The sequence below is a fragment of the Colius striatus genome, chromosome 2 (assembly GCF_028858725.1).
Source record: "Colius striatus isolate bColStr4 chromosome 2, bColStr4.1.hap1, whole genome shotgun sequence".
In the NCBI taxonomy this organism is placed as follows: Eukaryota; Metazoa; Chordata; class Aves; order Coliiformes; family Coliidae; genus Colius; species Colius striatus.
This window is the reverse complement of record NC_084760.1, coordinates 37,909,832-37,981,920: the sequence shown is the minus strand read 5'-3', so window position 1 is coordinate 37,981,920 and position 72,089 is coordinate 37,909,832. Positions and strand designations below refer to the sequence as shown.

Here is a 72,089-nt window from a genome sequence, read left to right as displayed (position 1 = left end):
TGTACCAGTTCCAATCATTGTGGAAAAACAAGTCTGGTTTAATATACTTTTGCATTATAAAAGCATGATTTTTTTTTGTTTGATTTTTTTTCATCCAATTTCTTTAGTCAAGGCAAGAATCTCTGCATGCATTTTTGCACATGCTGATAGCCCTGTGTATATCATTAATTGCAAAGAGATGGAATCTTATGCAAAGGTATAATATACCTTAGGCACCAAATTGCCATTGATAAACTGTTCTTGCTGCCTTTGAAAATCTTGCTTTTTCTTTTCTGTTTATGAATTCCCTGTCATAATACTGCATCTGATATGAAAACATACTGGGCCTGAGTATTTTAATGTCATAACAGTTTAATAATCTGTGGTTTTCTGCATAGTTGGCACACATTGACACTAGACACAGTTCTTATTATAGAAATAGCATTCTTGAAATCTTCGGTGTAGGTTTTCAGTGAGATTTTTCTTGTTTTGGTTGTTAAAAACCCATTAGTGTTTGAGGAAAAATACAATCTTATGTTGCAACGAGGGGCTTCACCTTTCAGGGTAATGTTTAACCTTAGGTGTGAATGTACTCAAACAGAAAAGTTTTCCTGTAAGAACTCTGTAGATTTAGTCTATCAGTCTTGTCAAAGGAGTAACCACTGTGTATTTTCATTCTCTTAATTAATTTCTGCTTAGCAAAATTCTGCACAATTTCTAAAGCATAAATCTAGAAAGACTATTGAAATCCTCAGAACCAGAGTGCTTCCTGCTATCATAAGCAACTGTCATAAATGTATTAAAGTAGGCTCTAAAATTGCTCTGCATTCCTCTGCAAAGGCTGTAGACTGATGCATCATTTCCAGTCTTCAGCCTTGATGTGCCTTTGACTGCTTTATTTTGGGCCTGCAGCAACATCTTCCTGAAGCTTGTATGGCTCCTCTCTTCCTGTGGATTTACAGGGATCACTCATACCCCTCTGAGACTTTCCTAGGCTAGAATTATCAGGCTGGTTTGCCTTGTCTTAAAAAAAAAAAAAAAACAAAAAACCACTTTTTGGTTTTTTATTGATTTAAATAGTCCTTCCATTCCCATCTAGTTTGAGTTTATGTTTGCCGGTTGGAACAGGCTGCCCAGAGAGGTTGTGGAGTCTCCGTTGTTGGAGGTCTTCAAGACCTGCCTGGACATGTTCCTATATGACCTGATCTAAGTGAACCTGCTTCTGCAGGGGGGTTGGACTAAATGATCTCTAAAGGTCCCTTCCAACCCCTACCATTCTGTGATTCTATGATTATGAGTAACAAGAAGTGCTTAGAATGTTCAACATAAATTTCCAGCAGTAGTAGGGAAAATAATCAGTAATTACTGTTATATTCTAATGAATAATAGGTAGTATGTCCCTATCACCAGTGCAAATACTTTTACTGGTAGAGCCTAAGATTGCAGCTGCTTTCCACTTATGTCACAGCTCACTACCCACAGTTATCCTGCTCATAAATTATATCTATAAACACTTCCTCTCTTTTTTTACCCAATATACAAGATTCTAGCTTAAAGCAGTTCCTCCCATCTGTTCTTAAATCAATGACCTTTCCCTTTGTACTACTGAAATTTATGCTGTTCCTAATGCACTAGGTCTTAGATCATTTAGTTTCTTCCTGGATGACCTTCTAATTTTTTCCATGTTGACTGTAGGCTAGATGCACAAAAAGATTTAGCAGGATTCGGCCAAATTTTTAGTTTTGCTGTTATTGCCATGTAGCTCACTGTCTCTGCTGGCATTGCCATTGCTAAGTACCTCTCTCTATCACTAGAAAGTACCATAGCAGTTCTGTTCTTGTACATGCCTCAAGCTTTGATAGTGAGAATTGAGGATGATGTCAATTTAATTTTTAGAGCAAGCTTAACAGTGTCTTCTTCCTACTATCCTTCCTTTGCTCTTTTTTTTTTTTTTCACAGCAGTCATGATTTCGCTCTGGAGTTTTGGCAGTTCTCCCTTAACCCTTCCAAGATCTAACTTTTTTGCTGATCTGCTCCTTATTCATTGTTAATGTTGTGCTTATTTTAATAGTATTTTCTGACATAGTAATTTATTCAGTTAGGCTTAGAGTTCTTCAAATGTTTTCCTCTTGTTTAATGTGAAAATTCTGAAGTGGTACTACAGTAAAGAAGTTACATTCTTCTTCCACATACTTAAGATTGTGTTCTTTTTTTTGATTCTTTTTTTCCCTGAGAACAATTCTCTTTTCATAGATGCTTGTCAGTGGCAGAGTGTTTCTCAGTTTCCTAGAAGTAGTAATCAATAATCTGGCTATTTTCCTTTCCTTGTTAAATATTTATCCTTGTCCCTTGGAAGAAAAAAAAAATCTCTGAAAGTCGACTAGAAGAATCAATAGAAATAACACCTGTGTATGGATTATTTTCCCTAAACTGACATACTCTAGATCTGTTACAGTATGAAATCAGCAGAATCATTGTTTTCCAGAATACCTGAAAATGAACAGAGAGTTTTTCGGGCTTCCTCATCTTCATATCTCAAATCCTTACTTGTGGCAAACCTTGCATACTTTAGTGCACTGGATACACTTTGATGACAAAATTTAACAGCTTTGACGTCTTATTAAATATTTATGGTAAGATGCTTCTCAGGTGTTTAGACTAGACCTGCAGTTGAGAGGAATCCCAACATTTTTCATCTGTGCTTTTCTTTGGTTCTCAGATCATGGCATTCTGTTTAAACTTGCAGTTCTTTGTATATCATCTTCATGTCTACACCAACATTAGTAAACTAAACAGAACTATGGTAATTGCACCTTACTTTTTCTCACAGCTAAATACAGTCCACAGCATGTTTTTAGCCCAGCCCAACAAACACTTTCCCAAAAAATGCCCAGGCACCACTTCAGATTTATCACTAAGTCCAGAGCCATTCCCAATACACATATCTCATGAGCACCTTGTGTGGTTACATGAGAAAATTTATCTTGATGCACTATACCACAACCCTTGACCTCAGAGCCAGAAAAGTGATCCTTGGCCCATTTCATTTTTTAGTACAAACAAACTTTATTGTCCTCATCACCCTTTTCCCCTGGAACTGGTTTCATTTGTGTTCTTTCCCAAGGCATTTTCTGTTTACATCTCTTTCTTCAGCTCTTACTCTTCTACAGCAAGTCTGTTTATCAAATTAGTCTTTCTGTAGTCAGGGGTTTCTTCATGAAAGTTACTCTGCATTTCTTTGTCTCTTTAGATGTGTGAATATTTGAAGGGCCCATTCACTCTCCTAACTTCTCTGTTACATCCCTATTGGAACACCACCTTTCCACTTCTCAAACATTTTTAAAAATACGTAGCTTCATTCAGTTCCTCATCCAAAGATAATATACATTCTAACTTTGTGGACCTACTCTCTCTGAGCAATCATCTTCTGTCTTGGGACCCTAACTTTAAAGAAATGGGGAAAAATTCCCATCCAAAGTAGCCTATTCGTGGCCTATTCAACTGCTGAACATTTGGTGTTTCAATCTAATCCTACTTCTGAGATGTGCCTGTATTAGATGTCCATCAGCAGTGATTAAAAGCAGAAAGTTTCCAGCACAGATTCAACTAAGAGCTGACAAATGTTAAGCCTATGTGTAATTTCGTTGCAGAATAATTTTTTAACACAATGTAAAGTCATGGGAAAATTTCAAACACTTTCCCAACATAAATCTCAACTGAAATTAAACATTAGGTTTGATATTAATCCAATAAAATCGTAAAAATGCTAACATCTGAATTTTGAAGCACAACTGCCATTTGAAGGGATTACAGAAGGGTTACATTCTTGGCTTTACCTGTTTCAGACTCTACCATCCATCACCAAGGAACTTGATTCAAGACTACATTGTTCCTTAACATTCTAAACTTATTTAGGTGCATTAGTGTTTATTTCACTTAAGATCCAGGAAAACAATTGTCTATCAGTCTAAGTCAGTTAAGAGCAGATACTGTATGAGAACACAATTGAATCTGAAATTTATTTTCTAGCCCCGCTAGAATCATGCCTCATGAATTAACATTCAGACTAAAAGATGAATGTTTATGAAATATAGACATACAAGAACTGCTACACTCTTTCCCCAGCAATATCAGGTGTTTCACAGAGAAATACTAGAAGCTATCAGAAGAAATTATAGAGTTATCTCCCTCTGAAAGAAAATTCTTAGCTCGCATGCTTAAGCACAGAAATTTTCATAATTTTAAAAACTATGTTGTCTGTGATGTAGGTGACTGCAGGGAACCTAAATGTCTATGTTTCCATCTACATTTTTAATCAGATGCCTAATCATGAATGTCTAGTACGGTTTGTGTTTTCTTGTAGAATTGGTAGAATTTTGAAGAAGCAGCTGAAAATCGGACAAAGCACTCTAATATATGAAATGGCTTAAGATGTCCAAGTTTTGGCAAGTGCATAAATTACATCCTTTCTGTATCCTTTTGTTATTCTGTCTGCCTATTTCTGTCTCTTTTGTTAGTATTTGTATCGTCATCTCAGCCAAAGAAATAAGTATTTGTTTTTGTTTTTGTAAAACACTACTGTGACAATGTCCCAGTCCAGCTGGAATAGGATGTCCAGGAAATAATAATCAAGAGGTATCACAGAATGGTTGGGGTTGGAAGGAAACTTTAGAGATCATATTGTCCAACCTCCCTGTTAAAGCAGGTCCACCCAGATCAGGTCACACAGGATCATGTCCAGGCGGGTTTGGAAACCTCCAGAAAAGGAGACTCCACACCCTCCCTGGGCAGCCTGTGCCAGGACTCCCTCACCCCTACAGTAAAAAAGTTTTTCCTTATGTTTAACTTTTTGGTTCCACCTTTGGCCCATTGCCCCTTGTCCTATCACTGGACACTGCAGAAAATGTACATAAATTAACAGACTTAAACCAGACGTCTCCAAAGCTACCTCTAGATCATGTTTAATACTCGTTTGTATTTAGTCAGTTTAGCATTTATCTTCGGATTTCTTGCCAAATTTCATTCACTGAAAGCAAGAATAAATTGACTCATGTATCTAGTACCATTTTTTACTTCTGGATTATCTTCTCTAACCTTCAGTTGTTAACCGAGAAGAGTGCAAATCTGTAAGATATGTGTCTTACTACAACCATCATAAAGTTGTCCTTGATACCCAAAAAGCTGAAAAGTAGATGGCTATGTTTCGGTGACTGATTCCCCATACAAGCATCCCCTAACCATCTTCTAGTACCACAAGAAAAGGACTCTCAGTGCATTTCATCTTGCTCTACATTTGTAATTGCTTTCTGTGCCTTTTTCTTATCACCTCTTCAGAGCAAACAATTACAGTTTCTTCAGTCTCTCTCAGACAGGAGTATTTTCCATGGCTCTGAGCTGCCTATCTGATCCTTTTCAGTTTCCACTATATGTTCTTTGGACTGAAAAAACAGGAATTGAATAATAGCTCTCTTTGCTTCTAATATTTTTATGGTTACTGTTGAGAACATATTGTTATTTGCATTACTATAACACTGTTATGTTACTGCTTTGCTTTTTTGCCCACCTCTGTACATTGACTGCACTTCTAAATTGCACATAATAGTGTGCACATACTCTGCCCACCAAATCCTTACCATAACAGAGGAATACATTTTATATAAACTTCCCGTCTGAACATCCATTGTAGGCCTGAAGTCTACATTAGACTAGAGAATGTTAGTTTATTCTCTCAGAGGAATTCTGGATAGAACAGTGGATTGCAAAAATTTAGTGAACAGGACAGTTAAAGAGATTTCAGTTGTCTAACACCAAAGCAAATTACTAACTATGATGAAGGAGAAGAATAGTATAAGATATAGGTGATGTGCCGAAAGAGAGAAAATAGGGAAAAAAAAAGAAAAAATTAACACTCGAAAATAAAATTCTAAAATTAACTAAAATTAAGTGTGACTGTGGCAATAAAAAAATCAAACACAGATACCAGGTACAAGGAGAAAGATGGTGAAAGGTCAAGAAATATGAAACCAAATGGTGGGGCAACTCACAGAGAAGCAACTGCTGAGAGCATCCGATAAGAACAGAAGCAGCTTCGAAGTTGAGCCAAATCTTCTTATCAGATAAAGTAATATAACTCCGTCATTGCCAACCAATTCATTCCTGCAGATGAAGTGACTCAGTGTTATATTACTCTATGACATCTGCCATTTTTTATTAAACTATAATTGGCATGTTAATATGTTGGAGTTTTATGTCAAAACTGATAATTCATGAAGGATAGGCAAGGTGCCTGAGGACTGGAGAAAGGCCAGTGTTACTCCAGTCTTCAAAAAGGGTAGGAAAGACAACCCAGGAAACTACAGGCTGGTCAGCCTCACCTCCATCCCTGGAAAGGTGATGGAACAACTCATTCTGAATGTTATCACTGAACATATGAAGGAAAAGATGGTTATCAAAGGGAGTCAACATGGCTTCACCAAGGGGAAATCCTGTTTGACCAACCTGATAGCCTTCTATGAGTGCATAACTGGCTGGCTAGATGAGAGAAGAGCAGTGGATGTCATCTGCCTTGACTTCAGCAAGGCTTTTGACACTGTCTCCCATAACATCCTCATCAGAAAGCTCAAGCAGTGTAGCTTGGATGAGTGGACAGTGAAGTGGATCGAGAGCTGGCTGAATGACAGAGCCCAGAGGGTGGTGATCAATGGCACAGAGTCGAGTTGGTGGCTTGTGGCCAGTGGAGTTCCACAGGGATCGATTCTGGGGCCAGTCTTGTTCAACATCTTCATCAATGACCTGGATGAACAGAGTGTACCCTCAGCAAGTTCCCTGATGACAGCAAACTGGCAGGACTGTCTGATTCCCCAGAAGGCTGTGCTGACATTCAGCAGGATCTTGACCGGCTTGAGAGTTAGGCAGAGAGGAACCTCATGAGGTTCAACAAGGACAAGAGCAGAGTCCTGCATCTGGGAAGGAACAACCCCCTGCACCAGTACATGCTGGGGATTGACCTGCTGGAGAGCAGCTCTGCAGAGAGAGACCTGGAAGTCCTGATTGATAAAAAACTAAACATGAGCCAGCAATGTGCTCTTGTGGCCAAGAAGGCCAGTGGCATCCTAGGTGAACCTGCTTCTGCAGGGGAGTTGGACTAGATGATCTCTAAAGGTCCCTTCCAACCCCTACCATTCTATGATTCTATGATTCTATGATTCTATGATTCTATGAATTCAGAAATTGTAACTTTTGACAACTAAATAAATATGTGGGTGTTTGTTTAATTGACTAAGCATGTTTTCAAAGAATTTTTTTAAAAAATAACTTCTGGATGTTTTCCTTCTGTTACTAAATAACATCAACTAAACTAAACTGTTTAACTGGACTAAATGGTAGGTGTCAGTAGATTGAGACATCCCTTTTTTCTGTTGTAGCTCGCAACAGGACAAGGGGTAATGGGATGAAGCTCGAACACAAAAAGTTCCATTTAAATATAAGAAAAAACTATTTCACTGTGAGGGTGACAGAGCAGTGGCACAGGCTGCCCAGAGGAGTTTTGGAGTCTCCGTCTCTGGAGGTCTTCAAGACCCACCTGGACATGTTCCTATGCAACCTGATCTAGGTTGACCTGCTTCTGCAGAGGAGTTGAATTAGATGATCTCTAAAGGTCTCTTCCAAGCCCTACCATTCTATGATTCTATGATCTAAACTAAATAATATCTGATCAACAGGATGAAATCTTTTTTTTTTCCTAGGTCCCAGCTACTACTGAAAAATGAACTTTAACCTATTTTTGCAGTGTATACCATATCTTACTGTTAGATGAGGTATGGTTTCATTTGAGTGTTCAGCATCATGAATCACTGTGCTGTTGAAACAGATAGTTGGACAGCCAGACAGATGCAAAAAAAAAAATTCTCGTAACCCAGCCTTCAGATTTGGAAATACCCAAGCAATGTGCCCTCATGGCCAAGAAGGCCAATGGCATCCTGGAGTTCATGGCGAAGAGTGTGGCCAGCAGGTTGAGGGAAGTTCTCCTTCTCTCCTACTCTGCCCTGGTGAGGCCTCATCTGGAGTCCTCTGTCCAGTTCTGGGCTCCTCAGCTCAAGGGGGACTTCTAGAGTGAGTCCAGAGAAGGGCTGCAAAGATGCTGAGGGGACTGGAGTATCTCTCTTACAAGGAAAAGCTGTGGGACCTGGCACTGTTTATGCCTGGAGAACTCTGAGGAGAGACCCCATTAACATTTTTAAGTACCTAAAGGGCAAGTGTTGTGAGGACAGGTCAGTCTTTTCTGCACTGCCCATTGACGGAACAAGAGGTACCAGGCACAAACTGGAACACAGGAAGTTGCACTAGAACATAAGGAGAAACTTCTTTTCTCTGAAAATGAGGGAGCCCTGGCACAGGCTGCCCAGGGAGGGTGTGGAGTCACCTTCTCCAGAGGTTTCCAAACATGCCTGGACATATTCCCATGTGACCTGATTGAGGGGAACCCGCTTTATGGACTAGATGATCTCTGGAGGTCTCTTCCAATCTCCACCAATCTGTCATTTTAGCAGAAATCCATGTTAATCAATGCATGGAAGTTTGTATCTATAGACAAGTGAGGAAATAACCATTCCCTGTGCAAGCTGTTCAGAGTAGAACTTCTGTTTACTGTGTGAAATAATAGAGACAAATTAGTATTCTGAATAAATACATTTCTCTTGTGCTAATTTATATTCCATCGAGATCATATTCCATCAAAACTTAATTTCAATTGCAAACATAGGACTCTTAATAACGTGAATCTTAGGAGACATATTTCCTTCTTCAACAATACAATGACAAAAAAAAAAGTCTCATCCTAGTCAGAGGACTGCTACTTTTTTCTTTTTTAATCCAAATTTATGATTTCCATATAGCCAGTACAAGCTGCTGAACTCATTCTTCTGAAAACAATGAATTCGTTTTTTATCTTGGCCACATGCAGAGGTGGATTTAATTATGCGTAATTCACTGATACACCACAGACCCAAAACAGAAAGTATAGATGAGAAAAAATAACCTTCTGCCTTTCCTCCCTCCTTCCTCCTCTCCTTCTCCTCCTTCCTTGATTCTTCCTGTCTTCCTCCTTACCTACCTCATTTTTTTCTTCCTTTCCTTTTGCTTATTAATACCATATTTTTACCATTATCTATTAGTGGCTTATCAAGTACAGAGATACCTAGTATTGAAAAGTTGCATTCTTAACTGAATGAAAGGAGTGAAAGGGCACTCAGAAAGAAATAAGAGCCCATATTTAAGCTTGAATTATGCTATAGAAATATAAAGTCCTTAAAAAGATAATGCATTAGAACTGACAATAAAGTGACTTCAAACAGGGGTTTCTGGAATAAAAGCAGTATATACGGAGGATAATATTTGTCACTGTGATTTTACTGCACAGAAAAGAAGTAATAAGAAATTAACAAAGAACGGGAAAGAAGTTACTTACCAGTAAACTTAACAATTCATGAAGTACAGGCAAATGCTTTAATTTAAAAAATACATATTAAAAATGGTTAAGATTTGATGGCACATTTCAGATGAGTTGTACCTGCGAAAAGGAAGTATGTAATGTTTTTCTGCACCACAACATTGCCTCAAATAAGTAAGGATATAAATATTTAATTTGATCATTTAAAAAAAACTGATTATCTGTCTTTAAAATATGAATTTGATTCCTGTCAGTGGTATATTAATCTAGGTTGCTAAATTGAGTTTAAAAAGGAACCCAGAGAGAGGGAAAAACAACCTTCCTTCCCATAGGACTTGTCTAAAATTCAAGACTTTGGAATGATTGGTGGAATTGTGCTATTTAATCAGCAAAATATTCAGGTGTGTAGGTAAGATGAAGACACTTCAATGATATAATGCAAAGCCTCTTTCGGGATAAAAGACCAAGTATTTTTCTCAAATCTTTTTTTTCTCAAATCTTGAATTGAAAATCACAACCACTACAATAACATTTCTAATTTTGAAAATGTTTTTACCCAGGGAAGGAAACTGAGCTCACTGCTCCTTAAGGCTGTATTTACAGACGTGATCAGAAAGTGAAAAACCTTTTATATCAGTACCAATAAGACAAATGACATGTCCCCTTCCTTTCTAGCTTTTCAGAACCTTAAGCCTAACAGGTGCAGTTCATCATCCAGTAATTAAATTTATAACCTGGTCCTTGTATATATTAAAGTTCAGTCCCCACCTGACAGCCCTATCTACTATCACTCTTGTGGCTTCATTGTTTCGTTATCGTTTCTGGTGATACTGTGCAAACAATGCTGACTCATTTTTTTCCCCTTCCTTGTATAGCATCAATGCCTTAGTAAAATGGAAAAAAAAATGGCCTTCTCAGATGAGACATTGAGTAAACACACTTTCTTAACTATCATGAGCAAGCTTAGTCCACAGAGTCTTCCTTGTGGCCTTCAAGCAGCCAGTATGTTGCAGGGGGCATCTTCTACAGTATTACTTATAATACAGTAGGAGAAAGCTAGTAGTGAGGGCTTCCTATGCTCTGCAAGGTAAGTCACTCTGTTTGTGGTTCTATTTCCCTTTTGCTAATGGGAATTTTTTCCCCATCTAAGAGTAACAGTGCCTTGAAATGATCAGGAATGATGTAGTAAAATTTTATATCATAGAATCATAGAATGGCAGGATTGGAAGGGACCTTCACACATCATCTAGTCCAACCCCCCTGCAGAAGCAGGTCAACCTAGATCACGTTGCATAGGAACATGTCCAGGCGGGTCTTGAAGACCTCCAAGGAAGGAGACTCCACAACCCCTCTGGGCAGCCTGTGCCAGGGCTCCCTCACCCTCACAGTGAAATAGTTTTTCCTTATATTTAAGTGGAACTTTTTGTGTTCGAGCTTCATCCCATTATCCCTTGTCCTGTTGTTATCTACTATAGAATAAAGGGATGTCCCAACCTCCTGACACCCACCCTTTAGATATTTATAAATATTAGTAAGATCTCCTCTCAGTCTCCTCCAGACTAAACAGCCCCAGTTCCCGTGGCCTTTCCTCATATGGAAGATGATGCAGTCCCCTGATCATCTTGGTGTCCCCTGCGCTGGACTTTTTCTAGAAGTTCTCTGTCCCTCTTGAGCTGAGGAGCCCAGAACTGGACACAGGACTCCAAATGAGGCCTCACCAGGGCAGAGTAGAGAGGGAGAAGAACCTCCTTTGACCTGCTGGCCACACTCTTCTTGATGCATCCCAGGATGCCATTGGCCTTCTTGGCCACGAGGGCACATTGCTGGTTCATGTTTAGTTTATTACCAATCAGGACTCCCAGGTCTCTCTCTGTAGAGCTGCTCTGCAGTAGGTCAATCCCTAGCCTGTACTGGTGCAGGGGGTTGCTCCTTTCCAGATGCAGGACTCTGCACTTGTCCTTGTTGAACCTCAGGAGATTCCTCTCTGCCCAACTCTCAAGCCGGTCGAGATCCCGCTGAATGGCAGCACAGCCTTCTGGGGAATCAGACAGTCCTCCCAGTTTGCTGTCATCAGGGAACCGGCCGAGGGTACACTCTTGTCCCCTCATTCAGGTTGTTGATGAAGATGTTGAACAAGACTGGCCCCAGAACCGATCCCTGTGGAACTCCACTGGCCACAGGCCTCCAACTCGATTCTGTGCCATTGATCACCACCCTCTGGGCTCTGTCTTTCAGTCGGCTCTCGATCCACCTCACTGTCCACTCATCCAAGCTACACTGCCTGAGCTTTCTGATGAGGATGTTATGGGAGACAGTGTCAAAAGCCTTGCTGAAGTCAAGGCAGATGACATCCGCTGCTCTCCCCTCATGTAGCCAGCCGGTTATGCACTCATAGAAGGCTATCAGGTTGGTCAAACAGGATTTCCCCTTGGTGAAGCCATGTTGACTCCCTTTGATAACCATCTTTTCCTTCATATGTTCAGTGATAACATTCAGAATGAGTTGTTCCATCACCTTTCCAGGGATGGAGGTGAGGCTGACCAGCCTGTAGATTCCTGGGTCATCCTTCCTGCCCTTTTTGAAGACTGGAGTAACACTGGCCTTTCTCCAGTCCTCAGGAATATAATACTGTCTAGAAATTTGTATTGCACAATACCATCAGTTAAAACTATTGGATTGATGGATCAGCTCAGACACTGAGTGAAAGTCACCTGTCAGATCTTTGAGTTTGAGTGATTATCGAAGAGTTCTCAAAAGTAGAAAGAATTATGAACTGCTCAGAGTGATGGAAAAATGAGCTCCCAAAATAATTGGAAAAGATTTGAAAATTACTCCTCTGTGTATTTGTGAGCAGCAGAAGCCAGCAGCAGTAAAACCAACAAGACAATAGGTCTATAAATAACAATTTTTATATTCCACAGATCCATTTAATTGAAATGCAGAAGACTAAGCTTTTAACTGTAGTATGTCTATTTGAAGAACATGATATTCTGTAGAAAATTAACATATGACAGAGAAGTATTTGAAAAGAAAAAATTAAAAAATGAAATAAACTCTTTCTATGTTGATGAACTCAACTTATAAGTCTGGAAAACAAATTGAGTCTCTGAGAAGTGGTCAGATGCAGAGATGAGGAAAAGCATCATAGAAAGCACAGTAGCAATGTTTAATTAATTTGAGGAAAGCAGTTGTAATTTTGCAGGCAGAGATGACACCCTGTGTACATAAAAGCCTTTGGAGACAGTGTACAGAAAAGCCTGTGGAGACAGCATGAGCTCTGGCAGTATGAAGATGATGGAGAGTTGAAACCATGGGAGAGAAGTAAAAAGTTGCACAGATTTTCAAGTTGTGGTTCACTGAACCTCTTATGTCATGACACTGCTGGAATGTGATATTTTGTCATGACTGGCAATACTGGCATTAGAACCAAAACAAAAAGTGTGACAAAACTGCCGCTGGTTCAATGGAATTTACTAGAAGAGCAGCATGTAATTTTGCTACAGGAAATCCCTGGATAGCCATTGTTAAAGTAAATGGGTCTTACCTTTTCCACAGATGCACTGAACATCTGTACCAAACCCAGTGTTATTAGTATTAAGAGACACCAGAGGATTAGTCTTCCAGCGGTCAGCTTAGAAGGAAGCATTTGGTTGAAAAGTATGGATTAACAAGAAATTGGAAGAAATTTTTAAAAGTGGAAAAATTGCTCATCTAGAAATACATGAAACACTTCACCATGTCACCTTGACGGTGAGAGAGAATAAGGTAGAGGTTCACAACATCTTTGTAGGAACGTCTCACCAGAATTGAAAACTGAATTTAGAGATCCCAAACTACCACAGTTCAAAAGTACATTCCTTTGCCTAAGGACCAAACAAAGGGAAAGAACTGGGGAGGTTTAATGCTCTGAAAGGAGAATGTGAATATAAGGTTCAAAAGAATCAGTACATTTTCTTGTTAATGCAAAAAAAAGATAAACCATTTACACGTGAATACACTTAAAAGAACTCAATAAATATATAAAAAGGAAACATTTTCCACTACCTACAAGGAGAGAAATTGTGGAGTGGATGGATTATGCTAAATATTTTTCTACTCCTGATGCCTCAGCAGGCTTCTGGCAGGCGTTCTTAGTCAAACAGAGTGCATGTTTATGCACCTCCACCACCTCCTTTGGGACACACGGTTTCCTCAAATTGCCATTGGGTTATAGTTAGCACCAGAGGTGTTTCGCCAGAAAATACAACCATTTTTCTCTGATGAGGGACATGCTAAGACCTGAAGAGATGACACTGGCCTGGGAAACACAGCAGAATGTTTAGACCAATGTTTCCAAGGAGCTCCCAAAGAACCAGAAGTGCTGAGCCTTGACCTGGATGAGTAATGACAAAAAAAAAAAAAAAAGTTAATACCATGCAGAGAGTATATTTCTTAAGAAAATAAGAAAGAAGGAAGAAAAAGAAAGAAGAAAGAAAAAGAGAAAGGAGAGAAGACTAGAAGGGAAACATCCTAAACTTAAGACTTTACAAAAACGTAAACTGTAAACACATAATATGGGTACGAAATAAATTTAAAGCCAAATCCCTGTCAGTTTAAGAAGCTCGGTTAAAGTTTGAAAGTTAGATGAGTTTTCTGTTTAACAGTATTCATATGACAATCCTTAAATACTGCAGAAGAAACATTACAAAGATGCACACATTTATATTGAAAAGAAAGGGAAGATACCTTGACAGCAATGTGAAGACCACCAAAACATGCCATATATAACACAAATACAGGACACCATTTCACACTTTTTCTGGAATAAGCACTATTAAAAATGCTTTTCCATGCTGACTTCCAGCCGTATACTAGCATTAATTTACTGTGATCAGTTTTCTTAGCTTTTCTAGACTCTACAGGTGACAGTAACCATCAAATCCATTTTCATTATAAGTATTTGACAGCAAACTGGGAGGACTGTCTGATTCCCCAGAAGGCTGTGCTGCCATTCAGCGGGATCTCGACCGGCTTGAGAGTTGGGCAGAGAGGAATCTCCTGAGGTTCAACAAGGACAAGTGCAGAGTCCTGCATCTGGAAAGGAGCAACCCCCTGCACCAGTACAGGCTGGGGATTGACCTACTGCAGAGCAGCTCTACAGAGAGAGACCTGGGAGTCCTGATTGGTAATAAACTAAACATGAACCAGCAATGTGCCCTCGTGGCCAAGAAGGCCAATGGCATCCTGGGATGCATCAAGAAGAGTGTGGCCAGCAGGTCAAAGGAGGTTCTTCTCCCTCTCTACTCTGCCCTGGTGAGGCCTCATTTGGAGTCCTGTGTCCAGTTCTGGGCTCCTCAGCTCAAGAGGGACAGAGAACTTCTAGAAAAAGTCCAGCGCAGGGGACACCAAGATGATCAGGGGACTGCATCATCTTCCATATGAGGAAAGGCCACGGGAACTGGGGCTGTTTAGTCTGGAGGAGACTGAGAGGAGATCTTACTAATATTTATAAATATCTAAAGGGTGGGTGTCAGGAGGTTGGGACATCCCTTTATTCTATAGTAGCTAGCAACAGGACAAGGGATAATGGGATGAAGCTGGAACACAAAAAGTTCCACTTAAAGATTAGACAGAAATATTTTACTGTGAGGGTGACAGAGCAGTGGAACAGGCTGCCCAGGGAAGGTGTGAAATCTCCTTCCTTGGAGGTCTTCAAGACCCGCCTGGGTGCATTCCTGTGTAACCTGATCTAGGTGGACCTGCTTCTGCAGGGGAGTTGCACTAGATGATCTCTAAAAGTCCCTTCCAACCCCTACAATTCTGAGATTCTATGGTTTGTCATTTGATTAAACTCCACTGTATAAGGCCCAGAGCATCCTGATCTAGTAAAATCTGTTTTGAGTGTGGGTTAGGCCTAGATGACTTTGAGTTTCCTTCCAGACCAAGTTTATTCTATGAGTTTGGTTGCTAAGGCTTCCACATCATGTCAGAGATATTCCATATGCACATTACTCGTGCACAAATTATCTTCGTATCTTTGTGAACAACCTCTCTGTGCATGTACATAAGATACCTTTAGTTTATCAGTTATTCTTTACGTATATGAACCACATTTATCCTGTGTTCTACAAAGAATCTCTGTGTGTTCTATGTTCTACGTTTTTAAGCACTTCCAACATGTGAACATGCAGAACATCCTTAATGTAATGGTGAGATTTTTAGGAAAGAAATAAGATAGAATTGTCAAAATTCATGAAATTTAAAGACATCTCCAGCTGGTTTATCTCATCAACATTAGTAAATACCCTACATTTTCCTCAATAAGCCGTGAAACTTTTTTTCATTACTGGTTAGTTACCAGACAATGATGATATTTTCATCTCTTTTAGAGAATTTTTCCCTTACCATCTTCTCCTAAGGGAAAAAAAGAAAGTGAGATATCCAGAAATATTCCCTGAAATTCCTAGAATTTCATCATTTTTTTAAATACTTTTTAATATTAGTGTTTAAATTTTTGGAAGAGAATGGTAAACGAACTTAATGCTCTCTGGTAGTACCTACTGCTTCAAAAATGCCACCTTACCATGGTGAGCACCAAGGCCCAAACTGTCCCTGTTTCTGAGAAAGGAACAAAAAAAATATTAAAGGAAAAAAAGAACATGGGACACAGCACTCACCTCAGATGGCTTGATCAAAATACATTTGGAGAACTTCCAATTAGATGTTTGTTTTTAGATCAGGACCAAATCTGTGAAGATTTGAAATATATGGCATATACCAAAGACAGGAACTACTTCCGGAGTAGAATGTCAGGGAGTAAAGTCTGGTGTTTTTGTTGTCCTTTCTCTTTTCAAATCTGCACCAATACCCTCTTGCCTGTCTTTGTCATATAGAATGCAAAAGATGCAGATGTAAGACCTACGATACAATCACTGGGCTTCAGAAACGTTCCATCTCCAAAGCTTCCAAGAGATTTCACTTCCAAGAGATGTGCTCAAAAGGAAAGTGGGATTTGGATAAAAGTAATTGAGAAATGCAAAGAATGTCATGAGATAATACAAATTAAAACAGATAGGTCTGGAAGAGAAACTGTTCTGAGGTCAAAGCTCACAATTTCACATAAATAACTGAAATAAGAATTTTATGTTTTCTAGCTCCATGCAAATATTGACTTTTTCAAGTGAGCTGAAAGCATGGGGATCCGTTGATTCTTAAATAGATAAAAATAGTGTGTCTTATTTTGTGATGGGAAAAAAGTGCTGTACCCTTGACTAGATAATACAGCACTACAAACCTGTCACAGGTTGTACCTATGTTACCTGCATGCTTATGGGCTGAGTCATGACTTCTGTAATGTTTGTGTAATACCATATTAATACAATCAGTCAGCCTCAGCTTGAGCCCAAATAACCTGAAAAGCAGCCTGAAAGCACCTGAAAGCAGCCAGGTGATAGGCAAATCTCTCCTCCTGCATTCTATGATTCTAAAATAGGGAAATAGTTTAAAAATCTCTGAATGCTGAGCACTCAAGATGTCTATTTATCTGCAGTGCTAAAGTGAAACAATAAATAGATTTTAAGTAACAGTCAAAGCCTCTTGATATTCAAATGCAGAAAGGGATCTTTCCCTTTGTGATGGTCAAAAATATATTTTTGTAGTCTCTTTAGTAGAATCATACTACCAAGTAAAATCATTTTTATATATCACAGCACATATTGAGGCAGATGTGAACAGAAAAGTAAACAAAAATCTATGTTGGTTTTTGTAAGTAAAAAACAATAACCTTCTATTGGTTGTTTTATTTTATCTATGATCAGCCAAGGACAGAAACCAAAATGGAAAAGTCCAAGAAATGTATCTTTCATGTTGCCTCCAGTACTGGTGAATCCACAAAAGAAAACTCTACAAGACATCTCTCTAAAATGTCATGCTTTTGTTACTGTCATCAGACAAGATCTTGATTACAAGGAAGATGTCTCCCTTATTGGAAAATGAATGCTTACCTTATGGTTGTATTGACGTTAGGAGTTACATGATCATAGTGCATTCTTGGAAGTGTAACCCAACTATGAAGTCCAAGAGAAAAAAGAGTATGAAGAAATAAGAGACTTTAAAGATTACCACCATGTTGAGTGGTACCAAGGTAACATTTCAAGGGGAAGGAAGTTACCATTTAGCTAAGCCAAAATTTGATTTTCAATACAAGAAGGGAAGAGGAACTATTTTGATTTAGGAATATCAAAACATTCCCATTTCAAACACATACACTAAAATTGAATTTACTGGAAAAAAAACCAAACATATTCTTTTTTACTGAAGTTAACCTTGATAGGTATGAGTAGAGAAAAAATTCAAACTACTAGAATTTCCCATGATATAAACCCAGTCTTTTTCACCAATATTCATATTCATGAAAATATTTTGTTTATTTGTTTGTATTTTAGTAAGGTTTATTTTCTTCATTCAGATAACTTTTATAATCTTATATCCCCATTTTTTATACTATTAGCAAAAAAAAGGGAAATTTCATCTAAAAACAAGGGAGCAAAAGAATTCTACAAAGGTTGCTTTTAACATGAATGTGACCTAATTTACATGAATATTGAGAGTAAATGTAAAATTATTTTTAGAAAGATATATGACAAGTGGAGTTCCACAGGAATCAATACTGGGACCAGTCTTGTTCAACAGCTTCATCGGCGACATAGATGAGGGGACTGAGGGTATCCTCAGCAAGTTCCCTGATGACAGGAAACTGGGAGGACTGACTGATTCCTCAGAAGGCTGTGCTGCCATTCAATGGGATCTCGACTGGCTTGAAAGCTGGGCAGAGAGGAACCTCCTGAGGTTCAACAAAGACAAGTGCAGAGTCCTGCATCTGGGATGGAACAGCCCCCTGTACCAGTACAGGCTGGGGGTCGAACTGCTGAAGAGCAGCTCTGCAGAGAGACCTGGGAGTCCTGATTGATAATAAGCTAAACACGAGCCAGCAATGTGCCCTCGTGGCCAAGAAGGCCAATGGTATCCTGGGATGCATCAAGAAGAGTGTGGCCAGCAGGTCAAAGGAGGTTCTGCTCCCCCTCTACTCTGCCCTGGTGAGGCCTCATCTGGAGTCCTGTGTCCAGTTCTGGGCTCCTCAGCTCAAGAGGGACAGGGAAGTGCTGGAGAGAGTCCAGCGCAGGGCCACCAAGATGATCAGGAGACTGGAGCATCTTCCTCATGAGGAAAGACTGCAGGAACTGGGGCTGTTTAGTCTGGAGAAGAGGAGATTGAGGAGGGATCTTAGTAATATTTACAAATATCTAAATGGTGGGTGTCAGGAGGTTGGGACATCTCTTTTTTCTATAGTAGCTAGCAACAGGACAAGGGATAATGGGATGAAGCTGGAACACAAAAAGTTCCACTTAAACATAGGACAAAATTATTTCCTGTGAGAGTGACGGAGCAGTGGCACAGGCTGCCCAGGGAGGCTGTGGAGTCTCCTTCCTTGGAGGTCTTCAAGACCCACCTGGACATGTTCCTATGCAACCTGATCTAGGTGAACCTGCTTCTGCAGGGGGTTGGACTAGATGATCTCTAAAGGTCCCTTCCAACCCCTACCATTCTATGATTGTATGAAGAAAGGAAAAAAATCTTAAACTTTCATTCTCCAGCCTGTAAAGGCAAGATGTCTGAAATGTACAATAATTTAATTTTCTCAAGCACTTATACCTTTAAGCCAACATCAGTACAGAAAATGTGTTGCAGTGGTCCTCTTTTCTCAGCTATAATTTATGCACTGCAATTGTTCCTGTGTTGATTTGGAATTTTATTTGAATACATTCTTAGAGTCTAGAGCTGAGTGATTTTACTTTTACAACTCCATTAAAGAAAGAAAACAATGAACTGGAAGAGTCATTTATCTCCAGTCTATGCTCAGTCTCTGCCTTCTGGGACTCCCAGCAGCCAAAGCAGAGTATTGACTGAAGTGCGGTGAAGAACTGGGACTCTCACCTTTGGACCTTTGGCAGTTTGCTCTGAGCTTTCTAAACCGTTTGCCTCAGCTGCTTACCACAGACTATATAAATGGTGGTGCAAGTCAGAAGGCTCACTCTCCCTCTGAGGTGGTAGGGAAGAGGAGAATAGAGAGGGAAGAAAAAAGCAGCAAGAGGGTTCAGGGCTCACCATGGGCCCTGTGCAGCTCTTGCTGCTCTTCTTGCTACTCAGCAGTGGTGTTCTCACACGTAAGTACTGCCTTTTATGTTAGTGCTTTTTGCTGCTTTATTTGTGAACCATTAAAACAACAATAATGCAAAAATCAACATGACAATGACTTATGTAATTATAGAGTGTGGCAAAGAGATCATCTCTTCCCAAGTAGGACTGGGGAATCATAGGAGGATCCCAAAGTAGAAACAGTCACAAATGTCACCTGGTATCTTTCAATCAGATTTAATGTATTTTGCAGCTTTTAAAGAATTCACGTTATTTGAGGTGGGGGGGAAGAAGTGTAATTGGTTTTCTGTAATGCTGTCCTTTTAAACCCTCATGGACTTACTGTAGCATGGAGATACGATACAAACTTATCCCAGCTGTTGCTAACCTATATTGTGGCAAATAATAAGAGAAAGTGCAATAAAGCAAAATGTGTTTGTCAGGCAATAGTCACATTTGTTAATACAATTTTGTGTTAAAAGGACACAGGCATCAGTAGTAGTAAAGGAAGTAATCTAGTAGCATTTTTTTCCTAAAATCAGAAGGGCTTTCTTAAGATCAATATGGTGCTGTGGATTGTGAGCTCTCCTTCTTTCTCAAGATGTGGCATTTTAGAATATAATACAGTAGAATATGACATAAAAGGCTTCAGGTACCTTAAGGAAGAAAATGAGCCTGAGGTTGATTATGCAGGTCTGGATTTATAAGCAGATCAAATTAATCATAAATACATCTATGTTGAGCTAATATTCTGTTGTTGACTGATGTTATACAATTTTAAAGGATGCACTTGTTTCTAGTGGTTATTAAGAAAGTTATAGTGATAGTAGTATTATATTGCTTTTGCTATTATTCTAATTAATGTTACACCCTATTTCTATAGATTAGTCAGTCTCAGAATTCCCAGATTGAAAACTTGGACAGTTCGCAGAGAGTATGTGATGAAATGTATGTGTGATAACCCAAAAAATGACATAGCATCCAAGGAATGCACCAACCTTTATTACTATATATATTATTTTATATTAGTTTTATTTTAAGTAGATTCATATGGGACACACCTAAGACAGACTGGAGCAAATTATTCTTCTGTTCTCAATGATATCCAGTGATAGGACAAGGGGCAACATGTACAAACTGGAACATAAGAGGTTCCAAAGAAATACAAGGAAGAATTTCTTCACTGTGAAGGTGGTGGAGCACTGCCCAGATGGGTTGTTGAGTCTCCTTCTCTGAAGACATTCAGAGCCCACCTGGACGAGTTCCTGTGTGATCTACTCTAGGTGGTCCTGCTCTGACAGGGAGATTGGACTAGGTGATCTTTCGAGGTCCCTTCCAACCCTTGAGATTCTGTGATTAACTTGAATAGGCTTCCAATCTGTGTCCTTTCCCTCCAAAGAAGGAACTCTCAATAGTCAGAAAAGTTTTAATATCAGGGAATTGTAGTATTAATCATCAAAGTTGTCTTTGTACAAAAAGCAAAAGCTATTAATCTAGTATGCAGTATTTTTGTGTGCTCAAATAGACTAAAAATTTTAAGGAAACTGTGTTATATGGTACATTTCATCTGTCTACCTCAGCATTTTCTGCTCATTATTTATAAATCTGTTTCACATAACATAGGGCTTTTTAAAATACTTGTTAACCAAGAAGCTGATCCTTCTCAGTTTAAATCAAAATAATTTAATTTGCTGACTTAAAGAACCTATTCTTAGTTCACAATTTCAAGGCAACTACTGTAACTCCCTGTAGATTTGACTCTGTATTGTCAATGTTAATAGTGGCTTTGTTGTTTGCATCAGTGTGCCAAACTACATAAAAAGTTGGCATAAATTAAAAAGATCTTACAATGAAAACAATATTTTCATTTATATTTATATAGCCCTTGTTTTATAGTTATAAACATCAGCTTTTAATTCTTGGATTTTTTTCTTTACAGAAGAAGAAACACCTGAAAATGGAAATCCAGGATGTTCAAGTAATTGATTTCTTACATCTGCTTTTGTTACTTATGTCACTGTATTTACTGAACACATCTTTCAAAGCTTGATTTTTCATATTCCAGAAGTCTCTTCCTCTGAAGTAACTGAACCAAAAGTGATGGCAATATTCTGAAGTCTTTATTGCCATTTATTTTAGGTGTTTAATAATCTTTAAAATTTGTCTCAAAGAATTTCAACTCTAAGACTGGAGAAGCTAAGACCAAGCTTCTAAATTTTTTAAAAAGTTCCCATTAAGAAACTGCTTGGCATTATTTTGTTGGTTTCGTAATTGTCAGGTGCAAGCTCCTTAATCTAGAAATCCTTGTTTATCAGATGTGAAGCTTTAGCAATGAGGTTATGTATGTTACACGTAACAGTGAGCTGAATCTCATTTCTCATTTAGCCTTGATGGTGTCTGCTAAACCCACAGAATTACACTTGGATACCTGTAGAATAAATCATCAACTCCGTCAGCAAGGATAGCAATTTCTTTAAACAAGTCAAGGCTCAGGAAATGCTGACTTTATGCCCTTTCTTTATAATGAACTCTGACTGGCCCTGACTACTTGGTTAGATAGATACATAATGTTCTACCATAGGGTCAAAGTACCAGATGAGTTGTTTTGTTCTATGTCTTCCGAGTTTTTTTTCCTTTGTTGGATGCTTTAGCACCATCTCCAGGCAACTCAGTTTATTTCAGCTGCCTGAACCAACTCAGACTTCTGCACTTCATTGACAATTTCATGTGTGGTTTTGAAATAAAAAAATATTATTTGGGTTTTTCACTTCTAATCTTACCATTTCCCTATTCTTTTGCCATTTACTTCTATTTAAAAGTTGGAAATTAAGCAACAGTTAGTCTTTTGGCTTTAGCATAGTAGAGACTGGTGTTGCAAAAATTTCTGAGAATATGCAGTTAAGCCATGTAATAGCATGGAACAGTCAAAAATGATAGGGATAGTATTGAAATTGTTTTATAGCAGTTAATTTTAAGGTTAATTAAATAAATCATTTCCGCTATCAAATGTTTATGAGAAGGTTACTGGAAGATAGCTAGCATTAATTATATTAATTCTGTTTAGCAATTACATGAAAGTAATATCAGACAAACTGCTGTTAAAGTATGTAAATCTTGTAAAAGTGATAGTCCAAAGGAGGACATATGAGATTTACAGTACTATTCTGTTTTCCTCTCTAAGTACACAATTCTGTGACATAAAGGGAAAGGTTAACGTTGCCCATTGGCCTCTGACGTGACAAATATCTTGTAAAAGAGAAAGAGTATGATACATTCATTGCAGGTATAGGCAGGCAGAATCACACAGATTTGATGATGAGCATGTGGATTTACACAGAGATGACTTTACATTTTTATTTTTCTGTAAAAGTACATCAGGGTTATAATATGTTCAGGAAGTCACAAAGAACTGCAAAGGAGCAATTTAAGACATTTATTTTCACTCAGCATCACTACACCATCACAATCCTAGTGAGTTGCTCATTCTAAACAGAGGGAACAGTAACTTCTGATTCAGATAGATCTAAACTGCTCTAGCAGAGTCATTTGAAATGCATGATCATTGTATGTCTAGTTAAAAATGATGCCTGGACTAGTAATGGGAATGATTTGTAATTGAGACCATTGGCCTACATTATGCATTCCAGACACCAAAAGAAGATCTCATATCCCTGTATTTGGCACCGGGACAAATATTTTTTCTTTATGTCTCTGTTAACACATTAATTCCTGCTTGTAGGGTTTAAAATTACAGATGAATTGCCTCTGAAAGCATTGGAGACAAATTAAACACAAGTGAAATTCATCCATTTGAGGAAGCCCATTAGCCTTTGGAGCTTTCTTTGATAAACACTTCTGCAAGTACTTCCTCCTGCCTTGTTCTTACACGTAACTTGGTGCTTTAGCCTTTTTCTGGATGCTCTTTATAGAACTAAAGTTTATCTCCATTAAAAATGGTCTACTCCAGTAAAATTTGCTGATCTAATAAGTGAATTAGAGCAGATCGTGTTACAGGAGAGTCTGAGGCAGAAAGATACTCTGGAGACTGGGGTGAAATGGTATTGAGGAATGGTAGTTTGGGTGTTCTTCATCTTCTATGTTTATTGGCTTTCAGTCTCAATCATGTGAGTACATGAAGCAGCTCATTGTATTTTAATTACGCTGGAAATATCTGGGCTGAAATTAATCATTTTATTACCAATTTGAAATCTACCACTTTTTTTTTTTTAAATTTAGAAGCAATAGAGACATTTTAAAAACACTTTCACATCTTCCATTTCTGTCGTTTGATTTTAAGGCCAGATGGAGTCATATTGTCAGATCTCATCAAAGACAGCAGTGGATCCCAAAACTTATGCTTCCCCAGGTTTTCTCATATGTTTCAGAAAGTGTCCAACTGACATAAAGGCATTACTTTGTCTGAAAGCTATTCTGCATAGGGAATGAAATAGGGAGAGGGTCCTCATTTTTCCTTTATATATGGCATTTAGTTTAATTGCACAACTGTGTATAGTAAGGCTCTATATACCCATATCATAGTGAGGTCATAAAAGCTCTCTTGTTTTCCCACTTGCAGAAGATGCAACCAGATTTAAACCCCTCAGAAAATATGTTTACTCGTATGAAGCAGAAACATCAAATGGCATCACAGGAACAGCAGATTCTCGAAGCGGCTCAAAGATCACTTGCAAGGTAGGGAAAGGAGAGTGAATACAACTGATTCAGACTGTATACTGAATAATATGTGGGCTGAGACCAGGGAAGCATCCTTCAGTGTTATTCCTAACAAGATCATTATTTTGCAAGGTATAGGTTGAGAGTTCTGAAGATAAAGCTATCCCTGTCCTAGACAGAAAGCATTGAGAGTGTCAGAAGTCATTCATACAATTGTGCCAGTGCATTTCAATCCTGATCTGGCTGAACTTTTACATGAGAGAGGGAGAAGGCCTGGTAGTTCAGTTTTCCTTAACTCCCAGGCTGAATCTATGAATGTCCATCAAACAATTCTAGAAGTTGAAGTAAAATGGCTCATTGATACCATGACAACCACTTGATAGCCTGTCGATGGTAACAGTCCGGATGAGGGCTGTAGGAGTAAAAGGTCCCATAGGCCATTACACTGCCTAATGTCCTTCCATCTTGCCCAAAACTTTCCAATTATGTTTTGAGGTTTTTTCTGAAATGGAATAACCAGGTAAAATATTTTTTATTTAGCGCACACTGTTCTGACGGAGCCTGACAGTTGATCAGTATAAGGACTCAAGTTTTCATATAGCTCCTATAATACTATAAATTTTTAGAAGCTAAGTTGCTTGTTTACCATGTATAGTATACTCCATGCAATTAGCCAAAGAAGTACATGCTTTCATATCTTTGTCCTCAAATTACCTTAAAGTATTTAGAGTATTTGGGAATCTTTCACAAGTGCTAACAGGGTGATTTACAAAACCAAAGTAATACTGTGTTTTCAAAGCTTTAACTGAATGATCCTAATGAAAAAAAGATAAACACATCATATTTGTGTTTTCAGGTTGAACTAGAGGTACCACAGCTGTGCCAATTCATCCTGAGGACAATGCATTGCTCCCTGAGGGAGACATTTGGTGTTGACACTGAGGGAAGAGCCATGCTGAAAAAATCAAAGAATTCTGAGGACTTTGCAAATGCCATGTCCAAGTAAGCATCATCAATTATCAATAAATGTAGCCTTAATGGGGAACAGGCTGCACTATTGCAGTCCAGTTTCACTATGTCTTTTCAGGTATTGGCCGCATTTCATGCTAATATGGTAGATTTCTAAGCTGATTCCACTTCGGAGCAAAACTTTCCCTGATATAATTTAGGGCTAACTTTGCACAGTTCTTAGTTGCCAGTAGGGAAAGCTTTCTTCCATCCAGAATTTTTACCTGGAATTTATCTCTTATGTCATCTACATCAAGAAACTGTTGGGTAGTCCCCTTAAAGATTATTGCAAGTAGAATGTTCTTTTTTGTAAACAAATTCCCAAAAGGTTGTGTGCTGCCATTCTAAGATGGTTTTCTTTTGCTGACGTGCAACAGAAATGGCATTTGAGACTGAAGTCCAGATTTCCTATCTCAATCTTTGATGACCTATGAAACTTGTCTTTTCCTTACCTATCTGCTTTCGTAACTTACTGCTACTACTCCCTCCACCCAACTAGTCTCTGGTGCTTGTCAGTGCAGATTTTACTCGTGCACCTTCATACTTGTTTCGATGCCTCATTGTCCTATCCGTCTTATTTCACAAGCCATAGGTCTCAGAACAAAATGAGACAGTGTTAAAATATGCTTTTCAGAAAACAATCAAGGTTTTATTTAAAGGCTGCAACTAGTAGAGAATCCTTCACATTGCTTTGTAGCCTATTGCAATAGTTAATGATTATCTCATTCTAAAAATTTACTTATCTCCACTCTGAATTTGTGCAATTCCAGCTTCCAGCCATTGCTCTTGATATTTACTTGTCCTTAAATGACGTAGTCTGATGATATCAGAATGTCCTTGGTTAGGATTTTGCTGCTTTAATAGTAATACTCTCTAATAGCAACAACAGTAAATAGTAAATAATGATGGACCAAATTAAACATGGTGCTTTAGCCCAGCAGTTTATTGATAATGTGTTCTTCACTGCATTGCTTTAATGTGATTTCATACTAATGTTGGGATTTTTTTGTGCAGACATGAGCTAAAATTCAGCATTCAGGATGGAACAAAAGTCAAGCTGTATCCAGGGAAGGATGAACCTCTACATGTATTGAATCTCAAGAGAGGGATCATCTCAGCTCTACTTGTGCCAACAGAAACAGTAGAAAATGTTAAAACAATATCAATGGTAGGTGTTTTGAAAGCATTTGCTTTATTTCCTTAACAAAGGGAAGAAACCTCAACTAGTAGAGTTATTCATGAGCACCATTTTCAAAAGACATGGAAATTTAGGTGACAAAGTGTGTCTTTCAACTAGACCAGAAGATGTCTGACAGCATGAACAAAGACTAATTTATTTCTTCTTTCCAGGATACTGTATATGGAAAGTGTGACAGTGAAGTTGAATTCAAATCTAGAAAAGGAAATGTTGCAGAAGATATTTCAATTAACAGAGATCTGAAAGCTTGTGACAACTTCAGTCCCATCAGAGATTATGTCAGCCCTATTGCCATCGTAAAAGGACTAGTAAGTATACCATTAACAATTCTATGATATAACATTCTTCACTACATCACTTAAAATGATAAACAGCTAGTGTAGCAGTTAGATTTTTTATTTATCTTCTACTAGCTTATGCAGTCTACTTAGTTTTATGCCATCCTTGCATAAGATCAGACTGGGATATTGTTGGCAGTCAATAGAGAAAAACAGACACAAAAGTGTCATTATCTTCTTTCATGTTTTTCTCATTATTTAAATCAGAGCTTTTCATAGATGGATTTAGTGCTGTTGATTACATGATAACCTATCAGATCATGTCCAGATTTCTAGTTTTGTGGGTAAAAATTTTCAATATTCTAATTTTATGTAAAATGTACTCCAGCAAAACCCTAATGTGTGTATGATGTACTGGAGGAGAGGGCTTTAAATGCCTCAAAGTAAATCATAGATTCATAGAACGGTAGGGGTTGGAAGGGACCTTTAGAGATCATCTAGTCCAAACCCCCTGCAGAAGCAGGTTCACCTACATCAGGTTGCATAGGAACATGTCCAGGCGGGTCTTGAAGACCTCCAAGGAAGGAGACTCCACAACCCCCCTGGGCAGCCTGTGCCACTGCTCCATCACTCTCACGGTGAAATAGTTTTTTCTTATGTTTAAGTGGAACTTTTTGTGTTCCAGCTTCATCCCATTACCCCTTGTCCTGTTACTATCTACTATAGAAAAGAGGGATGTCCCAACCTCCTGACACCCACCGTTTAGAGATTTATAAATGTTAATAAGATCACCCCTCAATCTCCTCCAGACTAAACAGCCCCAGTTCCCGCAGCCTTTCCTTGTATGAAAGATGTTCTATACCCTTGTTGTGGAAATCTTTCAACTTTGTATAATAAGAATGAAATTTATAAGAGCATCAGCTGTGATGAGGGGCCTGAACTACTCTAAAAATTACAAACTGTTTTCCATGGAGTCCTTTGTTGTAAGCAACAGGATATCAGTAGTGAGGTACTAAGCCAAACATCTCAGTAAGTCTTTGTGTGAGAATGTTTACAGTTATGCACCTTTGTTTCCAATATGCTGTAACTGTTAATGTAAACCTTAGACTTTTTTGTTTCCTATACTGGTCAGTAAAATGACTGCCAATCTATTCATTTTACAGAACATCCCGTTGTCTACCCTTCTAAGGAGCACTCAATTCTGTCATTACAATATTGATGCAAAGAAAAGGCATGTAAGAGATGCAGTCTGCAGTGAAAAACACCTGTTTCTGCCTTCCTCATACAAGTATGTTGCTCACTATTTATCATTACTTTTTCATAGAATCATAGAATCAGTTCCCACAGTCTTTCCTCATATGAAAGTTGTTTCAGTCCCCTGATTATCCTGGTGGCCCTGTGCTGGACTCTCTCCAGAAGTTCCCTGTCCCTCTTGAGCTGAGGAGCCCAGAACTGGCCACAGGACTCCAGATGAGGCCTCACCAGGGCAGAGTAGAGGGGAAACAGAACTTCCTTTGACCTGCTGACCACACTCTTCTTGATGCATCCCAGGATGCCATTGGCCTTCTTGGCCACGAAGGCACATTGCTGGCTCATTACTTTTTCTTTATAAATATTAAATGGTGATGTGTCACACTCTTCCTTGGCGTCATCTCCAAATATGCAATTTGTACTCAAGAATGCTGGAGGTGTGGCAAGATTCCTCAAAGCTACTTAGACTGAACTAAAGCACTGAATTTTTCTTCTTTTGCTAGAAATCGCTATGGTGTGATGACAGAAGTCAACCAGACACTGAAGCTTGAAGATACCCCAAAGATCAATAACAGAAATTTTGATGGAGGTATTGCTGCAATTCTCAGTAATACAAATAGAGGGACAAAATACAAATATAGGTTAAATATAGGTTAAACAAGCTATCATTTTTTATGAAATTTGATCAGTTTAGTCAGAATAAAGGTTGGGGTATAAAACAGGAAAACGTGAAAAGTTCAAAACTGCTGTATTTTTAAATAATCTTTGTATCTTCATTTTATTTTTGAAAGTATTCTTTATCATTAAAAATTTATAATTTCCCAGGAACACAGAATCATGGAATCATAGAATGGTTGGGGTTGGAAGGGACCTTTAGAGATCATCTAGTCCAACCTCCCTGCTGAAGCAAGTCCACCTAGATCAGGTCACACAGGAACGTGTCCAGGCGGGTCTTGAAGTCCTCCAGAGAAGGAGACTTCACAGCCTCCCTGGGCAGCCTGTGCCAGGGCTCCCTCACTTGAACAGTAAAATAGTTTTTCCTTTTGTTTAAATGGAACTGTGTTCCATCATCGTACCATTGTCCCTTGTCTTGTTGCTAGATACAATAGAAAAAAGGGATGCCCCAACATCCTGACACCCACCATTTATATATTCATAAATATTAATGAGATCCCCTCTTAATCTCCTCTTCTCTAGACTAGATAGCCCCAGTTCCTGCAGCCTTTCCTTATAAGGAAGATGTTCCAGTCATAATTCTAGTCTTACTGGAAGGTAGCTTAATGAATCCTTTCTAGCTAACTGTAAATTCTTATGCATCTTTTAGCTTCACCTGCCAAATGTAAACAGTTCATGATTACTGTGTATTTGGTTCTAAACTACACTTTATGACATAGAGTTGTTATTCCTAGTCATAACATATTTCTCCTAATAGATATTTATTAGAAGTTGAAAAAGCAAACTGTGGTAATACAAAAGGTGTTTGAGAAGTCATCTTCATGAAAAAGAAAAAAAAAGCAAAAAAAGTATTATTCATCACTTGAATTCCATTGTATTATTTTTAGAAACTGTTCAGCTGTTAAACTTCAACAATTCTCATATAAAATAATCTGCAAAATTTATGTTTATATAAATATGTGACAGAACATAAAAATGAACATAGCTCCTTGATAAAGACATAAAGAATGCAATTCATTTTTAAATTGCTAGATGAACTGGAAGAGAAGGGACTTGCTCTGGAAAGCACAGATGCCAAATTTCCCAGGCAGGGGGATGCTGTTTTGAAAGTCCTTCAGGAGCTGCAGAAACTTACAGCCTCCCAGCAGAACCAGCAGAGAGCAAGACTATTTTACAGATTTGTTTCTGGACTTAGAAGTTTGCATAACAGCACTCTTGGCTCTCTTGTACCAAAGATGATGGAAGCATCAAGGTACGTTACAACAGTTCATCATGCAGATATGTATCAATGCCATTCCAAATCCATTCTACATTTGATGATTTGCTTTAATTAGAGGTTAATTAGATGTAGATTATCTTTCAGAAAGACAAGTATCATCAGAATTATCTAGAGAGAGAAATGAGGAAAAGAGTAAAACCTGTGGATTTCACAGTTTTCCAGCAAAAATGCTCAGTTGGTAATTGGAACTTGAACATTAAATATATGAGAACAGTATAAGAATTCAAATGGATCTAGAAGTTCTAGCTTTCTATGAAGAAATAATACTGTTTTGATCATTTCTCCACCAAATCTTCCAAACTTATTGGAGAAACTGGACTATAAATCATTACACAGTCCAATACAGGGGTTTTTTTTTCCCCACCACCATCCCAAGCATGTATGCCAGACACAGTCCTGTGGGTCTGTTACTATAGCCAAATATTCTCCATGCACTTTTGCTCAAGGACGATGACTGTAATTCCAAACCCCCAAGTCTGAGTTACAGCAAAGAACAATTTTGAAAGTGAGATTTTTGGAGACACAGAAGGACACAATTCTTTGGGCTGACTCAGCCCTCCACTTTCTACCTTTACTCTTCTGTCCTAACTGGACTTGAGGCAATTTACACATATCTGTGTCCTCAGTCTGTAAAGGGACTAGAGCCTGAACCTGATTCAACATATTCTATTATAATACCTAAAGTTGTGAGAAAGGCTGTTGAGGAGAAGAAAAAAAAAAGATATGGCTATGCAATGATAGTATTGTTAATACTTTCTGTTGTTCATAGCTAATCATGTTTTTAGTATAACTTGTAAAAGGAAGAAATTTCTTTTTAATAAGCAATTGTGTGATTTGCTTGCAGTCATGCATAAGGTTGTGTCTTTTATATTAAAATACCTTAATAAACCTGGTAAAAGTTGATTTCAAACGCGCAACATGCAGTGATAACTGCAAACAGGGAATTAATTAATCAAAATCATCTCTTTTCCTTTCAGTTCCATCACAGTTCAGGCCCTGACTCAATGTGGAACTCCAGAGTGTTACAGTGCAGTCCTTCAAATACTGAGAACTGGAAACGTGAATCCAGTTGTGACAGACCTGGTCACATACACCTTGGGCCTGTTGCCTTCTCCAACTCCAAAAAGAATACAGGAAATTCTTAACATGGCCCAGTATCAGCCAAGCAGAGCTTCTTTTTATGGCTTGAGTCATTCTGTTACAAAGTAAGTAATGACAGCATGTAATTGTACAAAATAACCTCAAGAAAACATTACAATGCTTAGAATTGAGTAAGAGTAGTCACTGTTTGAGGTTATTGTTATTCTCATTAATTTGCTCTGTGGGAATAAAAAATAAATAGACATTTCCCATTTCCTCCTTTTGTTTCTGATGCATTTCTCTGTTTCTTTAGGTTCTATAATGAGAAAAAGATTGTGACAGAGGAAATAACTAATGTTGCAGACTTCATGACATCACTGCTTGGCAGTGATTGTTCTGGGGAAGGTGAACTCACATACCTCACACTTCGGGTATTTTTTTCTTCTTTCTTAACACAGAATACTATTTTAAATTGTAGTGTATGTATTACTCTACTTGTCTTGGTAGAGTAATACATACACTTTGGAGAAAAAATGTTTGTCATCTTTCTATGTTTTCATCACCGACAGGCTATTGGAAACATGGGTGCGGTAATGGAGAAAGCTAAACCCGACCTGAAATCTTTTCTTAGGACATGTATCAGAAATGAAGCTGCATCACCTTCAGTTCAGAAAGCAGCCATTCAGGCTTTCAGGAAAATGACTGTTACTGAAGAGGTAAGTGTGTCACAAGAACCAGCATAAACGTATTCACCTTGACTGTTCACTGAAGCTACTGAATATGCAAAAACATTCCCATTATTTCATAGTTTTACTGTCTCTCTTTTAACTATCCTCAGCTTTTTTGGAACTCCTTTAGTTAATTTAGTTTCCATACACATATCTGAGAAGTTCTGTAGACTTCTGACTTAGTGGGTGTTGCTCCTTAGGGATGCACTTGCTTCATATACATAGGCTCAATTTAAATGGTAAGTTTGGATCTCTTCCGACTAGGGCTTTCAATGGAGTTCTGCTGATTTAAGGGTGGTTTTAACAAACTACTCCAGATTAAATGGATTCTACTAAGAAAAATTAGTTCCCTTTTATGTACTGGCATTTTTTTGTCTTTGTTATTAATAATACTGGTTAGATTTATGTTTACATTACAGTGACATTAAAGCACCTCCTACAGAGTGGGTGTCTTTAGACAGAGCTTAGTGTAGTAAAGTAGTTTCAATATCAACAGGTTTCTACTCTAAGAGACATATTCTTGTTTCGAGACAAGGCTTAGGGAGTCTGGGATCCTGAAAACACCTGGAGCTCATGTCCTCAGATTCACTTTCATTTAAAGCACCTAATTTTTAAAATTATTATTTCTTTTCAAACTATGTTTTTAATTTTCCTGCAACAGAAGATTTTGATCACTCTCTTTTCCTAAATTGAATGATCTTTTTCTCAAAATTTGAGAATTTATCTGCAGACCAGAACACTTTTGGTTCCTGACAATCAAAATTCAGTCTTCTAAACAAAAAAATAACCTGCCAGATATAGAATAAGAAAATCAATTTCAATAAAACTGTAATTTCTATGACATTTTCTATCAAAATAAAGTTTATCAAAATAGTTTTGATTAAACTTTTTTTTCAGTTAAAGAAATAAAGTATAAAAATAGGTATGTGGTCCTAAAAAAGGATTATCTTCTGCAAATTATTTCAGCCTATATATTCCCAAAAGACTTTAACAGGATCATCTACTAGCCAGCTAACTAGTGCAAACCATTCTCTATTTATATATAGGACAGTTCAGCACTTCTGAAAGCATTCCAAGAAGGGGATTCACCTACAGACAAACGTCTGGCAGCCTATCTCATACTGATGAAAGATCCTGCCCCAAGTGATCTTGCAAAGATTTTGAGAGTCCTCACAAAGGAGAAGAACGAGCAAGTGAAAAGCTTTATTGCCTCACACATTGCCAACATCCTAGACTCTGAAGAAGTAGGCATTGAAGAGTAAGTAAAATCTAGTTATAAACTGATCTCCTGACCATAATTGCAGTAGTAATTAATTAGCAGTGAATTTCTTGCTCCTTTTTTTGTTTACTTTGTTTTTTCCTTTGTTTGAACAAGCACATCAGCTGAGTAAACCTATAGCTTTAACAAAGCAGTGGCAGCTTACATACAGTCTTTCAATTAACTCTCATTTTTACTGTTAATATGTGCAGAGAACTAGCCAATTACTATTACCTCTAGTTGTAAGAATGTCTGTAAGAGACACAAGAAATCCCTCGACTAAGACTAAATGAGATTTTGGAATTTGTACTAATCATATTTGCATTGCTATCTTCTTTCCTAGTCTAAAAAGCCAAGTTGAAGAAGCTCTGAAAGGAAACCAGGTTCCAACAGCCACAGATTTCAGAAGATTCTCACAAAATTATCAGATTTCCAAAAGAGTTTCTATACCTGGAGTTGATCCAGTCTCTGCCAAAGTAGAGGGAAATGTGGTATTTGATCCAAACAGCTATGTTCCTAAAGAGACTATGCTGAAAACCACCCTGAATGTGTATGGATTCGGCCCAAGTGATGTCTTTGAGGTACAACAATTATCAAAAACTTTTGCTAGTACTCAGCTGTTTTCTTTCTCATTTCTGTTTTCTTGTAACAACTTTCTCTGAATAATGTATTGTTTTTACAAGCTTTGGGAGAAATCTAAAGATCACTATGCTTACAAGGGGACTTTCATTTGATCTCAGTGGGCTTTAGAGCAAGCCATCCGTTACATGAAGTCACTTGCCACTGACTAGATGGACGACCCTGTTGGAGTTATTAAAAGCCTCAGCTAGGGTAAAGTGAACCCATCTGTAACAAATTGACTTCATGCTAATGAATCATACTGGCACACTGAATTACTCATAGTAGATTTTAAGTGAGATACAGCCTATGTGTAGTAGGTTTTTTGTTGAACCTAACCAGAGAGATAAAATTAATTGTGAGATCTAATATTCTGGATCTTCCCTTAAGAATCGTAGCCTTGTAGGATAGACTTTAAATTCATTGTTTCTTCCCCAGAAAGTCTGCTTATTTTAAAGCTCCAAAGAAGTGAGGAAACTGTCTCAGTTACTGCATTGTCCTGTTCGTTTCAGCTTGGCTTGGATGGAAAGGGGTTTGAACCAACACTGGAAGCTTTGTTTGGAGAGAAGGGATTTTTCCCAGACGCTGCAAGCAAGGCCTTGTACTGGGTTGGCGGCAAAGTGCCAGAGAAGGTTTCCAAGGCACTTTTTGACTATTTTGGTTACTCACAAGATGGGAAACAGGATCAGGTACAGCTTAAAAACATTCTCTGCACAACACAATATTTCTATCTTTAAACAATAATTACAGCACATCCCTCTTTACTGTATATGAGCCTTCTCCTCACCTGGTAAGCTAAAGTATAAATCCTTTATCCTATTTAACAATGTGGGGTTTTTTTCTTACTTGTATGTGGGAGAGGTCTTTAGAGACAAATCTGTAAGAAGTGCATGTACAGATTACTAGCAGACGTTCACTAAGTAACTGTTCTAGATATATGATCTTACAGATTTCTCATAAATCTGTTATACTAATTTCTGACTGAATTTTCAGGATGTCATGAAAGGAATAATGCTTAACCTTGAAAAACTGATAAAAGAATTGGGCAACAAGGAGGCTCCTGAAGGAAGAGCATATCTGAGAATCCTGGGAGAAGAGCTTGGGTACATGAGGCTCAATGATTTCAAATTGCTGGGAAGCATGATTTTAAAGAGTGTTAAGACTCTTCAGACTGTTCCTGAAATGGTATGTTTCTGATGCACCAATGTGTATTATTCACTTGGGATTTTTCTACAAGTTTTTTTTTTTAATTATTTGGGTTTTATTTAGGTCATGTTTATCATGTAAAAGACAGGCATTTGATAACAGCATGAAAATAGAATTATTTAAAATCAAATATACAGGTTTTAGGCTGAAGGACTCTGAGAAACCCATGAAGACTCCTCAGTAACCAAGAGTCCTCCTAGAAGATGAATGAGAGTAAGGAAAAAGGGAAAGTTCAGGTCTTATTGTATGATTGAGATTATCTACTAGAACAATCTTACTGTTGGTCATTATGTTGTACTACTTAATTGCCATTAATGAAATCATCTATCATTATTAAGAAATGAGTTGTCATGTTAAAAAGAAAAGATGTAGTACAGTTTAGGATTATCTGGTAAAACCATTCTTTCATCGAAGTAAAAAACCAGTTTGCCATTGACTATAGGGAAACCAGAATATACATGGTATCTAAACCGATTCACTTTTGTTTATCTACATGAAGGTAGACAATTTTTATTTTCCAAGGCAATTGATAAAATCTGATATTTGTTTAAAGCTGACATTTTGATAAACAGACTTATATTTTTTGAAGCGAGGCATCTGTGGAAATGAGATTCTATACTCTATATGAAATTAAGTTTTGTATTATACAGTTACAATCATTCCAAGATAAATTTTTAAAGTATGAAATGTACATATTCTAAGGTGTTCATTTGTTAATGTTCATTTCTCTGTTTGATTCACAGATTGCACAGGCCATCTCAAAAGGTGTTGACAGGGATATGTTTGTCCACTACATGTTCATGGACAATGAGTTTGAGCTCCCAACTGCAGCAGGTTTGCAACTGAAGTTTGCCTTGTCTGGAATAGTGACACCTGGCGCCAAAGTAGCTATGAAGCTTCATCAAAAAAGCGTAAGTCTCAACAGCTGTTTATATTTTGTCTCCTCCTAATAATCTACAATCTCATTTATGGGTAAAACTGTAACACCAGAACAATTTTAAAGACTACAACATAGTCTTTAAATTATAAAACCCAAATAATTTACTTATTAGAGATCTCCTGTTTATTTGTTGATTATGTTTACAATAAAATAAGAAGTAGTACATATAATGAATTGAGACATAATAAAATGTAATGATTGAAAGTATTTTAATCATCCTTTCAAAAATAATCTCTTTAGTCTCTGTTTATTTCTCTCTCCCTGTTCTCAGATGAGAATAATACAAAAACTACCACATATGAGTTTGCTGCTTAAACCAAACAGTTCAAAGTGAAAATATTTATTTTCAGTTAAAATAATTTTTTAAAACTTACTTAAATAAAACTTTTTTTTTTGTTCAGAAAGGAAATATTGTAAAATTGTGACAATTAAAGAGCATGTGATACTAATTTGGTACTAATTGCCCTTTAGTTATCTTTGGAATCTTTTCCAGAATTTTGCATTCTGTCCCTTCTTTCTGTAACAGCCTAACCAAAAGTTTGAAAATAAGCTGTTTTCTGTTTAGAGAAATTTAAATCTTGGATTCATTTCCCTTTTGTCTAATACTGTGCTCATTGTTTTTGAAAGATGCTTTGTTGTTTGGTTTTTTTACAATGGAAAACTGGCTTTTGACTTCAAATTTAAAAATACATACAAGTAGTTACATGTACAAAGTCTTTCTGAAGCACGAGTATTTTTGCATCTTGCTGTATTTGTTATGTTACAGTTACCATTTATGTGGTCCCTCTGCTTATGTGACTTATTTTTTTTAATGGCAAAATCAATTATATAAAACCTACCTCTAGATCATCAAGAATATTATGTTTATTTTACAAAAACAGTAAGAAGTATTTTGGGCAAATAAATACACAATAATGGGCAAATAAATACACAATAAATGTTTTGGTTTTATTAAATAGGTGCAAGCAGAACTCATTGCTAAACCTTCAGTAGCAATTGAGTTTGTAACACACCTGGGAATAAGCATACCTGAATTTGCTAGAAGTGGTGTGGAGATGAATTCTAATATATTCCATGAGTCTGGAATTGAAGCACATGTTAGTATGAAAGCTGGACAGCTTAAATTCAGCATTCCTGCTCCGAAGTCTCCAACAAAGCTCCTCAGTATCAGGTAATAAGAACCAAATGAGATCTTTCAAGACTATGTTCTTCCTTTCTCTTATTTTTTACCATGATGAAACCATAGGACAGGCATGGAGAAATTTCAGTTCAGAGAAGTCCCAGACACTGTAAAACTGGGATAAATTGATTTTGTAACATAAGCAAACAGCCCAGACAAGTAACATGGGGATCATGGCTTACAGATTCTTTCATTTGTCACTATTTTCTGAAATTTTCAACAAGACTCTTACCATTTCCATTACATAGGGATTTGCATATACATTTTTTCTGATAGCAATGTCTATTTTTACGTTTCATTTAGATGAACTACTTGCATTACTTTTAGAGAGGATAAATGGCTCAACAAACAGAATTAGAATTATCAATAATAATACTTGTAATAATAATAATAAACCACTTGATCATTCAACCACCAAATCCTACTCCATTCAGCCCCTACCTTAACAACTTATTTTTATTCAGAAAATAACCTTGTTAATAAGTCAATGTCTAAACACCTGTCCTGGGAGTAAATAACTCACTTTTTCTGTTCCAGCAATACACTACATCTGGTGTCTCCAGCCAAAACTGAAGAAATTCCACCTCTGATTGAGAACAGAGAATCCTGGACTTCTTGCAAGCCTTTCATTGCTGGTCTAAATTTCTGCACCAAGTTATTGTACTCTAACGCTAGTGCCACTGAGGCAGCTCCATATTATCCCTTGACTGGAGAGTCCAAGTAAGTCATATCAGCTTTAGCTATGTTTATTTTGTAGGAACTAACCTTCTCTCTTATGGCTTAGGTATCTAACAGTACCCTCTGACATAAAACTTACCCTTTAAAAGTCTTTAAAAACAGACTAGCAGGAGCAGCTCAGAAAGAGTGTTATTGAGAACTCTATAATTTCTTCTGTTTGTTGGCATGAATAAAATAGATACTTATGAAACATTTGTTTACCTTCCTCTAGATTTGAAGTTGAAATAGTGTCCACAGGTGAAGTGAGGGAATACTCTGCAAGTGCAAGCTATGACCTGCAGAGAGATGGAAATGACCTGATAGACACCTTAAAGTTTGCTGTCCAGGCAGAAGGTAAGAGTCTGCAAAAACAATGTGGTTTAACTCAGATCTGAACTGTGTCATTGAAAGGGAAAAATATTTGCGTTAATAAATTATAAAAGAATTCTTTACAGTATAAAATGGAGTACCATTTCCACAAACAAATGGCCAGTATTTTAACTCTATTTCATTTCATATATGCAATCCTAATGCAAGATATTAATGATCAGAGCATGGTTTTGTATCCCAAAAAATGCCACCCCATGATTTAAATAAAAGATCTGATGCTGATGAATGGAAGCAAGAGAGAGAAGTTAATGGGTGCCATATAAACAAAAGAAAAATACCATTTCTGATGAAATGTGGAAGTAAAGCATAAAAATTAAGAACTGCATAAACAGCAGACTTTTCAAAGGGAGATTCCATGAGAATGCAAGTTCATGGAACAAAAGTAGTGGCGGAATTAGTGGATCAGCCCATGGTGTGTTTAGATTCCATCATTGTGAATAACCAAAATACATTATATTTTCCAGGTGTAAAGCAGCATGAGGCTACACTTACCTTCAGGTACAACAGAGACAGGAAGATTTTGACCAGTGATGTCCACATTCCAGATATTGATGTTGACTTCGGTACAAACTTCAGAGTTACTGATGAATCCATTCCTGGGAAGAAAGCATATGCTTTTGTCTTAGATTTTAACAACAAGAAGATTTCTGAAGTTACTCTTACTGGACAGATAAGGTAACTTGGAAAACCACTTAGACTTTTACAGATGCCTTTGTATAAGATAGGTGAAGGTTTTATTGAAGGTAGAGAAGTTTTGGGAAATGTTATCCCATTTTGCAGAAATGTCTTATATTCAAACCCTCTTTAAAACTCCTTAAAGTATTTTATTTATGATCCATCATATATACATCAAATAAATACATCTAATAGACCAATTGATCTTTCCTACTATATGTATGTGTACAATTTTTATTACAAGTTCCTTGAGTTAGTTCTTCCATGTTTGCACAAGCAAGACTACAAGAATGGCATTGTACTAATGGTATTGCAGGTGTGACAATCCAAGGATATAAACAAAGCAGGGTTTGTTCAGAGAGGTATTATCTTTTACTGGATATGTTTGACTCTAAAAAAATGTTATTACATCTCCTTGTGAAGAAATCTAATGACACTCAATAAGCAACAGAACCAAAAATAACTGAGAGCTTCCTGTAAAAATTCCCACGCTTCACGATGAGAATATTTCCGGGAACATCTACAGGGGAGCTAACAAAAATGTTCAGCCTGCCAGGGTTTCTAAAATTGTCTGCCTCACAAGTCCATAGTGAAATGAGCTGATCACATTCTTTAATAAACCTCAATCTTCCATGGAATTTTGTGATCTTGATGGTGCCCTGGGGAGTCTTTGTCTTTGCTGTTTAAGCAGCATTGCCTCTGATATCAGTGGGAGCTTTGGACAGATGTCAGGGACCTCAATTCCTTTTCATTTACACTAACATAATATCAGAAGTTTTCTCAAGTCAACAAAATTACAAAAACATAAAATAAATGTGGATAAAAGAAAATGAAGCCCAGTGGCATAATATATTTTGTCAAGTGTTGTGTTTCTATGTGATTCATGCCCAAAGACTGTACCATTAGTAGAGAATTCAGCTTGAATAAGGAGATCAGAGTTTGGTCCAGGTACAGCTTTACCAAAACAGGCACATATTTCCATAAATTTCAGTATTATGAAAATAATATAGAATTATTGTTTTGTGTATCTGTCCAGTAGCATTATAACAATTTACAGTAGATATCCCAAAGTAACTCGCAGAAGCTGAAAACATTCATTTACAAGTTCGATTCAGTCTATTTTTTTATAACAGCTGTTATGCCTTTACTATAGACTTCAGTGCTGTAATTACTCCTGAAACATAAGTGAAAAAAATAGAGTGAAATATTTTATATTTACATTTACTTTTTGTTTTCACAGGTATGCTGGAATGGAAGAGGCGATGCTGAGAGGCACCTTTTCGGTTCCTCGCCTGCAAACTGAACTTAAAACCGAAGCACTGGTTAATTATTCACCTACCAAAGGACATCTTCAGATGAGCTCAGCTGCAACAGTTCATGGAAACTCAATTTCAGAAGGAATTCTTCTCACATACGGTAGCAGCAAAAAAATTAATCACATATACAGTCTGTAAATTTAATCATCTTGATACATTAGTTTATAGTATATCCCTACACAGAATATTACTAATGTGACCCTTTTATTTTAAATTCATGATTTTCAGATTCTGAGAAGGTGGAGGTTGAGTGGAATTCAGGTGCCAGTGCTGCTGTGAAGAAAATGTCTTCAGGCTTCCCAGTTGACTTTTCAGACTACTCAAAGACTTTAGAGAAGCATACCAATGAACTGCTGGATCAGAAAATGGCTTATACAGATATGACACTGCGACACATTGTGTCACAGTTTATCGTGGTATGTTTCAACCTACAGTATGTATTACAACTTAAGCGCATAGCTCTGGTGAATTCTTGCCTTTGCCATGGAAGCCAAGATGAAAAATTACTTGTAAAAGTACTCATCAGATTGAATAAGAAGTGTATTTCCAATTGTGATCAAACTACTCCATCAGATGTCTAGGGCTCAGTATATGGGTAGTTGCAATGGCTTTCAGATATCTTACTGGGAAATCCTAAAACCTGTAATTTACTCTGAGAAACTTGTCTCCTTTTTGCAGGCAACCAATACTTGGCTGCAAAAGGCATCAAAAGATGTCCCCTATGCCCAGACTCTGCAAGACAAACTAAGCATACTGCAGGACCTGAACATTCAGAAAATTAACCTGCCTGTTATCACCATTCCTGACGAACTTTTCCTGAAAAGGTAGGAAGAGAAATTAGGATAGCCTCACAGGAAACTGAAAATAGACATTTGTTCATGATTTTGCGGTTTTTTATTTTACTTTGTTATATGAAACACCGTGGAATTGCTGTAAACATTATAATAAAATTGGAATCATAACAAAGAGCTTTAAGACCAGAGAGATGAAATTATATGGAGGAAGTGACGCATGTATATAATATAGCTTTGGCTTTACAGCAGTCACTCCTGCAGCATATTAATATATCCCAAAATATTGTGTTATATAGTAATGAGAACTGAACAGAAATACAGTGTTCAAGAATCTAAGACACAGAACTAATGAATCCAGGTTTCTCTTCGATTCATGTCCTGCATCCCTACATGCCCTTTTTCTTTGGTCATAACCCTAGTAACTCTACTTTCTTCCATGCAGACCTATGGGACAGTTCTTTTCTCCTACATATACTAGTTAACCTCTTACCAATACAGTACCCTGACCCCTTCACATATCTGACTTCATCTGCCGCTTGCTCAGCAGCGACACGTGCCATGGTTGTACATATCTTCTCCACCTAATAGAGAGTTTCACAGAATTTACGTGTGTGTAGTTGCCCTTTAGCCCTTTACCCTTCTGTCAAATTTGATAGAAATCATTCAATATGTTAAAAAATTCTAAAAAGTAGGGTCTGACCAACAAACAGAGAGAACAAGAGGCAGCTAAATTGTGTATTTCTTCTGTTCCTAGCAATTTAGACTGTAGGAAAGACAGAGTGGATCTAGGCTTAAAAATGCTCATGCACGTGTCAGGATTTGCTCTCATTACAGTTCCTATCATGTGTTATTCTTGCCATTTAGCGTTCAGATCACATTACTGCTCTGCATTAGAATTTAAGGAACAGCGGTGCTTGATAGTATCTTCAGAATTACACCTACAGCTACCACTGTGACAAACAAAAACATATCTGTATAGTTTTCCCATGAGGCAGGGAAATATTGATATCTGAAAAGAGTGTAAGGGACAACAGAAGTTAGTGTAAGATTGGATTACAAAAAATAGATGAAGAACAGTCTTGCATTTTATCTCTCTTAGCACTGTTTTTCCATGTAATATCTTTCACTGTGGTAATGTGAAACTGTATGTTAATGATATGTCTCTATTGCTTCCATTGTGTTGCTCAGCTAAGTATAAGCAAGGAAAAAATTATGTTTCTCATATATACTTATCAGCAGTGCACATTATAATAATAATGATATGAACTTCTGCTGCTCTGTGATGTTACTTTTTTAATCGTTTGATGTAAAGGAACAAATTTAAAAAACATTTCCTTAATTATCATGTTAGGATGTAGCTCTAAGTGCAAAAAAGATTTTGTAATATGAAAGATCAGTTAGGCAAGCAAGAAAACCATCTTTGCCAACTTATTGTTCATGCACAAATTAAGGCCAAGTTTCCTCCTGTTTTGCGCTTTCGTAATTACACTTTTTCCCTGTTGTGGTTTAACCCCAGCCAGCAACTAAGCACCATGCAGCCACTTGCTCACTCCCCCCTGGTGTCATGGGGGAGAGAATTGAAAAAGTAAACAAGAGAAAAACTCCTGGGTTGATGTAAAGGCAATTTAATAGGTAAAGCAAAAGCCATGCACACAAACAAAGCAAAACAAGGAATTTGTTCAGTACTTCTGATCGTCAGGTATGTGCTCAGCCATCTCCAGGACATCAGGGCTTCATCACACCTAAGTTTTCCTTGAGAAGACAAACACTGTCACTCTGAATGTTACCCCCTTCCTCTTTCTTCCCCCAGCTTTAGATGCTGAACCTGACTCCATGTCATGTGGGATAATCCCTTGGGTCTGTTGGGGGCCAGCTGTCCTGGCCATGGTCCCTCCCAACTTCTTGTGCACCCTCAGTCTCCTCGCTGGTGGGGTTCTGAGAGGAGCAGAAAAGGCCTTGACTTTGTGTAAGCACTGCTCAACAATAATGAAAACATCCCTGATTATTCATTTTTTCAGTCCTAGCTTCTGGTCAAATGGTTAGGGTTTATTTTTATTAAAGAAAAGAAAATACTGAATATGTGGATGAAGCTTTTTAAACCTTTTTCATCAGAAAGATAAATTATTTGTACTTCAGGCTCTTCCAACTTCTAATGCTAATAAGGCTTTTCATGCATTTCTATAAGAATACTTCACTTTTTAAAAGAATAATATAATTGCCTTTTTCTGGTACTCATCATGGCAAGATTGCACCAGTGCAGCAATGGTTTTGGAGCATTTTTTTTTCCTATATGTCAGCTATTTTAATTCAAATTCCTTCATTTTGAGGACCATTTTCATGCCAATACATCTTTTCATTAATGCTCATAAAACAGACTTGGCTTTTCAGACTCAAATGCAAGATTTGTAACAATTGTATATTTAGGCCCTTGAATCACACTGTCCACCTGTGAGCTAAAGTTAGTTAAACTCTTAACAAAGAATCGGGAAGCTTTGAATTCTAATGCAAGGTCTTAGAGAAAGAATGTCTTTCTCTACTATTTGACCTGTGAGTCTCCCTGATTATGAAAGAAGGAGAAGAAACACTGACAGAATTCTGTCGTATCAAAAGTGATTTCAGTAAATTCTGATAGATGAGTGCTTAAAATACGCTGATAGTAATAGATGGTTATTATACTTCTCTCTAAATCTAAAGTCAGGACGTTGACACAAGCATGTGAGTAAACTCAGTATCATGGGAATAGTAGGAATCATGAGAATTTCTGTATATGCTTCATGGACTTGCAGATTCTGATAAATTCTCTTTTATTTTCTAGTGAAGGCCGGATCAGATACATTTTAAATAAAAACAGTTTTCTGATAAATATCCCATTGCCATTTGGTGGAAGATCATCCCATGACATGAGAGTGCCACAGACTGTTAAAACACCTCCTCTGGTAATGGAGTCAATGGGAATAAGTGTGCCATCTCAGGAATACAGAATCCCAACATTCACTGTTCCAGAATCCTATCCTGTTAATGTGCCTCTGTTTGGTGCTTTAGAGGTCTCTGCGAATGTGCATAGCAACTATTACAACTGGACAGCAGCCTACACGTTGGCTAATAGCACCACAGAGAAAGCATCCAGCATAAGAACTAGTTATAACACGAATGCAGATTCCGTTTTTGAGCTGCTTTCCTACAGTGTGAAAGGTAAGAATGTGTGCTACTACTGCAATGTTAGCAAAAATGTTTAATGACTTGATTTTCCACTATCAGGTTCAGCACATTCATTTTCTTATTGCTTATTTAAAGAAAGAGATTGCATAATCTCAAATCACTTTGGGTTTTAGAGATATTATGTGAGTGTGTATTCAGGCACTAAAGGTAAAGTCAGTTTAATTTGATCAAGATTTTTAACACCCATTAATTAACATTTTAAAATTAATATTTTAATTTCCTAAAGATCCCTTCAAAAAGGGATATTTAAGAAAAGGTCCTTCAAAGCTGAAGGCATGATTCTACAAACACTTGTGTTTCTGGTAAGTCAAATGTTTTCAAAATCAAGTGTGCAGGTCTATATGTAGTTATACCTACACTTTGTTTCTTGTTCTATTTTTACATATTTAGAGAGAGAGATATTTAATCATTGATAAATGTCTCTATACTGCCATAACTATACAGCAGTTATCTCAGACTCAGACTAAATAGGTCTTAAGTGGTATTTTTAACTTAGTTCCTCTGAAATTACATTTTGAGTTCTCAAATTGCAAAAGTAATTCTTAATTTAAGTTTGAATAATGACATAATTTTGTGTCCTTTCATGTAATTATATGCATTAGTACAGAGATTTCATTTATTCATAGTGCAAGACTAACCTTAAATATCAAAATATTAACAATATTCAGGATTACCTGAATATTTTGGCCTTTAAAGCAAAGTTAAGAACAGTAATTGCAGTTCAAGCAATAACATAAAAGTTAATGGCATCTCACAGTTTTAGACACAAAAAGATATAAATTGTGCTTATATTTTACCTCTTTTTTCCTATTTCAGGTTCTGGAGAAGCATCATATAATAGAAATGGGTTCACCTATGCATATGAAAACTACCTGAAGCACCGACTCTTAACATCAGTCTTTAAGTTGTCCAGGACAAACGGTTATGAACCCAGTACAGTTGCAAACTACACGGTATCACTTACTGCATCCAGTACCCTGGGACCTCAGCTTTCACTTTCTGGTGATATTGTTTCTGAAAAGACAAATAACATGAACATCAACAACGTCAGGATGGAAGGGCAGCTGGAAGTGGCTTCTGTCATTGCTAGGAGCATTTATACACTGTCAACCTCCTACAATGAAAAGAGAAGGGTTTTGGAAGGAAAATCAAATCTGAAGTTGGATTCTTCTTACCTTCAGGCTACCAATCAGATATCTGGCAGATACAGTGATGGTTTGTTTTCCATTACTTCAGTTTCTGATATGCAAAGCGGACTATTAAAGAACACGGCTTCACTGAAGTATGAGAACAAACAGCTGAAAGTGACATCTGAAACAAATGGGAGGTATCGACATACTGCAGGTGTCAATAAGTTTGAAATAATTTTGTCAAAGAAAATGGCAGCACTTCGATCTGAGTACCAAGCCACGTACAAGCAAACCCAGTATTATGCCTTGTTTGCAGGCTCTCTCAACTCCCAGGATCTTGTCTTCAACACTGATATCTCTATGTCCGATCAAAAGAATCGAGCTGCACATAGGTCATCACTCACTGTAAATCAGTATGGTCTAGCTAGCAGTGCAACCACAAACGTGCAGTTTAGCCCATTGACAATGCAGAGTGAAATTAATGCCAAGCTTGACACTGCTGGAGGCTCCTTGTCACTGTCCTCTTCTGGACGCTATGGTAAAAACAATGCAAAATTCAACGTAGGTGGAAGAGCGACCCTAACGGAAATAACACTGGGAAGCGAATATCAGAGTACGGTTCTGGGTGTGGACAGCAAACATGTTTTAAACTTCAGAGTTAACAAAGAAGGACTCAAGTTTTCAAACAATTTGCAGGGATCGTTCAAAGAGGTTAAGTTGGAGTACACAAATGACCTGAATATTCCTGGCTTATCCTTAGTATTTTCTTCAAAGTTAGACAACAGCTTCAGCTTTGACAAGTTCCACAAGCATGTTTTTGACCTGCAGTTGCAGCCTAGCTCGCTTACAGCTAAACTGAACAATAATGTTAAATACACTAAAACTGAAGTTTCCAACAAAGCAGAACTGGCTCTCGAGCTTCTGAAGCTGAACTTGGCTGGCAATGTCAGAGGAGCCTACGGAGCAGATGAAATAAGACATAGCTACACCATTACATATGCGGATCTAGCTGCAAACTTTAAAACAGATACGGTGGCAAATGTTCAAGGTGCAGCAGTGAGTCACAGAGTTAATGTGAATGTGGCAGGACTTGCTTCCTCAGTTACTATGAACACAAACTGTGACTCAAAATCTCTCCGTTTCAGCAACGCTGTGCGTTCCACCATGGCCCCATTTTCTATCACTGCTGACATCCATACCAACGGGAATGGAAAGCTGTCTGCTATGGGTGAACATACCGGAGACCTGTACAGCAAATTCCTATTTAAAGTGGAGCCTCTTGCTTTCACTTTCTCCCACGATTACAGAGGATCTACTAGTCACAACGTGAAGTTTAGAGGAAGATACACTACCCTGCTTGATAACAAAGTTCATGTGCTTTTTACTCCATCAGAGCAGTCAAGTGCTTGGAAGTTGAAAAGTCAGCTAAACAATAACATATATTCTCAAGACCTCAGTGCTTACAATGATGCAGAAAAGACTGGTGTGGAACTGAGTGGAAGAGCTTTAGCAGATCTCTCTGTAATGGATACATCGATTGTGCTACCGTTCACATCTGAAGAAGTTAATTTAATTGATGTATTAGGCCTCAGAGGCAGCGTGTCAGAGCTTCAGGAATTCAGCATCTCTGGCTCTGTGAAGTATGACAAAAACAAAGATGTGCACGTTATTAACCTACCATTCTTGGAACATTTGCCAGTTTACTTTGAACAAATCAGAGGCACCATTCTATCTGCACTTCAGGCTATACAAAGTTATCTAAAGAACATTAACATAGAACAACATTTGAGAAAATACAAGGCAACTTTGGATAAACTCCCAGAGCACGTTAATGACTACATGGAAAAAGTAGATGTGAAAGGCAGAATTAACAGCATGAAAAATAATTTGGTTGCTTTCACAAAGGACTACAGAATTACATCTGATGATCTCCAAATTATGCTGGAAAAAGCCATGGACAACCTTCAAGAAATACTGTCTCAGCTGCAGGTCTATCTGATACAAATCGAGCAATACATCAAAGATCACTATGAGCAGTATGACATTAAAGCACTTATCTCACAGCTTCTTGACCAAATCGTTGAAACAGTGACGGCTCTAGATAACAAATACAAGATAAGAATGGCTGTAGTTGATGCTATTCAAAAATTGCAATTTTTTTTCCGCCAGTATTATCCCAGCGAAATCGGAAGCAGCACTTTAGCTTGGATTAAAAATGTAGATAATGAGTACAGGATTACTGCTAGAATACAGGAAAAACTAGAACAACTCAAGATTCAGATTCAGAATATTGATGTCAGGAGCATTGCTGAAAACTTGAAACAGCAGATCAAAACGTTTGATGCTAAAGAAGTTTTAGAAAAATGGAAGCGCTCATTGCCAATAGAAAAAATCAATGAAGTTCTTGAGCGAATCAAAGACTTTATTCTAAATTGGATGGAGGAGTATGAAGTGTCTGAGAAGATTAGTGCTTTCCGAGGTCATGTGCACAAACTGATTGTAAAATATGAAATTGATAAGCAGGTATATTTTTTAATGGACAGAATGATAGACATGATTAACCAGTACAGAATCAAAGAAACTGTCCAGAAACTGACCATCTACCTGCAAAATATTGATGTGAAATCATGTTTGGATAAAGTTGCTGCTTTTATTGATAATGCTGTCAGGAAAGTGCAGACCTTTGATTATGAAATGATGATACAGGAAGTCAACAAGTTCCTTGATATGGTTATTAAAAAGCTCAAGTCTTTTGACTATAACCAGTTTGTTGATGATGTAAATAACAAAATCCAAGAAATAACAAAGATAATAAATGAGGAGCTGAGAAATCTAGAACTTCCACAGAAAGCAGAAGCACTGAAACGGTATGTGAGAGACTGCAGAGCTGTGATTTCAAAATACATGGAACAACTAAGTGACACCAAACTTGCTGCAATAGTTGACTGGTTCAGGGAGCTCATAGACTCAATGACATTTGATAATCTGAAAGCCAAGGTAAATGAACACCTGGAAGATCTGCGAGAGAGGATTTCTGAAATGGATATTTCCCAGGAATTCCAGTGGTATCTTCAAAAGATAAGCCAATTCTACACTTCTGCTGTCATGTACATTTCCGACCAGTGGAACAAAACTTCCAAGAAAATTGTTGCTTTGGCTGAAGAGTACGATCTAAAAAATTGGGCTGAAAATTTAAACCAATTTGTTGAAACAGGATTTAAAGTCCCTGAAATCAATGCTGTTATAGTCACTATACCTGCCTTTGAGGTTAGTCTCCGAAGTCTTCGGGAAGCAACATTTCGAACACCAGACTTCATTGTTCCACTGACTGACCTGCATATCCCCTCCTATGAGATAAATATTAAGAGACTAAAGGACATGAAAATCCCAGTGAAATTTACTACCCCGCAATTTACAGTTCTAAATACCTTTGAAGTTCCTTCGTTTACAGTTGACTTGAATGAGATTAAACTTCAGATTGTGAGAACAATAGACAAACTCATCTCTGGTGAATTTCACTTGCCAGCAATTGGTTTGTATTTTAAAGATCTGAAAATGAGAGATATGCCTTTTTCTGACATTTCCTTCCCAGAAATACAAGTGCCTCAGTTCCAAATACCAGAATTAATAGTTCCAAAGCTTAATCTAAATGAGTTTCAGTTTCCTGACATGAAGATACCAGAGTTCCAGATTCCACGAATCCCACATACTGTGACTGTCCCTACATTTGGCAAATTGTCTGGTGCTTTCAGAGTCAACTCTCCATTCTTTACACTGTCTACTCAAGCTGAGGTTCATAATACTACAACATCTGCAAACAGTCCAGAATTTGTGACCTCCCTTTCAGCTCAGACGACATCCAAATTAGACTTCCTTGTTTTCAGTGTTATTGCAGATTCACGTCTATTGGCCCCTGAGATGAAGCAGCTGAACCTTAAAAACTCTGTGAAAGTCAACCACAGGTTCCTTAAAGTTGACCATGCCAATGAAGTGGTATTTTTAGGCACTTCGGTAGAAGGTGAAGCTGAAACCAGAGCAAACTTCTATACAACGAAAAATTCTATAGAACTGCAGAATAATTTAATGGTCAAGCTGCAAAGAAAAATTTGGGTGCAGAGTGAAACGTCATATTCCCACAGATTGAATATCCCACAAGCTGATTTCTCCAGCCAAGCTGATCTGGTCAATAATATTACAGCAGAGGTAGAAGCGGGACACATATCATTTACTTCCACTGGTGAAGGAAACTGGAAATGGGCTTCTCCTAATTTCTCTGATGAAGGCACTCATGATTCACATGCCATTTTCAGGGTTGAAGGCCCCATTGTTACATTTTCTGCCAACAACAGAATAAATGATAAGTACCTGAAGGTCAACCAAGCCATGAGATATGAATGTGGTTTCCTAAATTATGCAACGTTTCAGGTTCAGTCTGAAATCGAGTCACAACGTGTGGGACGCAGTGTTCTGAATGTAAAAGGCACAGGACAGCTTGGAGGAATGAAAGTAGAATTAACAGGCTCTCACAACACTCAGCTCAATGGACGAATTACTGGAACTGTAAATAATGAGGTTTTCTTCTTGGCACAGCCTTTTGAAATTCGTCTCCAAACAAACAATGGTGGAAATGTGAAAATCAGCTTCCCAATGAGACTGACTGGCAAAATTGACTTCCTGAATAACTATGGTTTTGAGCTCAGTTCTTCTGTTCAGCAGGTCAGCTGGCAAGCTACTGGCAGGTTCAATCAGTATAGATATTTCCATAATATGTCAGCTGGCAACAACGATGATAGAATTGAAGCCCATGTCGAAATGAACGGAGACGCCAACCTAGACTTCCTAAATATTCCTCTAACCATTCCTCAGCTTCAAGTTCCTTACACTGGAATCAGAACTCCTCAGCTAAAAGATTATTCGCTGTGGGAACAGGTAGGCCTGAAGGATTTCTTGAAGACAACAAGACAATCCTTTGAATTAAATTTGAACGCTCAGTATGAGAAAAACAAAGACATGCATGTAATCCCACTTCCTTTGGCAACAGTTCACGAAGCACTTAACAAATACATCACTTACTTCAACAAACATTTTGAAAGAGGAAGAAACACTGCTTTAGATTTTCTCACAAAGTCATATAATGAAGCCAAAACAAAATTTGACAAATACAAAATACAGACATCACTGAACAAACTGCCACGGACCTTCAGGATTCCAGGATACACCATTCCAATTGTGAATATTGAGGTTTCTCCTTTTACTGCTGAGATGCCAGCCTTTGGTTACATGCTCCCGAAAGAAATAAGCACAGCAGGATTCACAGTCCCATTTATTGGCTTTTCAGTACCATCTTACACACTAGTCTTACCGTCTCTGGAGCTCCCAGTACTTCACGTTCCACAGGATCTACGCACTCTAAAGCTCCCTAGATTCAGAATCAACAGCCCAGCAAACCACATCTTAATTCCTGCCATGGGAAACATTACTTACGACTTCTCATTTAAATCTGCCGTGATCACTTTAACTGCAAATGCTGGGCTGTTCAATCAGTCAGATATTGCTGGGCAACTCAGTATCTCATCCTCTTCTTTCATTGACGCACTGCAATTTAAGCTGGATGGCTCAACACATTTGACAAGAAAAAGGGGATTGAAGCTGGCTACAGCATTGTCCCTCAGTAATAACAAATTTCTGGGAGGAAATCATGACAGCACTATTAGTCTCACAAAGAAGAATGTGGAAGCTTCAGTGGCAACAAATGCAGAAATCGACACAGCAATTTTAAAAATCAATTTCAGCCAAGAACTCTCTGGAAATACTAAGTCTAAACCCACTCTTTCCTCAGAGATAAAATTAATGTATGATTTTAATACCCTTAAGTATGGTACCAGTGCTAAGGGAGGAATTGCTCACAAGCTTGCTTTAGAGAGCCTTACATCTTACTTATCAGTAGAAAGCTCTACAATTGGGGATATTGATGGAGTATTTTACAGTGGAACTGCATTTTCTGGAAGTGTAGACCATGAGGCAAACACCTATCTGAATGCTAACGGAGCTCGGTCATCTCTCAAACTTGAAGCCCATTCCAAAGCAGATGGACTCTGGAACAGTGAAATGAAAGAAGTACTTGCAGTCGAAGCATCTACCCGCCGTGTTTATGCAGTCTGGGAGCACAATGGGAAGAACTATGCACGATACACACCTCTTTTCACAACAACGGGGACTCAGAAATGCAAAGCAACTTTTGAGATGGCACCTTGGCGTATATCAGCAGATCTTCAGATTCAAGCCACTCAGCCAAATTCCTTCCTGGACACAGCCTCGATTAATCAAGTTGTCATAGTGAAAATCAATACTGCAAATCAAAGAGTTGGCTGGAAGGGTGAAGGCCAAATTCAGTCATTATCTCTCAGTCATGATATGCAGTTATCAAATGAAAAATCAAAGGCAAAGTTTGATATTTCTGGATCTGTGGAAGGATACATGGACTTCCTCAGAAACATAAAGTGTCCTATTGCTGAGAAGAGCTTATGGGATATCTTGAAGTTGGATGTCACTACCAGTGCTGACAGAAAACAGTACTTAAATGGTTCAGTATCCCTCGTGTACACAAAGAGTGAAGATGGTTATTTTTTCCCCATACCTGTGACTAAACTCACAGACGGCTTCACTTTCAGTATTCCGGAGTTACATCTAAAGGCTCCAAGCCCTGTTTTCAGCACTCCAGAGTTAAGAGTTCCTTTCACCACAATCCAGGTCCCAGCATACACCATTGACTTGCGCAACATAAAGATTCCACAGACTTTAAACGTAATGCCATTTGATGTCAATTTACCCACACTGCCAAAACTACGGTTTCCCAAAGTGGATGTAGGAGCCAATTATATTACATTAGAAGAATATAAAATACCGTATTTTGAGGTGACCATACCTGAATACCAAATAACCGTGTCTCAATTCACTCTTCCAAAGACTGTTTCTCTTGGCAGTTTCCATGTAGAACTGGATGAAGTAGCTAATAAGATTGCAGATTTTGATCTGCCTACAATTACAATTCCTGAGCAGCAAATTGAGATCCCCCCACTCAAAATATCCCTGCCTGCCGGAATTTACATCCCAGCGTTTGGTGCCTTGACCGGATCTTTCAAAGTTGCTTCCCCTTTGTACAATGTCACCTGGAGGACAGACTTAACAAACAAAAAGGACTCTTTTGAACAGTCCATTGACTCTACCTGCAGCTCAACATTGCAGTTCCTGGAATATGACTTGAATGGTAAGGCATTAAAATTCTATATGCCGCGGTTTTGGAGGGAATACTCTATAGTGGCTTTCTTCAGATTTTTTGGTTTTTTTCCAAGGATTTTTTAAATGAAGGTGTTGCTGTCTGTTTAACATTGACATTAGATCATACTTCTTTTATCATCAGCAGCACCTTTTCATAAATTATTGTCAGAGACTTGGTCAGTCACCCTGAAGGCTTATGAAGGGATATATGTAGAACTAATGGCACACCAGGGAAAAAAAAAATGGAAAATATCTCTTTTCTGTGCAGCAGTGTCTTCCTTTAAATTGTGAACAACATTCTTCTATTACTTAACAATAATAAATGTAAAGAAAAGAAGGCAGTCTGACTTTGTATCTGATTCAGTTTAGATAGAGAAAGAATTAATTTTTAAAATAAGCCAGTTGAACAAATATTTTCATAACTTTTTATTTGGGATATTATGAGCATTCAGTTTCTTGATGCATAATTTTACACTCTGCAACTGGCCATCTAATATGCAAATGGATATGTATTTTCTTTTGTTCACTGGTAAATTCTGGAAGTACACACATATGAAATCTTTTTCACAGTTGTTTCAAACTACAAATACGAAGAAGGCATGTTTGTTGTGAAGACAACTGGCAGCTTTTCACATCGCGACATGAGCGCAAACTACAAGGAAGATCTTACTGTTTCAGGATTTAGGTAAATATTTGTGCTATTAATATATTATAATAGACAAAATTGCCAATGTTGTATTATTGCTTTGAAATGTAAAGCTTTGCTGTAATGTATAAGACTGTATACAGTGCTTTGCTGTAATGTGTAAGAACCTGTGTATCCACCCTGTCATCAGCTGTGCCATTTTCCCTCTTGAGATAGCTGGAAAGTTGTTCTCTCTCAGCATTTCTAGCTTTTCTCATCATCTTCATTTCAGAAAAGTACTGAGATACAAACATGGTATTGTAGAATCAGAGCAGTTCTAGATTTGACCATCAACATAGTTTAGGGTTGGTTTTTTTTCCCAGTGGACTCCTCTGTCACCAAAACTCATTAAAGAGTAATTTTTATTCACAAATACTGGTAGTAGGGATGGCCTAACTGCCTATTTTGATCTGCAAGTGTTGTGTTGATATACGCAGATAAAAGATACTGCATATACTTGTGTTGGTGGGAAGAAGTGCTGGCATCTTGTAGAAGTCTGTAGAAAGCTGACAGTGGTACAGCTGCAGGTTTTATTGTTCCTACCCTAAATGAATGAAAATTTTCAGTTACTTAAAACAAGAAAATTGGAGTGATGTAAAGTTTTGAATATGTTGTGCCAAACCCTAAGGAATGTATATAGTAAATCACCGCATTTTCTATTGGTGACAAAGGCATCATTTCTATGTGTATATATAGAAAAAAATAATGGTTGGTATTGCTTTTGGACATACAGTGTTGGGCTTGTGCTTTGTGCATTCCTTCATAGCTGGATATTCACTGTTGTTGCAGGGTCAGGGAGAACACTGCAGCACTAGACATCATGAGCCCAACTTTTACAGATGTCCACGTGCGTTATCAAGAGACTGACAGGAGCTTATCTGGCTCAGTATCTTCACCCTCTGCTGGGACCTTGGGCTACATCATTGAAATAGACACTGACATTCTCACAGCAAAAGTCTACTACCGAACTCGGGTAAGCTTCATGTGAGCAGTGAAGAGCAAAAAGGCTAGGTGTGGTCAGAAGAAAAGTTCCTTTTTGAAATTTATATTGATGTAAATTAACCACCATTTGTTCAAAGAAAAAGTATATTTTCAGTGGTTAAAGTTTTTGTTTGCTACACTGGCCTTTCCAGTATTAAAAGTAGCATCTCTGTGAAGAGACTGTATTAGCTCCTCCAGACAGTTAATTTTGCCCTTTCTATGATCACTTACTGAAAGTGAGGAAAGTACAATACCAGTTCTACATACATCACCCATGAGGTTTAATGTGTTCCCATCAAGCTACTTGCCATTACTACGAAAATGGCCATTCTAGGAATTGGGTCACTAGAAGAGATCAGAGTATCTGTAGCGTGTCTTTTTTTAATATGTTAATGTATCACAACATGTTATGTGAATTTAAAAGGAAAAACCCACAGCTTACTAGATTTGCTAACAAAGGATGGTTTTATTAGTGACATACTAAATCAACTTAGAATTTAAAAACTTACTTTCCAGAAAAAGTATACTAAGGCAACTGGTAATTCATTATTTCCACTGAAACCTGGAAAGTTTGTTCTCATTTGGAGGTTCTCATTTCAGGATCTTTAATTAATCAAGTAGCTCTCTAAATTGTCTCATTGATTTAAATGATCAGAAAGGGAAATCTTCTGATATTTTCATGTAAAGAATTTAATACATTTAATACAAAGGAAGGAGAAATATTACTTGCAGTAAAATTTTTAAAAAACACCAGACTAAGTTACGTTCTGGCACCGCTGTTTGGAGAGGCACAAAGTAGCTTGATATGACATAATTTCTTCAAAAATAATAAAAATACGAAATGAGAATGTGTAAATACACTCATAAATATAATCAAATTTAGTTTATATACAAGCCACCTTTTTCTTATCCTGTTCTATATTTCCAGTCTGCCCCTCAGAAGGACGTTGACATATTTAAAAGTGAGATATCCTTCAAGAAACCTGACCTGATTCAAATTAAATTCAACTGGAAAGAAGATGCTGCCAAAGACTTGCTGTTGGGTCTAAAAGAAAAAGTGCCTAAAATGACAAATGCGGTCTATAGGTGTGTTAATCGGTATCATAAGGAGCATATGGGACTGGAAATTAGTGCTGCCACCTTAAAGATGAAGAATGCCATGCAGAATAATGCTGACAAAGCATACACCTTTGCTGTAAAGCAAATAGATGGAATAGATTCTCAGCTTCGCACAGCTGCCAGTGAGGCCTCCGGCAAGTATCAGGAGCTGAAGGTCAAAGCTAAACAGCTGTATCAAAAAGCAGCAGATCAAGCTGAGCAGTTTGACTATCAAAGAATAAAAGCAAAGGTTTTGGCTGCTACAATTGACATAATAGAAGAGTATCACAAGAGAATAAAGCACCTCATTGACTCAGCCATTGAATTCCTGAAGACCACAAAATTCCAAGTCCCTGGGCTGTCTGAAAAGTACACTGGTGAAGAAATATACCTTATGACTACAGAGAAGGTAGCAAAATGTGCTGATTTGTGCCTTTCAAAACTTCAGGACTACTTTGATGCCTTGATTGCAGCTATCAATGAGCTGGAAGTGAGACTTCCTGCTTCTGAAACAATTCTTAGAGGTCGTAATGTACTAGATCAAATTAAAGAAATGCTGAAAGACCTGCAGGAAAAAATCAGGCAGACATTTGCCACTCTCCAGGAAGCTGACTTTGCAGGAAGGCTTAAGCAACTGAAACAAGTAGTACAACAAGTTTTTCAGAAGGTAGAAGAAATGGTTAGAAGCTTGCAATCAAAAAATTTTGAAGACATCAAAGTCCAAACACAACAGCTGTACAAAGATGCAATGGCTTCAGATTACGCACAGAAACTGAAATCATTGGCAGAAGATGTTAAAAAATACATTTCTCAGTTTAAAGATTTTAGCCAGAAGACATTCCAAGACCTTTCAGAGAAGCTGCGCCAGCTGCTGCTGTATGTGAAGGCACTGCGGGAGGAATATTTTGATCCAACTACACTTGGATGGTCGGTGAAATACTACGAGGTGGAAGAAAAGGTAGTAAGAGTGCTGCAGAATGTTATAGATACGCTGGTGGTTTGGCACAACCGGTTCATCGGAGATCTCGCTAACTCAGTTACACGCCTGACAGACCAAGTAAGAGAATTGGTGGAAAACCTCAGCCAGGAATATTATGACCTTGTAACTGATGTTGAAGGAAAAGGAAAACAGAAGGTCATGGAGCTTTCATCTGCTGCTCAGGAAAAAATCCGATATTGGTCTGCAGCTGCTAAGAGGAAAATCGATGAGCATAACAAGCAAGTCAAAGAAAAACTCCAGGAGATCTATGAGCAGCTTAGTCATTCCCAAGAAAAGCTAATCAGTGAGGCCAGAAGGTTAATTGATATAACTATAGAAAATTACTCTGCGTTCCTGCAATATATCTCAGAACTTCTTCGTCGTCTTGAGCAAGTAACAGCAGAGAGCGTAAAGCCCTATATAGCTGTTCGTCAAGGAGAGCTGAGAATAGATGTGCCCAAGCCATTTGACTGGCAGTCCGTTTACCAAATGCCCCAAAAAAGCAGAGAGGCACTCAGGAAAAAAGTGGAGCTCACACGCACACTGATCCAGCAAGGCATCGAGCAAGGCTCCAGGAAATGGGAAGAAATGCAAAGATTCATTGATGAACAACTTGCCACCGAGCAACTGAGTCTTCAGCAGATTATGGCAAATTTACAGCAGCGCATGAAGACCTGAATGGACGTGAAGAAGAGGAGAAGCAAGAAGTTTGTACCGCAGTGTATTTAAAAATAACAACAATCAGCATACTGGAGCCTCAGGTAGACACTGTTTGAATCTGAATTTGTAATCCACACTAGGTTATTTTAATAAGCTTGATAAGACAATAAATGAATTCTTTATTACATTTTTGTGTCATTCAGCTGCTTTTACCTGGACCTTAGGGCTTAATCCAGCAATTTTCAAGGTCAATAGAAAGCCCTTCGCTTTGATTTCACTGTGTGTTGGACCAAGCCAATAATGTGCAATACATATTGTAAATAGTCATAAAAGCTGTGGAAGATATAGAATAAACAGGTTTTAAGATAAAGGTCACATTCATAAGCCAGTTGAAGAACAACTTGGAAACGCATTTATTTCCCCACATAGAAATACCTTCATAGATAAGTTTGGGAGAAAAAGAAAAGGAAAAGAGTATGTAACAAAAATATTAAGGGGAAAAAAAATAATTCTGGAAATAATTAAAAAAAAGTGAAAAGGAACACAGAAATCCAAATATGTGTACAAATCTGACTCCTGGAAAACTGTGGATAATAATACCAGTGTTCCATTAAAGAAAAGAAATTGTATGTATCAGTTCTCAGAAAGTTGTGCCAAGAATTTCTTTCTACTGGCTAATTTATGTCAGAAATACAGGGTTTTCTTACCTGTTTTCCCATGATATTTCTGGTTTCATGTCAAATTGTCTAACTTGTACTTATTACAAGTGTAGTTAACTGTCAAAGTTTCACTGAGATCACTGTATCTGACGGGAGTCAAACAGTTTTCCCCTCAGTCTCCTAAGCTGAAGCCTAGACTTTGTTTAAATGAATTCTCAGTTTAAGGATTAATTTAACTAATGTTGAAGAATTCACTGACAAAATAGGACTGCTTTGGAGTGGAACGTGTGTGGACCTGTTATGGTTTGTTTTCAGCTGTTGGAATGCTATATAGATAGTCCTTGAGAAAGGCATGGTCCATCTGGAATAATGTTGCCTGTTTGAGAATAAACTCTTTAACAAATGGCACTAGAAATTTTGTGTACATGTCTGTTTTGATGCAATCAATTCACTTCATAATATGGTTGTTACTTCTTTATTAGTGGGAAAACTGTCTGGTTTCATCCATGGTATTGGTTAAATGAAGCAATGGAACACCGGTTTAGTGGCAGCAGATAGATATTTAGAGCACAGAGTAGTGCAGGGGTGCAGGCCCAGGTCCTGGAAATGGGGAAGTCCAGTGCCTATATTGAGTTTCACAAAATCACAGAATGGTCAAAGTTGGAAGGGACTTCCAGATATCATCCAGCCCAGCCGCCTAGTGAAGTAGGTTCCCCTCAATCAGGTCACTCAGAATGCATCCAGGCAGGTTTGGAAACCTCCAAAAAGGAGACTCCACATCCTCCCTGGGCAGCTTGTGCCAAAGTTCCCTCATCCTCATAGCAAAAATGTTTCTCCTCACATTCAAGTGGAACATCATATGTTCCAGCTTGTGCCCATTTATGAAGCAATAACACTCCTACCTCCACTGCTGGTCTATACCAGTCTAGCCAGATCTCAGAGTCAGCTGGGCCATATGACTTGGATATCCCTATTGCCAGCTAATATTGTTACCTCAGTCAGTCTGCCAGTAATGGTTTTTATCAGATGAGCTACATCAACCCAAAAACCAGAATGTGACAAGCACAGTAGCACACACATACCAGTCTAGCTGTCAGCAGGGTGTGCATCTCTGAGAAAGTAAGGTAAATCTGCTTTCTCTTTAGAGTTCTCAGCCATCAAAAGCATAGAAATAGTTCTCTGATAGAGACAGAGTGGTCCCTTGTGAACTGTGAAATAAGGAGTTTTCATTCAGAATAGAACTAATCTGCTTATGTCACCCTGGCCAAGGGAAAGACAGGTATAAAAATCCCTGTTTACATGTCCTACTGAGCATCCCAGTAAATAATGATGTTGGCTGCAGAGCCCTTTCACCTTTATTCACAAGGAAACTGAAGCCTGTGGGTCATCTGATCTTTATTTGATGTCAGATTGCACAACTCATTTCCCTGAATTTCACAAATGTTTAAGCACAACCAGATTTCTGAGATGCCGTCTGATTCTTGCTTCCCTTCATGATGACAAATAGCCCCGTGAAACAAAGGACAATAGAAGAAATTATAAAAGCTATGAGAAAAGACAGATTTAAAGTTTTGTTTTCTTTTGTTTTCCCCCTCATGGATGTCCATCATCCGTAGTTCTTGGGAGAGTTACAAAAGCTAAAAAAGATTTGCTTGTAAGGAATGGGTTAACTCAATAATAAATATGCCAAGTAGCATAAATACTGTCTCTCTTTGGCAAGAGTGAGGCTTCCCAAGAGCAAGCACAATAGTTTGCGCACTAAACTGTGGTTAGAGGTTAGAGAAGGTTTCCAAGTCTCATAGCAGCACTGTCGCCAATTGGATTAGAGCTCTCAGTCCTGCAACCGATGTGACAGTCATCTTGCAGCCATCTCACGGTAGGTTTGGGGAGGGCCTGGAAGCAGCAGCATTACTCTCCGAAGTGAGATCTTGCCAGACCTTAGCTATTGTTAAATCCTCACACCGGAGAGGTGCCCCTCTTTGAAACGCTCACGATATTTTGACACAGGAAGGTGTGTGTGCTCACACATGTGCGTAGGGGCATCACAAACACATACAACCAGGAGTGTCTTTCATTCCCACGACTTTTCCTGCAGTATGATGGAGTCTTTTTCTTACAGGTTCTAGCAAATTCTAGCCTTCTTTTCCACATAATATGTCACAGAAATATAGAGAAACCCACAATTATTCAAGTTACACTGCAATTTGCTGCATTTATGAAACATTTGCAACAAAATTATTGGAAATATTATTAGTCCTCCTCTGGCCTCTTTCTCAGTCTGGTTTACATAATAAGAAATACTATATTTCATTAAATTGAGTTGTGTGGGAGATAACAGGGAATCAGCAGCTAGCCGGGGCTCAGTGACACTGTTTCTTTTTTGTTTCCTTTTTTTTTTTTTTCCTATAGTCTTCATCATCTGAATTCTCATAAATGCCAGAGGGGCTTTTCTTTCTAATTTACAGCAAGTATCAGACATAGAGCAGAACTGGTTGTAAAACTTTAATTAAGTGAAACATTTTAACAAGAAATTCAGAGAACAATATGCCCTGCTCTAACTAAGTGATTGTAGAAATAACATTGACAAGAAACGTGTGTGTTCCTAAATGAAAAACTTTTGTAGACGTAGGACAGCAAAAATGTGCCAGAATTTTAGATTATGCAACTAACAAGAGCTGACCTTTTATTAAATGAGTTAAAAATACGTGTATGGTTTGCTGTGTAGACGGAGATTCTACGCATATCATCTACCTCTGGCTCAGAATTGTGCTATTGATACTTTTACAGCAACTGTCATTATGGCTTACTGATACCTTACAAAGTTTACATTGAAACTTTTAGTTGCTTAGTAAGTGACACCAAATTTTGTACTACTCTTCTGCTGGCAGATTTATTGCTCAGGTGGGAAACCAGAATTTATTAAAGGCCGTACAGACATACAGAATTGCCTGTATTCCACTTCCATACAGCCAAATCCTGGCCCAAATGAAACCAATGGCAATATGTCTATTGGCCTCAGCAGGAGTAGGCTTTGGCCAGTGAGGTGTATAACTGGAGAAGCACTTTGGGATCATGTAGGACAAAGGCCATATTATTATCTACAAAAATCTACACAAAAATATCTTTGAAAAACCATGTAGACAGGAAAATTAATCACTAACAAATTCAAGACAGGCGAGAATGAAGGATGCCTGTGGTACGCTAACCAGAACCTCTTTATATATTTTTACCCAATTTTATCTAGTATCACAGTCTGCCAGGGTCAAGAATCCTGGGTTCTGGTCCCGTGCCTTAAACATGGAAATATCCATATAGCTCTCATCACCCTTTCCCTCTTTTCATTATCCATCTGAGGCATTAAAGGAAAGTGACCTTTTAGAACAAAGGCCTATGTTAGAGGTTTGCAAGCCTTAACTGGGCAAAGTTGAGTGAACCAGTCTAAGCTGAAGGTTGCCTCTGCTTTGAGCGGGAGGTTGCACTAGAGACCTCCCAAGGTACCTTCCAATCTGAGCTACTCTGTGATTCTGTGTGATTAAACTGATATGGCTGCAGCTTACCACACTTGACATCCTACTTACCCTTTGCTAAATGGTTTACAAGCAGTCGATTTCATCATCATTCCAATACAGCGTTATACAAAGATGGAGAAGTTTTACAGTATCCTTGCATGTAAATGTGTTATCATTCTGACTGCAACCATGAGGCACAGGCTTCAATACCAAACTCAGATGCAATGCCAATCTGAATACTTTCTGTCACTAGGCTACCATTGTTCTGGCAGCACTGAACACCACACGTATATATACCGGTGTATTTAAGTTGAAGCCTTTGTATCTACTATTCAGCAGTCCAGTTAGAGGGCTGCAAGAAGTTTTGAGTGCTGTTGAACTGGTGTGATGAAGGCACATTTCAATAGCAGGAAACTCAAATAGTGTGATAGAGGCAAACTGATTCATATCCATCCATCTTGTATATCCAGTTCAAGAGACCTGATGACCAGTCATGGCTGAACTAAGGGGAAGTAGGTGTCAGGGCAAGTTTTCTAGAAGGCTTAAACTTCTGGCTTTAGATTGAAAGAAAGATATTACAACAACTCTTCCATCATGTTTCTATTCTAGCTATCTTCTCTCCAGCAAATAGCTTCTTCCTTTACCACACAAAACCCCTAGCAAACTTCACAGTTCCCAGGGTGTTACCTGCCAACTCTCTGGTATTATTCATTGGCCCACACATAATTTCCTTTGGCCCTCAGTGCCTATGCCTGGACCATCTTCTGCAAAAATCTTCCTTAATTTCTCTGTAACATTTCTGGGTTCCAGGCCCATCAGAATTTCTGAGCCTATGAGATTTCAAACCTGCTTTTAACCTGTGGTGTTTTTGGAAACTTTTTATTTCACCTACTTTTGTACAAGATACAACACCTCACTGTTTCATTTACTGATGAGAACATCTCTACAGGGGGAATGGGTCAAGGCCTGCCCTTGCCTTTACATTCCTTAAGAGTGTTTTTTCTCTTGCCATCCTTTTAGATAAGTAGTTCTGTTCACAATCAGTCAGTCAGTCCTACAATACTGGGTGACCTACATGATTCTAAGTTTGCAAAATCAAATGAATAGCACAGGTAACAGTGTGGGACAAATTCTTCATGGCTTATGGTACCATTCCCCACAACTATATCTTGTACTCTTTATCTTATCCATACTCACTTTGCAAGCATCCTAGATTCCCCTGAAGCATGCCACCAATGGAAACATTGTCCAGTTCTGCATATTTCCTCCTCTGTGTTATTTGTGTCAATTTACACAGAAGCACCCATCTGCCTTACGAAACCATAGAAGTTTTCCCAGCATATGGGAACTAACCATAAAGGTATGCTATAATTCTTGCCATCTATATTCTGATGGTATGATTTTGGAGAATACAAACAGCAACACTGGATCTTCTCAGAATGGCTGGAGTAGGGTCACCTGCTAGTCAGGGCTTTGACAGAGTGAGAGCATCAGACACACTGAGCAGCAGCATCACTACCAACTTAGGGAAGTACCAAAGGTCATGTGAGATGCTTACCATGCTTCTGTTGTGAAGAATCTGCCAGGTGTTTGCTGTAAGCAGAGACCCACCACAAGTTATAACCATGGTTTGATTTCCCAGTACATGATTTCAAGAGGACATGCTAGAAATAATCTTGAATTTATGGATTAATCTATACTGCCCTGGGACTCAAGGAGCAAGTTCTGGTCTCTGAACAAGTGATATGAACTAGCTCAAATGTTACATAGCCTGTAGGAAATAAGACTTGGAACAACTCTGTATTCAGTGTCCAAGTTTCCTTAAAGAGTGAGCCAAAAGCCCTATACAGTATAGATGTCTGGGGGACTTGAGACTTAGTCTGAAGCAAAGAGAGAACCAAATGGACAGCAGACAGAGCATACAGAATGGAAATGCTCACTACTTCTACCCTACAGACAGCATGGTTAGACAGAAGAAACCACTGGAATGAGTAAAGGTGGTCTTAAGGAGATGTGTGGAGAAAAGTAACGGACCAGTCACTCTTTGAGTCTGTCTGTCACTTCTATAATCAAACTATGGAAGTTACAAGGAGAAAGGTTGGGGGCTCCTGGGTTTCTGAGCAAAATGGCTATTTTTACAGAGGTACTATTCTGCTCTGGTTTGTGTGCAGCTTTGGCTAAGGGTGGAAAGAAGCCTCCATGACATACTTGTGTCCCCCTACATATTTCCCCCATCAGCATTACCTCTGCCACAGTTAAGATGTTTAAATTATTACATTAATATAACACCATTAATATGGTTGCCAAGTATAGGAAAAAAAGTGAACATACACCTACTTCTTGTTTTGCTGTAGTACCTTCCCTAGTATTTACTATGATTACAGAACTACATTTCTAAAAAGCTTGATAGTGTTTTTACTCAGAACTGTTTTCTGGAGAGTATTATGGATGCTCTTGTATTCAACTCTACCACTTCTCTGAAAGCATTAATTGTAGTTCTATTAGTAGGTTTCTGTGCTGGAACCCCTAGAAATCACTCCGTCTGCAAACACACTGCTTTGTAATCAGTCTCGAACATCCCCACAGACACCCACCAGTGACTCTGAAATGCCGTTTGTTTCTTTTTCTTCTAAAGCTTTTACTATTCTTAAGTTTTAAATCAGTGGCCAGCCTGAGAGGCAGTTAAGATCCAAAGCCGGTAACAAGATGCTGTTAGGCCCCCTATGCTAAGACAATCAAATCAAGCTTCTGTATTTAGTCAGAAAATCCCAAATTCCCAGGCACATACTCCCTCCCTCACACTCCCATTGAGTCTGCATTACAGTATGCTGCAAAAAGGGAAGAAAAATGGAGAGATGGTATCACTGTCTCTGAAGTTCAGCGTAGATGTTAATTTATTCCAAGATTATTACCTTGGAATGTTCTCAAGGAGACATTAATAAAAAGGTCTCACAAACATCTACTGCCTTGGTGTTACACGACACTGCAGACAGACATTTCACATTGTTAGCAGGCTGTTTGTCTCTCCATTATGTTCTCTCTTGGTTGTTATTATACTTGTTTCTTTAATAAGCCTTTGTTTTTCTCTATGGTAATGACTGGCTTACAACCAGCAGCTTTACCAGTATGTCAAACCATATGGAAAGTTATGCAAAAGCATTTCATTTTAAAGCTGCAGAACAGAGAACCAGCCAAATTTGAAGGAGCACACATCCCTCACACATAGTCCATATACGCAAAGCTATGAAGTCAAATGTGTTACAGCAGTACAAACCCCACCTCGTCTCTCTCTCAGGCACATCTGTCTATGTGTGCACACATCCATGCAAGCACACACACACGTAAAATGTACATTACTGTCAAGTTAAAGCCTAAAGCTAATCCTTAGGTCACCCCCTTCATTTCAGCACATTGGAACAGCCAAGTCTTCCCAATGTGCTTGTCAGCAGCAAGACAACATAACTCTTCTCACTCAGGTCCCATGAATCCAGCAACTTCACCAATGGTGTTTCACCAAGTCCATCATCTAAAGCTTCCATTTTTCTTTAAACAAAAACCCAGAAAGATGTATTTTTTAAATGTAGCAATGAGGCGGTTTGACTTAATTTTCTCTCCTATTAGCTGAAATGTTCTGATGAATTTGACGTACAATTTTGTGAAGTGATGCGGTTGATCTTATTCAACATGAGCCTGTTCCTCCTCTGAAAGCTTTGAACTGAAATGTTCCAGTCCTTTTAGAAACAGGTTTTTGTTTTTTTTTTTTTTTTAAAAAAAAAAGAGTTTGTTGTTATTTTGCCAGCCCAGTAATGACTTCTGGTGACTTCTTTGTGGCCATGTGTATGTGTATGTGTGTGTGCGTGTTGCCTGGACTTCTATGTCTTCCCTCTCAAGGTTTCCATGGAATGTCACTATCTTTCTGCTTTTTACAAATCTTCTTAATATCTTCTCCATGTCTGCTTACCCTTACAATGTATTACTCGTTACAGAGACAGGATCTAGTTTTACTAGCTCACTTTCTGGATTGGGGTTCAGTTCCTAGGCTGGTTTTGGGTCCAGTCCATGATTTGGTCATCTCCTTTTCTCCTGTATTAGTTTCACAGCAGTAAAATGGGAATTCTATTTCTCTACTCTTCAGTGGAGTTGTCAGAATAAAACTAATTCATGACCTGGAGATAATCTAAAACTCTAATGGTGATAAAGACCATGAAGTAGATAGACACACTGTAATGGCAACACAAAATCAAGATACATGTATTGACTTCTCTCTCCGATCATCATGTTTATTTTCTTAGAAACTTGGAGCTGATTTTGCGTGCTAAATCACTCAGAAACACTCTAGTCCACCCCAAAAACCATCACACATACCAGACATCAAACATATAACACTCTCATACAGATAAATGATCCGAGGAATGGACTCAACGGCTGCTAGCAGTTAATTTATATCGTGGTTTCACCATAAACTTTTAACTTTGGAAATAATCTGCCACCCGTTTCAATTTTTGGCTGCCACATAATGCACCTTTGTGAAGTCACTTTTCTGTCTAATAGAGATGTTTCTTTTTACGGGTGAACATTTGTTTAAAAATAACAAATAGTTATCTCATTTACCATTCACAAAAAGCATGCCACTTAGTCGTATGTAACCAAGCCCCATTTCATCTGGTTTAATGTTTAGCAAGGCATGCAAACCAGTAGATATTACAGGGAGAAGATGATTTATTTAATAAAATTACATTACTTTTTTTTCCATTGAAAAACCAAATAATTGCAATGAAAAGGAAAAATAAAAAAGTGTTTAAAGTAGAAAAGCATAGCCTGCAAAGATTGATACCAAAAAGTCAGCACATACTGGAAAGTCTGATGCTAAGCTCAACTGCTTCTTCACCCCCTCGCCACTTCTGCTCTGTATCTGGTGTGCAGCCAGCCTCTGTTTCTGAAGTCAAGTACTCCCACAGTGGTTACTGATATCCACCATAATGTAGTTAGCAGATAGACCATTTGTTCCGCTGCGGATAAGGTTGCAAAAGAACTTTTTTGAGAACGCTTCTGTCCTTTGGGGAAGATAAAGTTTAGGATATATATAGATACAATATGAAATTTGTGATGTATAATAGATACATTTCCATGTTACATGTACCTATCTGTATTCTCCTTGTGAACAAGAAGTCGAACAGGAGTCATCAGTCTTTTGCCCAGAAAGTCTAATCGCATAGTGGGCAGTTGTAGCTAGCAGGTCAGGGAAGAGATCCTTCTCCTCTATTTGGCATTTGTGAGACCACATCTGGATTGCTGTGTTTGGTTTGGGGATCCCCAGTGAAGGAGATACATGAACATACCAGAGTGAGCTCAACAGTGGCCAGCAACATAGTCAGGGAGCTGGAGCAAACAGTGTGTGAACAAGGAGATAGATGGGTTTGTTGGGTCTTAACAGGAAAAGGCTACAGGGAGACATTATTGCTGTCATCCACGACCTGTTGCATGGTTATGAGGAAGACAGAGTCAAGCTCTTCTCAAAGTGAAAAGACAAAAAGCAATAGATAAGTCATATGAAGGAAAAAACCTTACCCTGTGAGTGACTAAACACCAACACAGATTCCAGAGAGGGTGTGGAATCCTCTTCTTTGGAGATGTTCAGAACTCAGATGGACACAGCAACTTCACCTGACTTCAAAGTTCAACATAAGTTAGACGAGCTTTGTGTAGGGTGTTGGAACAAAAGTTCTCCAGAGGTTCTTTCACCCTGAATTACTCAATTTCATGGAAAGACTTAAACTCTATAAGCACCCCAAAAAAAGTGACAGATTTTGAGTTCACACCTATTTCATAGAAGGGATTCTTCAAAGAAAAGTTTAAGCATGAATGCCTCAGACCCTCAGACAGAGGAAAATAGTCCAGTGGAACCCACAAGCAATGGAGCCATGAGACAGAACTGTGTATTAAACCTGACTTCAGCACTTCTTGTGTTCCCAAAACTATTTATTGTAATGCACATGGAAGAAGTTTACATTTCCCACTCACATTGGAAATCACAGAAAATTGCCCTAGATGACATTTTGTGGTCATAGACTCCCTGCTTTTCTGCTGTTGTTTATCTTCAACACATGTCAAAATGTTTGGGGCAAAAGATAAGCCAATAAATGTGAGCTTTTGTTTTGACGTAATGCATTCCTCTTACTCATTAGATGTCTTTTTGAGATTAATCTAAGAATGTTGCTTTTGCAGTCAACCAGATAAGGCTTCTTTTTTGTTTTGGGGAAGGGAAGGGTGGGATGTCTGCAATTTTTTTGGCTAGAGCAACAGTGATACTTTATGCAGTTGGGCCTTTTTTCTTAAAATAAACACATAAACTTGGCATAAAATAAGAAGTAGCAGAATTTATTTGTTATTAGAATATACTTCTGATTAGCAGAACCATTAACCAGCAGCTGTCCTTTTGCACTATGAGAGATGACCACACTTTCCCCACATATTTTAGAGGGCAGGAATGGCATGTTCTCTGACGCGACAGATGTCAGCAATGTTGAAGATGCCTTTTAAATTACCTCTGCTGCTCCATGTTCCTGCAACCAGACAGGCACTCTGAGACAAGCAGCCTATGCCCAACTAATTTTATCTCTGAGCTTCTCTTTTCATACCAGGTTATGAAGCATCGGTTCTTTGGGATAGTGACTTCTGGGAAAAGTGTGCACAAAAGTCCCAATTCATGCACAAATGCACATCTTTCTAGTAGTGTCTCTAGCACTCCAACATGTATATCAATTGTAATATGCACACCACAGTTTGGGAATCTTTTTCTGAGAGCTTAATTGCTTCAAGCTTCAATGTTGTCCATCCTTTTCATGTCCCTTCAGATACTGTTCTGGAAACGTCTGTTAGAAAGACATGGGAGGTGTCTCCATATTCTACCTTTTGTTTAAGCGATTGATCTCATTAATATTTACAAATATCTAAATGGTGGGTGTCAGGAGCTTGGGGCATCCTTTTTTTCTATTGTATCTAGCGACAGGACAGGGGTAATGGGAATAAGTTGAAACACAAAAAGTTCCATTTAAATATAAGGAAAAACCATTTTACTGATGAGGGAGCCCTGGCACAGGCTGCCCAGGGAGGGTATGGAGTCTCCTTCCTTGGAGGTCTTCAAGACTCACCTGGATGCTTTCCTATGCGACCTGATCTAGTTGGACCTGCTTCTGCAGGGGGCTTGGACTAGATGATCTCTAAAGGTCCCTTCCAACCCCTATCATTCTACAATTCTGTGATTCTATGCTTCTATGATCTGGCTTCCAAAAGGCACAGTGAGTAACTGTCAGACCATGCCCTGCTTGTAAATTCTCTCACAGAATCAGAATCACAGAATGGTTGAGGTTGGAAGGGATCTCTGGAGATCATCTTGTCCAACTACCTTGATCACACAGGGCCACGAAAAACCAGTTGCCCGTCACCATGTCCAAATAGTCTTGACTGTGTTCAAGGATGGAGGCTCCACAGCCCCCCTGGGCAAGTTGTGTCAGTTCTCAAGCCACATCCACAAGAGTTCACCACGCTTTTACCCTGGATGGCAGGGGAAGGGTGTCTCCTGGCCATCAGGGAGACGTGGGATGGACAGCCTCGACATGAGGCTGGCTGAACATCAGACAGGGAGGCAAAGGCTCTCATGGAGATGAAGGGTGGCTGTTCTGGTTGCTGATTCTCCGGCCCTTCGACAACCAAACCTCTGCGTATGTGAAGGGAGATCACAGTCTCTGCCACTCAGCCAAGCAGTGTTGCAGTTTTCTAGAAGGAAAATGATCTAAGGAAATACACAGAGCCCCAGCCAGTACCATATTGAGGACCTACCAGCAGCTGGAGGTTCCTCACTGCCATGGGCAAATGGAGCACCACACACCTAGCATCTCCATATCCCACCATAGTCCTACTGGCAGCTTCAGGCTCTATTCACAGCAAATCTGCCTGTCACAGCTGAACAGACATTAAGCAGACATAAAATTTGTCTCTAAAAAACAGTGTGGTTGCAATTGGGGAAAATATCACTGCTATATAGATATTAGGGTGCAAAACTTTTGTGCAATGCCAGTCAGAGAAGCATTGATTCAGGAAAAGCAGTGCAGGCCACAGAAGCCAAATAATAGCTTTAAGAAAGGGGCATTGGGGCATTATCCAAAAGATTCCTCATCATTAAGGGCATTCTGTGCTGAAGAATGAGACAGCAACAACTCCAGTAAGAGCTCTGGCCTTAGCTAACACCTTATAAATACACAGATGTAATGGGAGAAGGGAGAATTTTCTTGAACTCAACTTTTCTCTATATTCAGTACATGCACAGACCTCACATCATGGCTTGACCTTCACTGGTCTAAAACACTTGAAAGTACATTACTTTTGGCAGCTCTACAGTGGGATCAGCAACCTCCAGCAAGAGCCAGTAACAAAGAGCTCAGGTGCAATAACATCTTAAATCACCACAGCTGCTTGTTTGGCATATGTGAGTCACAGGTCCAAGTGGATGAGTATAAAAACCTAAAGGTTACATCTACATTAGTAAACTAAACAGTGTCAGGGCCATCAAGCCATCTGGAACAATCTGAGTGCATCCATAATATTAAACTCTCTTAACCTCTAGAACAGGACTGCCGCCTGTGTGTTGCCTATTGGCAATGGTCCCTGGCCTGTACTAACTCACAAACCATACCTAGGAGTTGTTTGGGAGATTGTTAGTTGACCTAGACCAAAATCACACCAAAAACTGTTCTAACAATTGTATAGTGCAGACGCGTTCCAGTCTCTGTGCCCATGCCTTGACACTGTTTAATTTATCAGAATATGTGTACCCATAGTTTTCGGAATATGTCACTAATCCCTCTGCTGTCCTTGTGTATTTCAGCCTCTCAATTTAGATATTTAAAACATATGCAGCCTGATAGTATCTCTTTACTCTACACACTCATAATTGGTATGTTGGCATGCTGCACCCAAACTTTCCTCCATAAACATACATTTTTTGATGACTGCAAATGAATATATCTCTACTTGGAATAAAACTCTCCATATTCGGTCAAGCCAAGCATACCTTCAGAACTGGAGCAGTCTGGAATGCACATCTGGAATGTGCAATGGCATTAAGGGATCCAGAATACCAGCAGAACAAGATGTTGGGCTTCTGAAGCACAGCATTTACTATATTTGTTGCAGAGACTTTCATTTTCTCTTATTGTCAGGACTCTGTGGTCGTTGTTGTGGTGTGAAATGTCTTGGTATGTATTAATCCACCAGGATTTGGTAGAATTCAACAAGGTCTCTGGTCCCACAAGCATATGCCAAAGGTAGAATTCTTGTACAACACCTGTCCTGGAAATGTGAGGTCTTTTCTGCAGCCATACTGAAAACAGAACTTAGAATTCTTAGACACCTCTGAAGATGGACACCTAAGCAGGTTGCATGTGCACAGGACTACTCAGTCAGAGATTTCAGCCTCCTTTCATAGCTCTTTAAAAGTACATGGGCTCGTATACACCATAGTCCCTCCTGTAGCTGCAGCTGTTACCCAAGCAAAAAGCATCATCTGTCCTAACCCTCACTGCTTCTGCCTTCCCTGTGGAGAAGAGCGTGGGGGATTACAACTTAATGTCAGTAAATACAGAAACACGAGACTCTTCAAAACAAGCCTCAAACTTAACTTTCCCTCTGTAAGTTTTTGGCTTCTTCTTTGCTTTAACCTGTTCTCCTTCCAAATATAACATGTTGGCTTTTTTTTTCCCAAACATTAACATGCAACATGCTTTGTTATCGTTTATTCAGTTAATTCTTACTACAGATCTGTGAGCAGATCTCAGTTCTTTACATATGAAAAAAAATCACCTTTTGCAGAAAAGCCATGAGCCACAGATCACTCCCTGTCTCTCTGCAAGAAAGCTTCAGGAGCAGGAAGATTCTGCCATTTTGAAAAGGTTTTTTCCCAGTTGCTTTGACAATCATTATTTTTAATGTAGTGTCAATACTATGCATTTGGAGCAGTGTTGTCTTGAATAAACAAGAAAAAAAATAATAGCCTTCCTCCTGTAAGTGTTCCAATAAACAGGGTCATGTTATACTTTAAAGTAACTATGAGGTGACCCTATAAATTATTGCCCAGTGATTCATTTTATTCTATGGACTTTGGGTCATACTCCTCATTTCAAGCTGAAAGTGCTGCAAAGGATAAATTAGACTCTAGAGGAAAGAGGGAAAGAATATAGTGTACACTCCATATTGGTATCATGGGAGACCTGGCTGTGAGAAAGCGTTTTCCAGCAAAATATACAGAAATTACTGCAATGGACCTGAGCTGAAGAAGCAACTGGAGTACATGTTTCCCTTCTGACTGAACCATAGAATCAGGGAATCATTACAGCTGCAAAAGACCTTTAAGATCATCAAGTCGAACCACTAACCTCACACTGCCAAACCCATCGCTAAACTAAACCATATCCCCTAAAGAGAGGGAAGTCTTCAGCTTGTCAGCAGAAGCAATGACTAGAATTAAATCTCCATAAGTTCTTTGTCTGTTCAGAGCTAAATAGAAGATTAAGTGTAATTAACATGGTTTTGTTCCATAATACAATTTACAAGGATGACACTATACAGTAAGAATTTACATACGTCATTGCTCATAGTTTGCTTCAGTCTACCTGAAAACACTTTCTGTAGGAGGCAAACAAACCTTCATTTTAGAAACAGGCATGAGCAACTACAACTTATCCCACAACCACTTAGAAGCCCAGAAATCCGACGAGTGTGTGGGCCAACGCACTATATCCTTTCAATTTCCTGAGACATTTTTTTTCTATATCCAAGCTGCATCCGTCAGAGAAATCAGTGCTCTTGAAGGAACCCAGATAGACCCTCTCTATTCAGTTGACTGCCAAAAAAAATACCCAAAACTTACTTCTTTGTGAACCAATGGCAGTTGTCAGGAGAAGGGAGGAAATCCTTCTTTAAACTGGGAAACCTAGTTTGCTCATCTTGACTTGATTGATTTTAGAGGCTC

At 38.3% G+C, this 72,089-nt stretch overlaps 1 protein-coding gene across 1 annotated transcript; it reads left to right on the top strand.

Annotated features, from left to right (window-relative positions):
• The first annotated feature begins 19,571 nt into the window (after nucleotides 1–19,571).
• Nucleotides 19,572–56,913, top strand: APOB (apolipoprotein B). Its single transcript, XM_061990484.1, has 29 exons — nucleotides 19,572–19,629; nucleotides 21,540–21,578; nucleotides 24,177–24,292; nucleotides 25,131–25,276; nucleotides 26,297–26,450; nucleotides 26,633–26,788; nucleotides 27,922–28,046; nucleotides 28,513–28,598; nucleotides 29,717–29,936; nucleotides 30,941–31,168; nucleotides 31,357–31,474; nucleotides 31,613–31,759; nucleotides 32,818–33,029; nucleotides 33,373–33,610; nucleotides 34,160–34,336; nucleotides 34,641–34,832; nucleotides 35,597–35,764; nucleotides 36,753–36,964; nucleotides 37,511–37,693; nucleotides 37,923–38,044; nucleotides 38,545–38,755; nucleotides 39,996–40,171; nucleotides 40,300–40,487; nucleotides 40,750–40,895; nucleotides 43,681–44,057; nucleotides 44,901–52,481; nucleotides 53,063–53,177; nucleotides 53,967–54,150; nucleotides 55,087–56,913. Exons 1-29 carry the CDS (start codon nucleotides 19,572–19,574, stop codon nucleotides 56,911–56,913), a joined length of 13,902 nt encoding a protein of 4,633 aa, XP_061846468.1.
• Nucleotides 56,914–72,089: the final 15,176 nt, after the last annotated feature.

Bases quoted from the DNA above. Each gene is read 5' to 3' on its own strand.
- APOB (XM_061990484.1), top strand. From the start codon at position 19,572: ATGGGCCCTGTGCAGCTCTTGCTGCTCTTCTTGCTACTCAGCAGTGGT. The intron at 34,833-35,596 runs GTATGTTTCTGA...TTTGATTCACAG, and splicing joins TTCAGACTGTTCCTGAAATG to ATTGCACAGGCCATCTCAAA. The intron at 38,756-39,995 runs GTAACTTGGAAA...TTGTTTTCACAG, and splicing joins ACTCTTACTGGACAGATAAG to GTATGCTGGAATGGAAGAGG.